Consider the following 72,089-nt stretch of genomic DNA (forward strand, 5'->3'; position numbering starts at 1 on the left):
GTAACACATAAACAAACGACAACCACTGAATTACAGGCTCCTGACTTGGAACAGGCACATACATACATAATGTAGCGGGGTACACATGTAAGCGGGATCCCAACCCTCCCCATAACCTGGGACAATTGTATAACAGTACAACATAAGAACGATCCAGGATTAAAATGTTATATTAACGCCAGACGCGCGTTTCGTCTATACAAAAGACTCATCAGTGACGCCCGAATCAAAAATGTTTAAAGAGCCAAATAAAGTACGAAGTTGAAGAGCATTGAAGACCAAAAATTCCTACGTTAAATCTATCCAGGTTTTGTTTGTCTGTATGTAATTATTACTTCTTGACCATTTTCTCTAATGGCTCAACCATGCTTCTCTTTTTATATAGATTAAACTGTTGGTTTTCCCATTTGAATGGTTTTTCTTTTATAAATTGTTACTTGGATGTAGAGTTGTAACATTAGCACTCATACCACATCTTCCTGTATCTATGACACATCTGTGTCATCTCTGCTATCGTACACTAAAAAATCATCATTTGAGCTTTATGGACCAGCAATAGATAGTAATTTAGGTTGGATTGGTCGGTTCGACATCTCTGCTTGACCAGGATTCGTTACTTTCAGAGCTCCCTCTGCCTCTACATCAACCCCTACTACCACGCCCACGTGTTCTAGTAGATTTTGGTGGCATGACTGTTTTGTTTCCGAGAAATCTACGTATTAATCAGAAATAGAAGGAATGGAACTGTATTGATATGGAACACGATGTTGACGTTATTGCTGAGAACGTAGTAAGATCGCGGTATGAACGTAGTATAATCGTGGTAAGAACGTGTTATAATCGCAGTAAACAAACATAAACAATAAAACAAAAAGATAATGTCTCGTACCAGTCAAAGTTTAACACCTGTAAAATACATTTTTTTACTAAAAAAATAAAAATCAAATTACAATGTACATCCTGAACATACGAACATGATGGAGATGCTTACATTCCATATGCAGCGTTTGAGATTGACAGGTACTGGGCAAGATAGACTCTTAACAATTTGTTACTGAGAGCCGTGGTGTAGTGGTTAGATCATCGGACTACTAACACAAAGGTCCTGGTTCGTTCCCTGCTCCGGGGATAAAATTTCAGGGCCTAAATTTTCGACTCTCCCTTGAAACCATTTGCGGATATGGTCTTGAGGAAGTGATGATAGTCCGTCGGAAGGGGACGATAAATGGCTGACCCGTGTAAGGAGAGAGCCATATCTCTTGCACGTAAAAGACACTCTTGTTCATTTAAAAAAGAGCAGGCGTATGCCGCTACAAAGCAGCACTTGCACTCGCAAAGCGGTCAGGGATTATTATAAGTTGCAATAACTTGTTTCCCAATCCGCTAATAAATAGATATGTTTAAACTAACAATTTGTAAGAAAGGCCTGTCAGGCATTCCTCTCTTTAATTATCTTTTTTGAATGACAAATGAAATGTCATTCCAGCAATTTCATTACATTTTTGCAACTGAAGGTTCAGCAGAAAATAAACAAAACCATAAAGTTCTGTCTGCCAGCATTTGAACATACGAAAATCATTTATTTTTTAGCCAAAACAAATATTCCAACATTAATTATTTTGACTTCACACACTACAAGGCGTTTACAGACGCAATTTGTTAATTATCAAGACAAAAAAATAATTGCTTTGAAATAAAAAGCTTCGTCACTCATTCTTAATGTAAAAAAAAACAACCAAATTTTGTTCATGATTGATGTGGTTCTCGATGTAACAATTTCAGATAAAACACATCGATTAATTCAATCATGTGGTCAGACAAGTTGGAGTGCTTTATCAAAATATTTCATGTGAGTATTTATAAATTGATGACCCTTAATGTAAGGCGAGATATATCGAAAGCTAGTTATACAAAATGTGAATGGGCAGAAATTTTGCTCAGTACGCTTCTCAAATAAGAGGACACAGTAGGTTACCATTATTAACCATTCGTTTGAGGTGGTAGGGCTTTTGTTTTTGACAAGGCAAAACATATCGAAGCTAGTTATACCAAAAGTGTATGGGAAGAAATTTTGCCCAATCCGCTCTCCAAAATAAGAGGACACAGTAGTTTACCATTATAATCCATTCGTTTGATGTGTTTGAGCTATTGATTTTGCCATTTGATTAGGGATTGTCCATTTTCAATTTTCCTTGGAGTTCGGCATTTTTTTATTCTACTTTTTACCGATGTTTTCTCATATATCCACTAAGAAGATACAAACCATACTTATAAAGGAATTGCAAGTGTACCAAAAGAGGGAGTTGGTGCATCGATAGGATAAGAATCTACTGGCATGCATGCATCAACCTCCATAAAAATCCATAATGAATGCGTCAAATTTTAAGTTTGGAATAAGAAGCAAGTTTTTAAGTTACAGGCCAGACGCATATTCTTGTATCCAAATAAATAAGCATGAAAACATGTCGCTATTGAGTTGAAACATACACATATCGTAACGATCAATCCATTCTTGATGGAGAGTGTAAAACGTTAAAAGAGCCGATCAGTTAGTTTACTCTTTCTCTGTTGGAGTATTGTTTGTGTCAGAAGCACATATCAGTTAATGAAGTTTGTATAACGTGAATGAATATTACATTTAAGGAGGTAGACCTAGGTTAAGGGAGATAACTCATGAAATCATCAGTATGTTTGTGTCAACCACTTTCATAAATATATTCTAAGCTTCTAGGTAACATAGATTATTTCCACTCTGTTTCAGGTAAATGCTTAAAAAACATTGATGAAACTTGACTTTTACAAACGCATTACTGATTTTTTGAGTTATCTCCCTGAACCAAGGTCTACCCCCTTAATTAATAAATTTGGTGAGTAGGAAGTGCTTTACCAAATTTTACTCCGAAACACTCACATAAAGTAAACAACCAGTGTTCAATAAATAGCTGAACGTCATGTGATATGTGACAAAAAGAGACCGCAACCAGTATATGGTCAACTTTGCATAAGGGAGATGGAACCAATTAGTTTTTAGATTATTTATAAATTTTTCATTTGGAGAATTCAATAAAGTCTGCTGTCAATCATGTCCAAGACGAAGCACTGATTAGCATGCACGAGTGTAGCGTATAAAGAAAGATATATGTTACTACTTAGCAATGAGGAGTTTGCAATTGGAAACCAAATATTATCGTGTGTGTAATTGATTGTTGTTTTGACTCTAACATATATGCCAATGTCAATAACATAAATATGCGATAGAGACCTTTTAGTTACAATTGTCTCCCTACTCTAAAGTTCACTGGGTTATAGTTACTGAAAAGGGGTGTTGAGTTATATATTTTGCCAGATTTTCTTTTGTTTTTGAGAAGGTACTGTAAAAATTCTGCGTTATATGAATACTCAAACAAGTCTGTGTTAACAAGTCGACCAACAGAGGTGCACAATTACTTTGAATGTCCGATTTTTGTTTAAATATCTATTCTACAAACATATTGTCGATAGACAAAAGATCAGTATTTTTTGCTTTCTTTGCGTTTTAGACTTATAATAGTTGTAAAAAAGTCCAGCATTTTGAAATATGTTAATATGTTCCTATTATTCATATGACTCTTGACGTGGCTTGGTAATTATGCATCCAGTGTTTGGGGTTTTAGCTTACGGAGTATCAGATGCAGTTGGCCTAGCGATACGAATCGGACACTAATTGTTTTTATACAGAGACATATCTGGTATTATTAGGTATTTATAGTGTTCTAACTACTTAGTAAATTTAACTTAATTTGTACTTTATCGGTAAAGTGTGTATGATTTTAAAAACCTATCCAAAAAATGAAGACGTCTTTGTCAGATCATTTAACAAATCATATTTGTTTGGGTGTTCACCCGATCTTGTCAATGTAACGGAACTATAAAATGCAGACATACAAGTTGGAAGTTTAGAAGTATAACCCAGCTTTTCCAATGCCTGTACCAAACCAGGAATTCGATAGTTGTTTCCTTTCTCTCCGTTGATAAAACTATTCTACCGATTATAATTTGTTAAGTTTTGTGGATATTTTAAAATTAATTTAAAAAAAAGTTCGGTATTTCTGTTATTTTTTTTCTCTTAAACCTGTGCATTTATTAAAGGACGGATATCCAATTGGAAGTAGAAGTGTCCATATTAAGTTCTTTAATAGAAAAAGTTTTGTTATGCTACGAGTATGCTATGCTGTACGATTTTCATTTACTACTGTTACCTTTCAATATCCAGATGCTCCGCAGGTCGCAGCATTATACGACCGCATAGATCGAACCATAAACAGTTGGGGAAAGTATGGACATACCATTCAAGGTTGATACAGCTCAGAATTTGCATTGTGATTAGATAGTTGACACAGCATAGGTTTCTGTCACAGAATGAATGTAATCTAATGAGCTTAAATTTTGTTTTGCTTTTGAGCAATATACTTTGCTGTGGAACATTAATCCCCTAAAAAAAATATTTGAAGAAATTTTCTTTTTAATTTCTGTAATCTGAAATGGGAAAAATTGTACCCCCCCCCTAAATTCTTAACCCCCAATTTTTTTTCACCTCCCCTTTCCCTTATTTCAAAAATAATCTCAAACTCAATTCAAATTTCTATTGGAGTTTGCAACAATAACTTCTCATTTAAATATATTATAAAATATTAAAATATAAATGAGATACAATCGTGGTTAAAAATTAATGTTTATTAGTAATAACTTCTAAAAATAAATTTACAGCAATCATCTGAATTCAATCATAATTTCTTAAAATATAATTTTCCAAGCAGTGTTCGGGAGATAATCAAACATATGATATAAAACAGTATTCTTTAAATGAATTGGATTACCTCCCTTACACTGGTTTTAAATTGTCTCAATTGTCCTTTAACCAGAAAAAAACCCTTTTTTGCACCTAATTGCTATAAGATTTAAGCCATAACCCTCCATGATCACCCCTTTGTAGTCTAAAAACTTGTAGTATAACTTCAGAGAGATTTATTTACTTAAACACAAGTTATTGACTCGAAACTACACAAATGTCTATATGGGCCCCTTTTTGGCCTCTATTTCCTAAACTTTTTGGAACATACCCCCCAAAATCAATCCAAACCTTTCTTTTGTGGTATTGAACCTTCTTGTTAAATTTCATAGAGATCCATTCACTTAAACTAAAGTTATTGTCCGGCCACCAAATGTGCTTTCGGACGACGCAGTCGATGACGATTTGACAAAATCGTGCATATAGTGGCTTAGTCTTTAAACATAGACAGACACGCATACCTTTTTAGTTGCATTGTGTTTACCAGTGATTGTTATCAATAATTATCTTCAATTCGGATAAACCATCGCATTTTAATTTTACTAACGCAATTTGGAGTCTTTTTTTTTATTCAACTTTCGTCACACTTAGATATATGACGCCGGTTAGTTTTCTTTTAGTAGAAATAGTCTGAAAAAGTGTCATACATACATACATGTAGGTGATAAGTTACAAAGAAAGAATTAAATGGCAATTGATAACAATGAAAAAAGATATGCATAGACACATCAATTAGTTCACTGTGTCATGAATATCGTTTGAGAAATAACACCAAATGTGAATAATTTTACACTGAAACTTAAACGTTTCGTTAGGACAGCATGCATATTTCGTTCTTATTTATTTTTTATATATATACATGAAGGCTAATGTACAATGAGACGTCTTGTTCTGATTACATTTCTTTGTTTTTATTTCGGTAGCCAAATGTCTTAATTTCTACATTTAGTTTTGTTAAGCTACATAACACGACACAATTTTCCTTTTTTTGTCAGTTGTTTTTCCATCTCCTTCGACTTTTTTCTCATTTGTTCTAGATACATGCGATGATCAGAAAAGACTTTATCCATTTGAGAATGTAGCTCGTTTTCTTCTCTCTGTAATTCTTGTTGGATGGTCATATTTTGACTATTTCCTTCCTCGTTCATTTTCTTCGCAATTTCTTGAAGTTTTTCATCGATTGATTTCATTTCCGCAACTGCTGAATTCATTTGATCGTAAAAGTCAGTGGTTTTCAATGCTAACATTCGCTGATTCTGTTTCGTTTTAGTTTCTTTTACTATCTCTATAAAACCTTCCTTAACTTTTTCATAATCATCTTCTGCCTCTTCCTTCTCTCTTTCTATCTCATTTAACAGGATATTTGCTTTGTAAATTTCGTTATAAAGGTCTTCAATTTCTTCCGAATCCGGTGTAAGAGTATTTCTTTCATCTCCATCTTTTTTAAAAGACAATATGGAATTTTTCATTCTTTTCTTTTGTTCCTCAAGCTTGTGTTTACGTTCTGCTTGCATGTTAAATTCTTCTTCTTTTTGTTTCTTTATTTCTCTATTTATGTCAATTTGTTTTCCGTACACTTGTTCAATTTGCTCAATTTCTTTTAAATTTTCGATTTCTATCTGTTTTCGTGATTCATGCACACTTATTTTAGCGTCTTTAAACATATTGTTTGAAAAGCACATGCTCTGATTTTGGTTGACGACATCGTCGATCAAATTTAGTAATTTATTAACCATTTCCTCTTTTTTCCCCGCTGTAGCTGAATTGTTTAGAGCGAAATAACGCCCGTGACATTTCTCTATGTACCCTGTCAATGGCGAGCCCGATTCTTTTATATAATCTTCAATAGTATCATTTTGATTTTCTAATTCATCCACTCTAGTAAAGAGAATAATCGAAAAAGCTGCCATTTCTTTTCCAAATATATCAAATAACTGGTCAAGGGATTCGATTTCTTCTGCAGTAAATCTACCAATCTGGAGCACAAGTAAAAATACATGTGGTCCTGGAAAAGTCATATGAACACAATTAAGGATATTTTCTTCAATTTCTGTCGGTGATAATTTGGTATCGAATAATCCGGGAGTATCAACTACAATGATTTTGCGATCATCAATTTCGATTTCACCACGTTGGCACTCTTTAGTAACAGACAAGCCTGCCACTTTCGATTTGAAAAAATTCTTTCCAAGTATAGCATTACCAGTTGCACTCTTACCCGATCCTGTTTTTCCAACCATTACAATTCTTAGCTGATTGAAGATGTCTAAAATTTACAAATATATGTTAATAAAAAGGAACTTAATGTCTTGATAATACGACCATAGAGTACAAAACGACCTCATCAAGAAACCATTTATTTACGAAGCATTAAAAAGAGAATCCTGAAATTAATGTTATAGCAAAACTTAGTCAAATGGAAACCACATATCATTTTCTTATACAAAAGACGTGCAAGCAGTTATATGCTGCTTGCGACAGTGGATATGACTAACGTACATATCATAATAGCACACAACTGCATGTTAGTGATCAATGATTATATTATTCAAATACGAAAACTGCAGGTGATAATTTCAAAAATTTAACATTTAACTTTTCTTCATTATAACTTTATTTACTGTTTAAAACTGTAAAGAAACTGAAAATATTCTTTTTCTAATTGTCGATCTAGTAAGTACCTTTAGAGTTACTACGAACATTCTATGAAATGTATAAATCACACATGTACTGCTCTAGTCCGAGATTACTCTGACGTCCAACGGCTGTTTTGCCAGACAAGCTGTGGCCCTGTGACGTCAGAGCTAGTCCCATATCAAAAAGTTGATATTTGTCCGTCCTAAAAAGATGCGCCGCTTCGTCGCTTCTTGTGCCGAATAACGGCCGCGGAATAATATAAATCGGGTGTCAACTTGTTCATTTTTCATTTTTCTCTTCATTGATGTAAGTTTCATCTTCCTGCCACCCTTTAATTTTTCATATTTAGACAGTTTTTACAGTGACCTATCGATTTAGACATATTTACTTTTATTTTCAAATGGACGTCAACTTACGAGAGAATTCGCGACCTGGAGATGCAAATATGCAAATATTTATGTTTTTTTTTCACCTCCTATATAGGAGATCGATATTAACCATTAAGTAGCCAACCACGATTTTTCACCTCCTTTATAGGAGATTGGTATTAAACATGTTGTAGCCAACCATGATAAAAATCGGAAGCTCTCAGACATTTACATTACTTGCATCGTAAATGAACGAGGTGTTAGATTATATATTCATATTTACCAAGGGTCATTTGCATAAATCAGCTCCCATAATCCATTGTGCCTTACTTTTTTTTCTCGTTGATCGAATGACAATCTTTCAAAAATAAAAGTTAAAATGCCAGAATCGATGGGTTACTGTGAAAACTCTCTAAATATGAGAGAATAAAGGGTGACAGGTAAATAAAACTTATATAAATGAAGAAATAAAATGAAAAATGAACAAATTGATATCCTATTTATATAATTCCAAGGCCGTTAATCGGCACCAGAAGCGACGAAGCGGCGCATCTATTTTGGACGGGCAAATATCCACTTTGTGATATGGGATGAGCTCTGACGTCCCATGGTCCCAGCGTGCCTGGCAAAACAGCCGTTGGACGTCAGACTAATCTCGGCTTGTACTACTCTTCACATATTGTAAGTATTGAAAAGACGAAAAAAAAAACTTTCTTAAAGAGTCCTTTCTGGACTTACAAAAAAGCGTATTTAAAAGGTTATCAAAATTTAGCATAGAAAATAACGCAAAACTTCTTTATCATACAAACTAATAGTAAACAAAACATAGGTACCAGGATTATAATTTAATACGCCAGACGAGCGTTTCGTCTTCATAAGACATATCAGTGACACTCAGATAAACACAGTTGTTCAGTCAAACAAGTACAAAATTGAAGAGCATTTAGGACCAAAAATTCCAAAAAGTTGTGCCAAATACGACTAAAGTAATATACTCGTGGGATATGAAAATCTTTAGTTTTTCGAAACAAATCAAAAGTTTTGTACCAGGAAATTTATAAAAATACCATATAATTGATATTCATGTCAACACTGAAGTGCTAACGACTGGGCTGGTGATACCCTTTGGGACGAAACGTCCACCATAAAATGCATGTACATTAGTTAAATGTTAGTTTCATGCAGCATCTCCATGGATGAATTTAATTTTATTTTTCAAAACATGCATCTTTGAAAATGTGACTCAGTCTATCTTATTTTAGCCAATATTATCTTTTTGATTTATTTGTTTGTACATAAAACTGAACTCTTCATATATCAACATGATGATATTCCAGTGTAATAGCTTCAGTAATGACATCCATGTCCCAAGTCTTTTTGGGATACACGATCTTGTCAATGATATATCTTATGTGGATAGTAATGATTTCTATATATTTATCAAAAAATGCATTTTCAGATATAGATCTAGAGTTAGAAATTTGTGAGTTCCAAACTAGTCTTCTAGGTGATTTTAATAGTAGAACATCGAGTTTACAAGATTTTAATGTTATAGTAGACATAGATGATTTTAGCACATAATTTAATTGATATTAATTGTGTTGTCAAATCGTACACTTTTGCCTAACCGGTTACTCGTATAATCGTTCGACCGATTAACCGGTTAACCGGTAGTCTACGTTAATGTGTGAAGGCCAATAGTACCCTACACATCGATAAAAGAAGATGTGGTATGAGTGTCAATGTGACACCATTCCATCCTAGTCATATATTTACGTTTTTATAATACGATGAATTGAAGTTTGGCCTTTGGTTTTATAAGGCTTGTCTGTGAAGATTCCTGAGGAAGTTTGACTTTTAATAATCAAATACACAGTATCAACCATGGCGTTTGTACTAACTTCAAATTAAAAAATAAAAAAAACCGTCTTGATCTCGTAGGATTAAATATGTCTGAAACCGATGATTTTTCTTTTTTGTCTTGTTGTCTCCTAAAATAATGTGAGGTGTTTCAATTAAAATCGATTAATCCTGATATTCGTACCATCAAGTATTATACATTGATTACATTCATGTTGGTTTGCTTTTTACAGTTTTTGAGTTAGCATTTAGTTTAAAAGTATGACAAATACATGCACGACGGAGATTGCACATTCAGATGTAAGTCTACACAATATAAGATAAAAAATGAAATAATGAAGTAAATCGTAAAATGTACATCGGAGGACATTTGAGCGCATTGATAGGACATTTTAACGAAAAAAATAGGTAGCTTGAGCGCCAAAGAAGAAACCCATTTAAGCGCTATTTAGCAAAAATTAAAATAGTCAAAGCCCATTTAAGCGAAATATTTTTAACCCTTTTTAGTAAATAAATAATATACATGTATAATAAATTAAAAAATGTTTAATAGACTCAATACAGCACAATATAAAACAATATAAAACATGTCCATTAAAATACAGCACTAATAGACTCAAGACAGCACAACATAAAACGATATAAAACTTTTCAATTAAAATACAGCACTAAAAGTCCAAAAGGTCAAATCAAATGTTAAAAGTCTGTTCTAGCCTGGAATTTAATACCTAGAGAACGTACGTAAAGGGGCTCTAGATATACCCCCTGTATAATAATGTTCATAGAATTGCATTATGAACTGCTCTTTACAATACAAACCATTAAAAGTCTGAAATGGCCTATATCTGTACTCGACTGTACTGATTTTTACTCGACCAGTCTGAATTCGTCTGAGATTTACTTGATAGTACTCGACTGTAGTCTGAACCATACTTAACAGTCTGAATGTGTACTTAACCATTTTATACGAATCTGAATCGTACTCGACCTAATCTGAACCGTACTCGACCTAGTCTGAACCGAACTCGACCTAGTCTGAACCATACTCGACCTAGTCTGAACCATACTCGACCAAGTCTTAACCAACCTAGACCTATTCTTTGTATCTATCAACTGAATTTTATCAATTTAGGAATTCTTTTAATAAAAATGAAATTTGAACAGCAACTTGAAATTAAAAATGTATTCAATACAGTATTGAAATTAAAATTTCACAATAATCAATCATAATATAACTTCAACTCAATATTAATCAACACTTACATAATGATGTATATGTATATGTATATTTTCAATATTATTCAAAATTTTATAAATATTTCGGAAGTATTTTATGGTAACTGGACTATTTTCACCATTAACTTAAGCCTAGTATAGATATATGGTGTCAGTTGAGTTCAGGTAATAATGCAGTTAATGTTTTTATTAAGATATATATAAAATAGTATATAAAACAACTTAATAAATTTAAAAAAAACTGAGAGCTTAATTGTTTTGTTTTATTAAACCAAGAATTTAATATAATCATGATAATAGAATTTCCATAGCAATCCTTGATAACCTTTTTAAAAAAGGAAATGTATTCCAAAGTAACAGTAAAAAAATATTTCAATTAATTTAAGTATTTTATTTTGTTAAATTAACAAGGCATACATAAAGCACTTTAATATGTTCTTATTACCTCAGTACTTGTGTGTTTTACAGGTAAAAAGAAAACCCTATTTTCTTAAATTCGTGTATTACTTATCTAGTACATACATGTCTATTCGAAAGGCCTTGTTATTTAATTTAAACAGGATGTTGCAATTTTGAATCAATGTTATTTAGAATTTAATACCTCTGACCAGGTGTGATCGTATTTATGAGTTTGCCCCCAAGCAGAGGTTATACTTTATATTTCATCACTAATCAGAAAAACACTTTTATTTATTTATTTAATTTTATCCCTTTTTTTTTATATAAGCTATATATAATATTTTTTTTTTATCCTAAATATAATCAGAGATATATTTCTTTTATAAGATTATTTTTTTTATAAATGTTGATGGCTGTTGTTATATATATATAAGTTAAAAAGAAATTTATTTTGACAGTTTTTTGGTCTAGTATGGTTCAGACTGGTCGAGTATTGTTCAGACCTTTGGTTAAGTATGGTTTAGACTGGAAAAATAGGTCAAGTACATGTCGAGAATGGGTTAAGACTGTTTCAGACTGGTCGAGTAATAGTTCAGACTATTTTCAACGGCAAAGATAAGGGTCAAGTACGATTCAGTACAGTCAAGTATGGTTCAGACTGGGGTCGAGTAATGTCAAGCAAAAGTCAGACCAATTCAGACTGGTCGAGTAAAAATCAGTACAGTCGAGTAAAGATATAGGCCATTTCAGACTTTAATGGTTTGTAGTGTTATCTTGTCTCGATTGTGGTGCACATTCCTCTATACTTCGTATATTTATATATGTTGTTGTTTGTTTTTTTCTTTGTTCGTTTCAACAACTTCCATGATGAAATTATCAACAACTTAAACATTAAGTATTAGATAAATACAAAGGTAACAAAGAAACAGGCCGGTAACAAGCGTTGCCGGATAGTTTTTCTGCACGAGTAGTCAGGTCAAGTGCAGAAAAACTATTCGGCTGGTTTTAACCGGCCTGTTTTTTTTGTTACTTTTGTTTTTTTATCTGACTTGTACGACGTTTCAAGAAAGTAATAATACTTTTAGCAAGACTAAACATTTGAGACACTTAGATAGCCATAAAGCAGTAAATGTTAGTTATAGTATAAAAACATTTTTTTTTCATTTCCCTTCCACCGAGATTTTTTTCAAGAAATAAATTTCAAGAAAAAAAATCTAATAATTTGATAAAAAAAAAAGGAACCATTTCAAGTAAAAGATAAATGTTGTACGCATTTAAGACTTTTTAAAATGCAACTTCGTAAAAAAGTAATACATTTGTACATTTAAGAAATATTTTAGTGGTAATTTAAGATAACGTTTGATTTTTTGATGAACGTAACGGAAAGCGGTGAGGGGGAAAAGGGGGGGGGGTGGCGGTGGCTAATTCATTTTAAGATAAACAGGCTGTGATCTTTATTTTTGATGAAAAAATGCAGGATGTGCCATCCCCCCCCCCCCCCCCCCCCCCCCCCCCCGCATTCCCCCTAAAAAATATCGTAAAAATCGCGCGTTTGTTGCCAAATACATGAATTTAATATTTAGTGGTGGGGGTCGCGGGGGTTGGAACAACCCTTTTTTGGACGATCAATGCATTTAAATTGGGACATAAAGTTGGACCCCCCCCCTGTTTTGTCCGAGATTTGGACCTGGATCCGCCACTGATATAAATTCGATATAAACAATAAAAATGTTTCAAAAGAATGAATTTCCTACTTCATTAGTGAATGAAATGTTTATGAAAAAATGGATTTTGTCTTAATATTATATATATTCAGGCATATACTTTGATTTTTTTTTAAATTTATGCTCGTCTCTAGATCTGCAACTTTTGATCGGGATTAAACACGTGTTAATATATCATCAATGATCCAATCGCAGCTTACCGCCCAAAATTGATGACATAAGTTGAATGCTTTTCTTCTAGATTTGCTGCTTATTTGGACGTGTATTACATGAACACTTTTTGTTTATAGGATAAATCGTGCATTGGTGAGTTGATAGGGATTTTATCTTTTGATATTAGATTTGCTTTTTATTTACTTATGTCCTGTCTTATTTTTATTGAATTATACACGTCAGTATCATCATTTCTTGACTATCAGCGTTGTCCAAAATACTATTCATGTCCATATATTGAAGAAAACATGTATTGACCGAATATTTTGCTTCATAAAGGGGGCGATATGTTCTTTTTTTGAGTATATTAACTATTTACTTTTCAACGCCATCACCAAAATGTTTTTGTTTAAATTACTGAGCACAATTAACGGTATTCGGAAAATCAGGAATCATGCAAAACATTAATTTGTCATCTGCTTGACCATAATAATTATTTTCTCATAAAATTTGGGATCAAAATATCTATTTTTATTAGGAGAAAACCATACCCCCTTTTGAAGTTAAATGTCTAATCCCTTAGTGTACTAATATGAATAGTATTAAACTGGAAATATTTGAAAAAAGATATTGATGCGAACGTAAATATTTTGTTCAATAAAAAGACAGGAAATAAGTCGGTGAACCAAAAAGTTCAAATCTAATTGAAAGTTAAAGTGCGTATGAACTCACTGATCATGCACGAGTGATTCTATTCATAAAAAGTGTCCGTGTAACAACTAAAAAGAGTCCGTGTAACACCCGTTTATGTTCTGTTTTTCTATAGCTCTGCGGGGGCAAAGTCGTACAAACCAATATAAATTACTGTTCATGGAATATATAGTAAGGTGAGCATTATTCAACCAGGTAAATTTTCGCTAAAATGGACTAACGAAAATTCAGGTGAGCATATTAATCCGGCGTTTAAATGGGATCTAATGTCGGCGCTCAAATGTCTCCTAGTAGTTTTCTTTTTCGCTCAAATGGTCTGCGCCCAAAATTTAATCGTATTACCGATTAAAAACTACTGTTAAAACAAACATGAAACTAATTATGTTTCCTTAAGATCTTGCCGCGAGCTGAGAGACAAGTTCTAATTAATTTTATATTTTTTGATTAACAATATCAATCAATGTACTGGACAATTGATCTGTCAAATTAATTACCACGACGACAATTTACAAAGAAAACACAACAATTAATGATTTCAGTACAAGTTTACATCAAATCTATTAAGATTAAAAAAAAGTCCGGTTAACCGGTTAGCGTTTTTGGTATTCGGTATTCTGTCGTTCGGACGATTAATCGTTGACAAAACTAGATATTAATGAATTTAGTAAATAAATGTAAATATCTTAGACAAATTGGGTATCCAAAGGAAACGACACAGTACTGATTTAAGTGTTAACGTTTCTCGTTTTTTTTTATATAGATTAGACCGTTGGTTTTCCCGTTGGAATGGTTTTACACAAGGAATTTATGGGGCCCTTTATAGCTTGTTGTTCGGTGTGAGCCAAGGCTCCGTGTTAAAGGCCGTACATTGACCTATAATGGTTTATTCTTTTTAAATTGTTGTTTGGATGGAGAGTTGTCTCATTGGCACACACACCACATCTTCCTATATCTATGGTGGATTTTTTTTATAATTTTGTAAGAATAACAACATGTATATTAAGAATTGTCGGATGGAAAATGATGAAGAAGGTTAAACTACGAGCAAGAATACAAGTGTCGTTAATTATGCAATAAGTATTGCAGATGTATTGTATTTAGTAGAAACTATTGATGTGGTACCTTTTAGCAATTTATATTCTTATATTCATTGTCCACTTGAATAAGTACTCAATATTAGTAATTCTAATCAATCAAATAAAATTGAGAATGAAAATGGGGAATGTGTCAAATAAACTCATCATAGATACCAGAACTAAATTTAGTTTATACGCCAGACGCGCATTTCGTCTTCAAAAGACTCATCAGTGACGCTCGAATCCAAAAAAGTTAAAAAGGCCAAATAAAGTACCTATTTGAAGAGCATTGAGGACCAACATTCCTAAAAGTTTTGCCAAATACAGCTAAGGTAAGAGACAACAACCCGGCCATAGAAAAAACAACCAACAGGTCTTCAATGTAGCGAGAATTCCCGCACACGGAGGCGTCCTTCAGCTGGCCCCTAAATAAATATATACTAGTTCAGTGATAAAGAACGCCGTACTAAGTTCCAAATTGTACACAAGAAACTAGAATTAAAATAATACAAGACTAACAAAGGCCAGAGGCTCCTGACTTGGGACAGGCCACAAATGCGGCGGGGTTAAACATGTTTATGAGATCTCAACCTTCCCCTATCCCTCTAGCCAATGTAGAAAAGTAAACGCATAACAATACGCACATTAAAATTCAGTTCAAGAGAAGTCCGAGTCTGATGTCAGAAGATGTAACCAAAAAATATAAACAAAATGACAATAATACATAAATATTAACAGACTACTAGCAGTTAACTGACATGCCAGATCCAGACTTCAATTAAACTGATTGAAAGATTATGATTTAATCATATGAATATCAGGCACAATCCTTCCCGTTAGGGGTTTAGTATCAAACTATCATAACATATATGAGAAGAACACAACCCGTGTCAAATGTATATATAAATGTAGAATCTGGTGAAAATAGTACATATATTTGAAAATGGAATGAATATAAAGACATTATTGACAAAGAAAGTCTATCGAAATTGTTATCTTGTATTATGACAAAAACTAAAAATGTTTAAAATGTTGACAAAAATACTTTTAAAATGAAATCGTAAATGAAATGAGATATGTTTTACTCAATTTGATAAAAATAATTTGAGGAGCTTGTACAGAAAACTTATGGGTATTATTTAACGAATAACGGGAAATGTCATCATCGTGATTTGTTTAACACAGAATGTTGCCGGGTAAGGAGGGCGTTTAGAAACTCAAAAAGGTTATATAAACGACATGGTTCACGCATATTTAAGGAACTTATGAGACGTATTGAGAAAATCCATATGAAAAACCCATTGATAAAAGTATTAGATCTTTAATGTTGATTAAGTTATTAAGATTACAGCACAATGTTGACTGCTGTACCCCTTTTTTGACATTTTTACCTATTATGTGTGTATGTTTTTTACGCATTTTTGTCATTCAAATGGGATCAGATGCGCCTGTCATACAAGTGAGAAGTTTAGTTAGCTATAAAACCAGGTTCAATCCACCATTTTCGACATACGAAAATGCCTGTACCAAGTTAGGAATATGACAGTAGTGATCTATTCGTTTGATATGTTTGAGCTTTTGATTTTGGGACTTTGCGTTTCGAATTTTAGTCGGAGTTAAGTACTATTGTGATTTTACTTTTTACGTTCAAAAATGAAAAAGATGCGATAAAAAAACAAAAATATTTTGAAAAACTATCAATCGAGGTAGACGAAGAAAAATACAATTCATTTATACATTATGCAGATATAGATACGGTAGTCACCACTTGCCGATTGAGTCTGGACGGTAGCAAGGTTTACCGAAAGAAGAAAGAATCTGCCGTCTCCGTGACTCAAACGACATTGGTGACGAGTACTATTACATTATGCATTGTGGAACATTTAAGTCGAAAATAAAGAATGTTTTACCGATATACTGTTGGTCAAACCCTAATATCTATAAATTTGATCAACTTTTTAACTCATCAAATATTGTTATATTAGAAAAACTATGTTAATTTATCAAAGTTAAACATGTGAAAGTCAGTCCTTCACGTTGATTTCATTGTATTAATTGTTCACACATGCATGCAATAATTGTACCTTATCGTTATATATATGTATGTTCGCTATAACTATGTTATTGTAGTTTTATGAGAGATAAAATATTCGTCTTCGTATTTGTATTAAAATCCTATGCTTAAGAATACGATATGTCAGTCAAAAGTTATAAAGGTCACTGCAATAAATAAATACAAGTGTTTTCAGATAACCCCTTCTTCTCGGGCTGTAGTAATACATATACATTTTTCTTGAAACAGTATTTTGACCACGGTTCAAGCAATACACTTTCTTTACAAATTTGGCTATACATTTGTCAGTACATGTCAAATTTTTAAGAATTTAAAAAGAGATTCCAGAAAATAGTCAAGGAACTTATGTTGTATTAATTGATATTTGTATTTGTCATTGTACTTTATTGTATTTAATTTAATTCATACTCTCACCTATGTCTTCATAAATAGGTTCTTCAGAAATATCTTTTGATACATTGGCATAGTCTGAAATAATAAAATACTTTAAACAAATGTGTAGAAATGAACTTAGTACACCAAGGGATGACGTTGATGATTTCATGCAAAATCAGATTAAAAGTCGCAATGGAAGGGTATGTTTTGTAAAAGATATTGTTTTGATTGTAGATATTAATATTTTTTTCTCTGTAAAAAATATAATAACATAAATATCGAGCTCCCGAGAAAAATTAAATCGGAAAGTTCCCTTTCAAGGTGCAAAATTAAAAACTCATTCACATCAAACGAATGGAAAACAATTATCATATTCCTAATTTGGTACATTTCCTCATTCCTTATGTAGTGAATGCTTCATTTAACATGGTTTTATAGCTAACTAAACCTATCACTTGTAAACCAGGTTCAACCCACCATTTGTTCTTACAAATATCCTGTACCAAGTCGGAAATATGGCAGTTGTTATCTAATAGTTCGTTTCTATGTATGTTTCATTGTCGTTTGTTTTTGTTGAGCTTCAGTGTTCTGTTGTTTAGTTGTTTTCCTTTAATAATTTATATCTTTACTACCATTGCCTTTATGTAGATACCCTTATGATGATTTTGGACAAGTTGGTTAAATTTGTCTCGGTACTTTCAGAAGAAAATATTTGTGTAAAAGATTACAAATATTTACAAAAATGTACTCCTTTCTGTGTACAGTTTATCTCTATCTATTAAAATAGATCATAACCAAAAACTGAAAAAAACCCTTTAAAATTACCAATACAGGGGCAGCAACTCAATAGTCAGCACTTCGGTGTTGGCATGAATATCAATGATATATAGTCATTTTATTTTCCTGTTACAAAACTTTGAATTTTTCGAAAAAAAATAGGACTTTCTTATCACATGAACATGAAGAATAGATAACCTAAACCGTATTTGGCAGAACTTTTTTAATTTTGGTCCTTAATGCTCGTCAATTTTGTACTTGTTTGGCTTCATAATTATTTTGATGTGAGCGTCTCTGATGAGTCTTATGTAGACAAAACGCGCGTCTGGCGTATTTAATTATAATGCTGGTACCTTTGATATCTATTGTCTGAAAATTTCAGTGCAGATAGATCTTAACCTGATGACCAGTTTTACTTGGTAAAGCTTTGCTCTAAATACTTTAGTTTTTAGAGATACAAGACAAAAAATATGTCATCGGACTCATGTTTTAGGGGCCAGCTGAGGGACGCCTCCGGGTGCGGGAATTTCTCGCTACATTGAAGACCTGTTGGTGACCCTCTGCTGTTGTTTTTTATTTGGTCGGGTTGTTGTCTCTTTGACACATTCCCCATTTCCATTCTCAATTTTATTTACTCTACATACCCTATGATGATTGTTTTTACGTTTGGTTAAATTTGATACGACGGACGACGGCGCAAAGTGATAAGAATAGCTCAGTTGGGTTTAATTCATTTTTATGTTTTGAAGTTAAGTGTGACGTTCATTTTCATTCAACTAAAGGGGCCAGTTGTAGCCCGCTTTCGGGTGCGTTTTTCTCTCTCGCTGTGTTGAACATGTTGAAGACCCATTAGTGGCCTTCTGTTGTTTTTTGCACTTTGATTGGTTAGTTTTGACACATCCTCGATTTCCATTCTCAATTTTAAAACTTGTACCTTCATAAGTCTTGGTATTTAAATTCGTGTAAGCGTAATCGTAATCCGTTTGTTTACCAGACTGCTTATCATAAAATGCCGGTGCTGAAAAAAATATATAGAAAATAGGAGATTTCAAAGGTTAAAGGTTGATAGGACGCTAGGTAATAAAAGTATAACAACACAATTCGATACAAGAAGTGTAGAAACGTATATAGTCATGCAATGCTGCTACTTGATACAAACATAGTTGCTCGACAAGTTAAATGATATTATTAAAACATGTAAAACGACATTACAAAGAGAGATATTTTCAAAAGAGAGTGTTAATTTGTCTAGCTACAGGCCACATTCAATCTGTTTAAAACGCATAGTGCAGAAGCTTGGCACAATCTCTCATCAGTGTTGACTGACTAATGACCTCTATAGAAAATACGTAGACTACTCAGTCGCTAAGGCCTTTCGGCCATAAGCTGATGTATCATTAATGTAAAAACACATAATCAATTATATATCACTGGTCACCAGTGATTTTGACACATGTACAATTTTAAGAGCCATCTTTTTAATTTTACTATTTTCAAACGCTGGTCCCTAGTCTATTTATAAACAGTACATATACAAATGATTTGTAAAACAGTACACCTTTTCATGAGTGAGATGTTTAACTGAAGATTTGAGGAATCCTCTTCTAGCAATGAAAAAACTTGAAAAATAGTTATCAATTATAAGTGAATGCAACATTTAAAGAAACAAAAACTGTCTCTATACTAAGGATCACCCCTACCAGATCACCCCAGTTTGAGTTTCTTTGTTGTGCATGCTTTCCTTTGTTCTGTAACATTTTGGCGGGAATGCCAAATCCACGATAAAACTTATGATTAATTATACGGAAAAGACTATCTATCAAAATTCACGTAGAAAAAATTCAGTGTATATGCTGGGATTCGAACTCAAGACCTTTAGCATATCAAGCCACGACACATTCCACTACACCAGGACGACTGGATACGAACTATCAGTAATTTAACATACTTAAAGGAAGCAAGATATTTTATAAGTGGGGCGAGTTGGCAGACCTGTATTCAGTGGGGTTTAAATCCTTTTCGTTAATAAGTGAGTTGTCATACTGATTGTTCAATTTGATTTTACACTTTTTCAAATTGGAACGAGTAGGTAAACAAGAGTGGGGCATTTTTTTTTATAAAGTGGCGATATAGTGTGGGCCGGTTGGACAGTGGGGCGAGTTGACATTATTTGATATCTACTAATCGTATAAGGGGGTCATTAAGGGTATACATCATGTAGTAATATATAAAGTATATTATAATGCTTGTGTGGCATTCTAAACTAGATTTTATGAATTGTAAATGGTTTTTCGTCTAATCTAAAACAGCTGGGATGTAAAATAGTTATCCCATTCGGACTTGGTGTGTCAGTGTAAGATCACCCTCTGGCCTCCGGCCATCGGGGTGATCTTACACTGACACACCGCGTTCTCGTGGTATAACTATTAATTATTTGCTCGTCCCTGCACTGTTCAAGCTATACACATATCCTTAAACTGGCATAATGGTGTGATTAAACGAATGACTTTTTTTTGCGTATTGTATAAAATAAAGTATAATTAATACCTAAGTAAGTGTCATCGTAATCGTAGTCCGATGATGTATCTAACTGTTTATCAGGTGAACCAGTTTTGTCTGAAAATAATTTAGAAAGGTTAGGTAGATAATAGACGATAAGTGGTTTAAAAGGTTGAAACATAAAAATTTATAAAACACAACGACTCGATGCAGTACCGTCTATAAAGCTGCAATATCTCGACATACCACACACACAATTATTGTCGGGATGACTGATTGAATGCTTAAATTGCCATTAAAAAAAGAGTTGTGTATGTAAAACGGACAGTAGTTTTGCCTTGCAACAGACAACCTTCAAAATCCATAACGATATTTTAAAAGGAAACTTTTAAGGAAGAAAAGGAAAAAAATAATTAAGTATACGGAAAAGACTATCTATCAAAATTCACGTAGAAAAAATCCAGTGTATATGCTGGGATTCGAACTCAAGACCTTTAGCATATCAAGCCACGACACATTCCACTACACCAGGACGACTGGATACGAACAATCAGTAATTTCACATACTTAAAGGAAGCAAGATATTTTTATAAGTGGGGCGAGTTGGCAGACCTGTATTCAGTGTATTCGTATTGTATAACATAAAGTATAACTAATACCTAAGTAAGTGTCATCGTAATCGTAGTCCGATGATGTATCTAACTGTTTATCATGTGAACCAGTTATGACTGAAAATAATTTAGAAAAGTAAGGTAGATAATAGACGATAAGTGGTTTAAAAGGTTGAAACATAAAAATTTATAAAACACAACGACTCGATGCAGTATCATCTATAAAGCTGCAATATCTCGACATACCACACACACAATTATTGTCGGGATGACTGATGGAATGCTTAAATTGCCATTAAAAAAAGAGTTATGGATGTAAAACGGACAGTAGTTTTGCGTTGCAACAGACAACCTTCAAAATCCATAACGATATGTTAAAAGGAAACTTGACCATACTCTTTCAAGTGGAACACCTCGGGTTTCACAAGTGGAAAAACTGAATGCATTGAGTTTGATAAATGCCGTCAAGATTTCGTTTCCCAACATGGAATATCTGTACCTGAAATGAATATGAACGTCTCGCACATTCTTTCGTATCTTAGATTTTGACATCACCGACTTTGACCCCTCTCAGAATAGTACGTGACATTACAATCAGGATAGGTATTTATTATCGTCATTAGTAAACCAAATGATCAGTCTGTATTTGGACAATTGTCTGAAACTCCACTGAACATTTTGATTGTAATACAATTTTCGGAACAACTTTAATTTAGTGGTTGTCGTTTGTTGATGTGATTCATATTTGTTTTCCGTTCACTTTTTGAATATAAATTCGGCCGTTAGTCTTCTCGTTTGAATGTTTTACAATTGTTATTTCGGGGACTTTTATAGCCTTTTGTAGCTGACTATGAGGTATGGGCTTTGCTCATTGTTGAAGGCCGTATAGTGACCTATAGTTGTTAATTTCTGTGTTATTTGGTATCTTGTGGAGAGTTGTCTAATTGGCAATAATACCACATCATCTTTTTAATATTGACGACAGGAAAACTTACAATCTACTAATAAGTCTATTAAGATTGGAGTCGAACGCACATTGCCAAAGCGTGAATAGCGTTAGTAATCACTGAAACTACAACTTTGACCATTCAACCACTGATGTCATTCGAGATGACTGCGATGCTGAAAAATCGCATAGACGCACGTCTATCAAATTGAAAACACTGATAAATAAAGTTAAATTCGCATCAAGGAAAGATATATTAACGACGTGGGACATGCTGTTACATGGATAAGGTAGAAAATATTAGTAATAGAAAACGCAAAAATGAATTGTAAAACCCAGAACTTGATTTACTGGAGCTACTTTTGCAATCAATTATGACATGTACATTACAATCGAGTGCAAACACATCTAGGGAATTTCTAATGGTTAATATTAATATAAATTTCAATACTGAGATTCATTAGGTGTAAACAGACACAATTCATCACACACAACAGTGCAAATATGGGTTACCTAAAGGGGGACTAATTGAAATCAAAACCATCTGGACTTAAGTGCGTTAAATCCAAAACACTAACAATCGTAGGGCCTAAATCCCTTATTACATAATTAAACTTAACGTACACGTGCTTAGATAACATACATGTTACTGTTCTTATTCAGTGGATTTTGGAGTATCAAAATAGCATCGTTTATAAAATTGCAGTTTGAATTGTTCTCTCACAAACTGATCAACTGGTATAATATTTAAACAAATTGTTTAAGTGAAAGATTATCGAATGAAGTGTGTGCTGTGAAATAAAAAGAGTATTAGTAGTACATACACCCAGCGTAAGTGAGTTGATGTCTTTTTCGTGAATTTAAAACAATATATTATGAGTATCTTAAATACAGGGTCTAACACAAGTTAGACATCTCCTCATTTGTCATTTACCGACCGAACATGGAGCCTCATGACCAATTTACTCAATATAAATCTACTGGACAAAAAAGCACAGACACAAATTCATTTAATATCTAAAATGTATACTGTATAATTTTTACATACTTTTAGAAGTACTATTATTTCGTTGGGGAAGTGGTGGCGGTGCATCACCTGAAACAACGTTGAATTTTAATTTGCCATGTGAGAAAAATATAAATATAAATTGATATACATAAATTAAAATTAATCTTGCATGGTTGGGTCTATTTTCGTAGACGCGTTTGGGAATTTCAGGAATAGAATGTTTGTTAAAGCGTATATTTAAAAAAAACTTGTTTTAATTTTTACGAGGATTTTGAAAAGCCAAAGTAGCGTATTGAAAAGCCCAATATTTACATATACTATATTGGCTTTTGATTGATTTGTGTGAAATATAATAACCTAATTTCAATAACATACACTACACACTATCTATCTATTGCATTTCAGGAACTGTTTTTAGCAACCGCTATATCCCCTGGCTAGAAATTTATAAAACAATTTGAAATTAAAAATGTATTCAATATAGCATTGGAACCACAATTTCACAATAAACATAACACAAATTCAACACAATATTCATCAACACTAATATATATATATATATATATCCCCTGAAAAATAAAAATAAAACAAGCTTGTCAAATAATCTCAAAACTAAATTGTGACTAATATTTCCAATGTTATTCACATTTTTTGGAACGGTTTTGATGTAATTTATGGTAACTGGACAATTTACAACATTAACATTCGTTTGATTTTGCCATTTGATAATGGACTCTCTGTTTTCAGTATTGTTGTGATATTTTTTAAGCCTAGTATATATTTATGGTGTTAGATGAGTTTAGTTGAGAATGCAGCTAATATAATATTTGTTTATATACAAATTGTATATAAATCAACTTTATAAATTTTGAAAATTACTCTTTTGTTTTTTTAAACCAAGAATTTAATATAAAGATGATAATGATGATAATAGAACTTCCATAGCAATCCTTGATAACCCTTTCAAAACGGAAATGAGTTCCAAAGTTACAATCAAGATTTACTCAATTTAATTTTAATAATGTTTGACAAAATTTAAGTCACGGCAAACAAGACGCACTTTAATAAGGTTTATTTTCCTCGGTACATGTGTGTTTTACAGGTAAATGGAACGCCCTATTTTTCTTAAACTCGTATATTACTTCAAAAGGCCTTGCGATTTCAGTTAAACAGGAAGTTGAAATTTTGAATGAATGTTATTTTGAATTTAATACTCTCTGATCAGGTGTAATCTTTTTAATGAGTTTACCCAAAGCAAGAGGTACTTCTTTATACTTCACCCTCAGCAAAAGAACAATTTTATTGATTTCTTTGATTTTTATACATATTGAATGCCAATTGCATGCAAATTATAGAAATAGATACATTTCTAAATTAAGGTTGAATAATTTCAGTGATTTTGTTGGCGGTTGTTACCTCATAAACAAGATATTTATATAACTATTGTATGTTATCATGAAACCTACGTAATTTTATTTAATAGAATTAAGGGAAGGTAAGTTAAAAAAAAAAAAAAAACCAAACCACACATGCCAAAGAAGAAGCATCTTAATAAGGTTGAATTACCCGCGGTATAGGTGTAATTTGTAGGTAAAAGAAAATATTTTTCTTCACAACACTCTAAAAAGTTATCAAAGGTACCAGGATTATAATTTAGTACGCCAGACACGCGTTTCGTCGTCATAAGACTCATCAGTGACGCTCATATCAAATTAGTTATAAAGCCAAACAAGTACAAAGTTGAAGTGCATTGAGGATCCAAAATTCCAAAAAGGTGTGTCAAATACTGCTAAGGTAATCTTTGCCTGGGATATGAAAATCCTTAGTTTTTCGAAAAAAATAAAGTTTTGTTAACAGGAAATTTATAAAAATGACCACATAATTAATATTCCTGTCAACACCGAAGTGCTGACTATTGTGCTGGTGATATCCTCTGGTAGGAAACGTCCACCAGCAATGGCATCTACCCAGTGGTGAAAAAAGTTATCAAAGGTACCAGGATTATGATTTAGTACGCCAGACGCGCGGTTCGTCTAGATGTAACTCATTAGTGACGCTCATATCAAACTAGTTATAAAGCCAAACAAGTACAAAATTGAAGAGAATGGAGGATCCGAAATTCCAAAAAGATGTGCCAAATACGGCTAAGGTAATCTATGCCTGGGATAAAAAAAATCCTTAGTTTTTCGAAAAAAATAATGATTTGTTAACACATTTGTAACAGGAAATTTATAAAAATGACCACATAATTGATATTCATGTCAACACCGAAGTGCTGAAAACTGTGCTGAAGATACTCTAGGACACAAAACGAAAACGAAAAAAAAAAATTAATATCATTAAGTTATTACATAAGATAGTTTGATTTAAGTATCTCTATTTGACGAATCTGAGAATCATGTAAAGATCTAAAAATCTGTTTCTATATATATCTTTATTTTATTGTGGCTTTTGTCATGTCAGTTAAAAAGAAATCTAATTTAACAGTTAAATTTAAAAAAAAAAAGTAGGGGTTATTTGGTCAAGTATTGTTCAATCCTTTGGTCGAGTATTGTTTCGACTGAAAAAAATAGGTCATGTACAGGTCGGGAATGGGTTGACTGTTTCAACCTTGTGAAGGAATAGTTTTCAATGGCAACGATAAGGGTCAAGTACACATCATCACAGTCGAGTATGGTTACGACTTGGGTCAATTAGAATTCAGACCAATTCAGACTGATCGAGTAAAAAGTTAGTAAAGCCAAATACATTTATAGGTTATTTAAGACTTTTACTGTTTTGTAGTGATATTCAATTGAATATGGTATGAAAGTTTCCACTTATTTCATTGTTATGTTTTTTATTTCAATAACTATTATGTAAGTTATAATACTTGCTGATCCTTTGCACCTGTGATTTTTCGATTTTACAAGAGACACCAAAGTTAAGCGGGTCACAATTTTATATTAGTGTTGACTTGTCGTTATAAACTACTTAGACCACTCGGCAACCCAGGCACTTCGGAATTATTGAGATGTTGATGTCTTTCGGTTAGTCATAAGTTATTGTATCATTGATGTAAAACATTATCTTTTATACATATCACTTGAAACTAGTGATTATGACACTTTTACAATTTTAAGAGCAATCTCTATGTGGGTACGAATAGTCAAATTGCCGTTCTAAGCTGCACGTACCCACATCCGGGTTTCTATAAAAATGACATCGTATCGGGAATGAAACGTGAAATATATACGGAAATTATCGATAATATGGGGATTTCGTGTAGAAAGAGTGAAAAGTATGAAAAATAATATTTTCAAATTGTATTTATTAAATAATGATACATAATTAGCATTGCAAAATTAAATGCACAATGATGTAAAATGAAACTGTACAGTCCCTGTAAAAGAAAAACATGATAGAAATTAATACTATTATAAAATTTAAATGAAAATTGAAAGAATAACATTTTAATAATTTAAAAATATACCGATATGATATTTTAAAATAATCTTTTAGTAAAATGTAAAACAGAAACTGAAATTTTAAAATATATAAAACTACTAAAATTAAAGCTTGAGTTTATAAAAATTAAAGAAGCAAGTAATAAATCAATTTAAACCAATTATAACAGATTCATGTAACTGACTAGTTAAGATTTCGAACAAATTTTACATATCCAATATGATTGTTTTGGCACAGATTTCAACCCTGCACATTTCAAATGTTGCCAGTCTAGACAGCAATCACATGCCAACGAGTCCTGATCGTGTAGGTTTTTTTTTTTTTTTTTACAGTTTATACATATCCAGTCGCATGTTTCCCTTCTTTCCGTGATCTTAACTTTTAGTTGTTTCCAAGCTTCACTGGTAAAATATTTTTTAATGTTGCTAATGTGCCTACATTTGATTGATGCGTCTTAGGCTTGTGTATATTATGCAGGTCTTTTAGCGTCACTACTTTTCAGTTGACGAAAGATCATATTGGAGGAGTTTTTTTTATTTGCCTTCATTTTAAGCATGTTTTTGACACCTTCTAGTGTATGGTCATCTAGTTTCCTTTGTCTAGGCAGATGCTCAAATAGACATTTATTGATCTAATGATTGTGAGAACAGTGTGATTCCCTCACAATCAGGTTTTGCCCATCTTAAGTTACACCAAGTTTAATGTGGAAAAGACATTCCATTTGGAAAGTACTGAAATTAGACATATCCTTAATATCAAGAACGATTTACAATACAAAAACTAGAAATAATCGACATAAAAAAAAACTGAAAAGAAACGCGGCAAATTCGATTAAAAACTACAATTTAAAACAAATACCTTGTATTCGGCCTATTTCCTGTCGAATTTGTTTGGAATTTTTTCCCACCATGAATGCAGGAAAAATTTATTCTGTTATACTTTAAATCTTCTTTAATTTTTGTGCTCCCGGTTCTTCTTTTCTCTGCGGCTGCTATAGGCTGCAAATTTCTTTTATACAATTGTATGAAATTTAACGCCTGATAGTTCTGTACAAATCTTTCTAATTCATTATAAGTCTGAAATGTCTGCCCCACAGTTATAATAACACTCTCTTCCATTTTAAGAATATTTACTAACTGAGAAAAAACTGTTCATTTGCCTATATATATATGTGTATATTTATAAAAATTCTGAGTAGTTTTAACCAATTTATTCACTAATTGCAACAAATTCCGTATATATTTCACGTTTCATTCCCGATCCGACGGCATTTTATTATAAAACCGGATGTGGGTACGTGCAGCCTAGAAAGGCAATTTGACTATTCGTACCCACATGCGGGTACGCACAAACACTGCCTTTATAAAACAATACACCTTTTTTCCTGAGTAAGACGTTTAACAGAAAATTTGAAGAATCCTCTTCTAACGATGAAATCATTTGAATAATTGATAGCAATTATAAGTTATAAATAAAATTGTATGATAAAGGAACAAAAATCGTACTATACTTTTATTTGTTCGCTCTATGCTGTAAAAGCTATATAAATACTTAAAACAGGCATATTGGTGTTATTTACCGAGCGTGCAAGGGCTGTGTAGCCAGTCAATGTCGTTTACAACTCTATTTGTTTGTTGTTGGTGTGATTTTACTAATGCCTTATTTTTTGTTTTAAATAAACTACTTATATATATTTTATTTCGTTTGAAATTGGGGTTTTCCCGTTTGCTATTTGTAGTAAATATTTATAGATGGGAACTAGTATAACTAGTTCTGCAACAGCATGTACTATTTTATAGAGTTTGATGTTAGGTGCATAACGCACGAGGAAAGTTTTTGCGGTTTCTATGGGCGAGGGTTAATGGTACTGTATAAAGTTTGAAATTTCAATGTGGTAGTATCGCAGGTGCTCGCAGTTGCGTCGACTTGAAGTTGGTCATATTGGTATAGTGACAGTTGCTGCTATGTTTATTGTACGTACAGGCGTTGGAGGTATTAACCGAGGAAAAAGAAAAGTTACGAAAGAGAAACAATCTTATATGTCATGTATTTATATGTGGTTTGAATCGAAAAAAATATGTACAATAAAGTTAAATAAAATCGCAAGAGAAAATAATATTTACTCTATTGCTCGTACTCTATTTAGCCTTTTAAACATTTTTTGATTGGAGCGTCACTGGTGAGTATTTTGTAGACAAAACGCGCATCTGGCGTAAATATAAATTTGTAATCCTGGTATCTTTGATGAGTTTATTTGCAACCACTGGGTCGATGCCACTGCTGTTGGAGATTTATTTCCCCGAGGGTATCACCAGCCCAGTAGTCAGCACTTCTGTGTTGACTGGAGTTATCATTGATATGTTCATAATTATAAATTAACTGTTAACAAAACTTTAAATGTTTGAAAAACTAAGGCTTTTCTACTTCAGGAATAGATTACCTTAGCTGTAGACGAAACGCGCGTCTGGCGTAAATATAAATTTTTTAATCCTGGTACTTATGATGAGTTTATATGTTACTGCGAGCAACTAATCCTATATCAGTGTTTGTTTTGTTTATAGCCTATTGAATTTAGAAATTAAATACTTAAATAGGACGAGCAGAGCGAGGGAGAATTTAAACCATGTTATACCTTTGTAAATCTCCTGGGTCTCGTAATCCGATGATTTATCTAACTGTTTAACATGTGCATCAATTGTGTCTGAAAAATAATTTTTAATAAGGAAAAGTACGGAAGATGATAAAATACAAGTCGTGCTAAAGGATATAAACATACAAATGAATAAAACACAAAACCGTCTACAGAGCAGCAACATCTCGACAAAACACACACACAATTCTTGAATGGATGACTGAAGGAATGCTTAGATTGCCATTAAACAAAGTTGTGTTCTTAAAACTAACAGCAGTTTTACCACGATTTGTTAAAAGGGAACTGGAGCCCCCTTTTTCAAATAAAATACATCCGAGTTTCACTTTGAAATTTACGCTTGTGATTAAGTTGAATGCATTGATTTTGATAAATTCCATCAATATTTGGTTGCTCAACATGGAATATGTGTATCTCAGATGAACGTCTTGCACATTCGTTCGTTTTTAAGATTTTGACATCACCGACTTTGACTTCTCTCAGAATTTTACGTGACATTACAATCAGAATAGGTATCTGTTATAGTCATTAGTGAACCTAATGTTAACTGAAATGTCGTTTTGATTGTCAAAGCTGACAAAAGACTAAAAACCTAATTACTAACAAGTGTTCTCGAACGTATTTAGTATGGTTCAACCAATTCACTTGTAGTTAATTAAGATATGATCAGCCTGTATTTGAACAATGTTCTGAAAACATACGTAGCTGTTGGAAAACAATACAAATGTCGGAACAACTCTGACTTTCAAGTGAGAAAATATGAAAACCAATCTAAAACTCATGCAAGAAAACTTACAATCTATTTTTGCAATCAATTATATGACAAGTACATGACATCTAGGAAGTTTATAATGGTTAATATTTAATTAAATGTCAATCCTGGAGAAAAACAAAACCTATTACTATGCTTATGTAGTGGGCTTTGGAGTTTCACAATAGCAATGGCTACAACAGTTTACAAAATTGCAGTTTGAATCTTCTCCTACAAACTGATCAACTGGTATTTTAACAAATTGTTTTAGTGAAAAGTTGTAAGTATGGAGTGAGTGTTGAGAATTAAAAAGTAATACTAACCATCCACCGCTAGCTAGTTCACGTCGTCTTGTCATGAATTTTAAACAATATAATGCCTTACTATGATATGAGTCACTGATTTAGAAGGTCTTACAAATTACTAAACAAAGCGTCACTGATCAGTCGTTTTGTAGACGAAACGCACGTCTGGTGCAAATACTAATTTCAATTATGGTATCAATGATGAGTTTATTTACAACCACTGGGTCGATGGCACAGCTGGTGGAATTTTTATTACCGGACGGTATCACCAGCCCAGTAGTCAGCACCTCTGTGTTGACATGAATTATCATTGATATGGTCATAATTATAAATTAACTGTTTACTAAACTTTGACCCCGCCACATTATTTATGTATGTGCCTATCCCATGTCAGGAGCCTGTAATTCAGTGGTTGTCGTTTGTTTATGTGTGACATATTTGTTTTTCGTTCATTTTTTTTTATAAAAGTAAGGCCGTTAGTTTTCTCGTTTTAATTGCTTTACATTGTCTTATTAGGGCCTTTTATAGCTGACTATGTGGTATGGGCTTTGCTCATTGCTGAAGGCCTACGGTGACCTATAGTTGTTTATGTTTGTGTCATTTTGGTCTCTTGTGGACAGTTGTCTCATTGGCAATCATACCACATCTTCTTTTTTATATTTGAATATTTTTTGAAATACTCAGGCTTTTCTACCTCAGGAATAGATTACCTAGGAAGAAGTTTTAGGCAAAACTTTAAGGATTTTTTGGTTCTGAATGCTTCCTACTTTATTTGGCTTTTTATAAAAAATTAATAGAGCGCCACTGATGAGTCTTTTGAAGACGAATTTCGCATCTGGCGCAAATACTAAATTTCAATGCTGGTATTTATGATTAGTTTATTTATAATAGACGCCTCCTCATGTGTCATTTACCGACCATGGCGCCACATGAAAAAGTTACTCCGGCCACACACACCGACATTGAAAACATACACAGGTGATTGTGGACAATAGAAATCGTATACGATTCATACTCAGTGGTTTTTCTAGGACAAAAGAATGATGCTGAACAAACTAAATGACTGCCTTCAACATGTTTAATTGGAACAGGTTTTGAATGAGATTTTTCATAGGATTTTGTTATTTTAGCTGATAAAACACGTTGTTGTCTCATCGTTACATCATATTAGCGTAAAACATAGAACTGGAAAAGGGAACTACAACTACAAAGCGAACACACTTAAAGGGAATTGTAATACCAATATGAATTATCATTGATATGGTAATATCAATTTATCAACTGTTTACAAAATTTAGAAATGTTTAAAATTCTAGGGAGTTTGGTTTACGCCATGCAATATATCTTATCTGTAAAACAACCCTTTAAAAGTTTATGGTTTTCAATGCTCAGTAGCTTTTTAAATTATTTGACATTTTATATATACTTAAATATTTTGATTCAAGCGTCACTGATGAGTCTCTTGTCAGGTCATTAAAGATTATATATTTTGGCTTTAATATTGATTAACTCATAGGGTCTTGCATAGGAATTAAACATATTGATTCCAAAACCAGTTGTTGGCATGATACGGGTTATGTTCTCCTCATATATTTTATGATGGCATAATACTAAACCCCTAACGAGAGGGATTGTGCTTTATATTCATATGATGAAGACATAATCTTTCAATCAGTTTAATTGAGGTCTGGAGCTGGCATATAAATAACTGCTAGTAGTCCTTTGTTAATTTATGTATTATTGTCATTTTGTTTTGTTTATTTTTTTTTTAACCTATTCTGACATCGGACTCAGATTTCTCTTTAACTGAGTTTTACTATGCGTATTGTTGTGCATTTGTTTTTTCTACACTGGATAGAGGTATAGGGAGAGAGTTGAGATCTAAAAAAACATGTTTAACCCCACAGCATTTTTGCGACTGCCCCACGTCAGGAGACTCTGGCCTTTGTTAGTCTTGTATGATTTTTAAAGTTTATTTTTTTTTATAATTCGGAGTTTAGTATGACGTCCACTATCACTGAACCAGTAACATATTTGTTAAGGGCCAGCTGAAGTACTCCTCCGGGTGAGGGAATTCTCGCTGCATTGAAGACCCATTGGTGGCCTTCGGCTGTTGTATGCTCTATGGTTGAGTTGTTGTCTCTTTGACACATTCCCCATGTCCATTTTCAATCTTATCTCTTGTACATGAAACGCAAATACTATTTTGAATTATACCAATGTCAACAGTATTTCAACGACAATCTTTATGAACTATCACTAGCGTGTTAACCAAAGAAAGTAATAGAGGGTCCATATAAATCTACCGGACAAATATAATCACAGACACAAATTCATTTATCTAAAATATTTACTATATAATTTTTACATACTTTTAGCAGTAACATAATTTCGTTCTGGAAGTGGTGGCGGTGTATCACCTAAAACAACATGGATTGTTTTACCACATGAGAAAAAATAAACATAGAGTAATATACGTGAATTGAAACTAATCTTTTGCATGTTGGGTCGTTTTTTCGTAGACGTGTGTAGGAATTTCAGGAATATAATGTGTGTTAAAGTATATAATACACATCTACTTGTTATTTATAAGTACATGTTTGAAAATTTAAGGAGTGTATTGAATAGTCCAATATATACGTCTAATATTTTGGCTATTGATTGAGTTGTGTGAAATGTACGAATTTAATTCATATATATCATATTCAAATGATTATGATATGAAAGTTTTCCACTTATTGCATTGCAGTGGTTTTTTCCCAATAACTGTGTTGCAAGTTAATACACAAGAGAATCATGGTGTAGTGGTAAGCGCATTGGACTACTAACATAAAGGTTCCTGATTCGATCCCTGCTCCAAAAGAGAAAATGTCAGGGACTTAATTTTCGACTTTTCTTTGACACTATTTCCGAGTATGGTCTTGAGAAACGATGATAGTCGGAAGGGGACGATAAATAGCTGACCCTTGCTAAGGTTCCATTAAAATCAAAATATAGGACAATGCATTAACATCAAAACTTTGCCTGTATTTTTCAACATAAAAGTCCTGAATTATGGTAACATATATGTTCATTTAAACATACTTAACATATACACATTGTTCAAATTGTAAATAAACTTGAAATGTCTGTGTTATAGTAAAACCAGTTTTGGGGGTGAACACTAAATTTTCCAACAAATCTGGAGGCCTGTGAGATGACTTAATTTGTTTAAAATTGGTATGAACGAATACTGTTACATGTAATGCAGTACATCGTATTCGTTCAGATTTTTTTGGAAAATTTAGTGTTCACCCCAAAAACACAGACATTTCAAGTTAATTTACAATTTGCACAATGTGTATATGTTAAGTATGTTTAAATGAACATATGTTATCATAGTTTAGGACTTTATTCATTTTATGTTGAGAAATACAGGCAAAGTTTAGATGTTTCTGTAGTGTCCTATATTTTGACTTTAGTGGAACCTAAAGAGAGTGCAATATATCTTGCAATAAAAAGACAACCTTGTACATGTTGTAGATTTGGAAAAAAACCAGGAAAATGCCGCTACAAGGCAGATCTTGCAGCTGCAAAGTGGAAGGGATTAATGCAAGTTGCGATAACTTGATTCCCAATCCACTTTAAATAGATATGTTTATACTAAACTAAGTTAATACTTGTTGATCCTTTGCACCTGAGCTTTTATTATTTTATAAGGAACACTAGTAAGGTTTTCGAGCAATATAATTTTTTATATGAATAAGTAATAATTTTGCTGCATTCACTAGTTTCTTGCTCCTGGGCTTACACTAGACTTATAACAAACGCTTTTAATAAATCGGTCTAATAATTTTGTACTCCGGGCGAACGTTTGGTCTACGCACGACTTATCTGGGGCGCTCAAATCAAAACACTTGAAATCCATATCAATTAAAGGAGGTTGAAGATCATCAGCAAGTAGAGAGAACGTTCGTATCCATGACATTTCATCTCGGATAAGAAGTGCTGACTATAGTCATATGGCATTGATACAACGCAATACGAGTGAACAACGCAGTTTCTATAATCATATGCAGTCTTTTTATCTTGTAAAAGTTCGAAATGTGTATGGCGTTCTTTGTTACCAAAAGAATAAACACATGTTTAAATTAATCTAACATTTCCATTGGATGTGCTTATATAAAATTAAATGTTAAGAGAAAGTTGTTTTGATTGGTCAAGTTTTCAGTACTCAATATATGTACATTAAATATTCGTGAAATATCAAAATCATTCAAAAAAAGTTTTTCTATCGACAAGAGTAGATAGCCTGAGAAATGTAACACCTGAATAACGTTATTGCAACAAATTGGAGATACACATTTGAAACATTAAATACCAGGATTCCCGGGATTATATGAGTTTGACTGTCCCTTTGGTGTCTTTCGACCCTCTTTCATGCAATACAAAGTTAAGTTTTTGTTCTCCCGTCAGGGCTCGTTTCCCAAGTCAGGTAAACTATGACATTGCAGTCGAAATTACATAAATGATGAAATAGCTAGATATAAAGTAATATGTATTTTTTTTTTAAATCTATTGAAAATATATAGAGATAAATTAAAAGAGATGATTTATTTTTATCTGATTTCAAAATTATGGATAGGAAAAATACTCAACTTTTAAAGTATATATTTTTCTTCAGTGGTCGTTGACCATAAAAATATTGATTTGCAGTCTAAGGTATGAAAATGTTGACATTGCTCGTGAACTTGTGTAAACAGTAAATCCCGAAAGGTATATATATAATGAATAGTTTATTAAAAAAATAAAACTCGTCTTCCATATCATTATGAGAAAAAAAATACGTCTTTTTTTCTGTGAACTTTCTATAAACGAGAAAAATATTTTTTTATAAAGTAACAAAAATAAAAAAAGAATAAAGTAATATATTTCATGAGTGGGAAATAACGCGTTTGGTACCTTTGCCCAGTAGTCAGCACTTCGGTGTTGACATGAATATCAACTATATGGTTATTTTTATAAATTTCCTGTTTACAAAATGTTTTCGAAAAACTAAGGATTTTCATATCCCAGGCATATATTATCTTAGCCGTATTTGACACAACCTTTTGGAATTTTGGGTTGATTGGCTTTTTAACTTTATTGATATGAGCGTCAATGATGAGTCTTATGTAGACGATACGTGTGTGGCGTTTTAATTACAATCCTGGTACCTTTGATAACTACTATGGAAACACAAAAAGCGAAAAAAACAAATACAACAGACAGCAACAAACGAGATCCACTAATATCCCAAGTTCCAGGCTGAGCACGTGCACATACAAAATCGGCGGAGGGGGTGGGGGGGGGGGGGGTATCAATTTTAAGAGTGTTCCATTTCCCGTCCGCTAACCTGGTACAGTTAAGTAAAAATATAAAGTTAGAAGTAGAAATACTAAGTAAGGGAAGGACATTATATGCTGAATCTTTATGTTAAGTAGTATTAGTGGTCCAGCTCAAAAAGATCAAAATAAGTATGACTTAATTTGAATTTATTATCTAAAAGAAATTCACTATGCCATAACTGTGATTTCGCTCAGCAAAGTTGACGTAAAACGCTCCACAGATGTTGTCATAATTAAAATTATTTAATCGTAATTTACCTTCCTTCGAAATATGTTCCCTCCTTGCATCAAATCTGTTTTGTGCAATATGTGCTTGAGCTGCAGTTTTTAAAACAAAATAAAGTGACAGTTAATGTAAAGCATAATACATTGTTATTTTTATTTATTAATTTATAACTATAAGGAGAATAGAGAAGTCAGTTCACACTATCAGTATAAATTAACTGTTTCATTATAATATATGATATGAAAAACACTTAGCTGCGTTCAAGGCGCTTTCCGCAACAACGTTCAAATTAAAAATGGTAGGTTTTTTTATATTGATTAGCAACCTGTTGTGTCATCCAATGAAGCAAGAAGTTTTGCCTTTGCCAGGAGTTAGAACTTTAGTATTTAATGTTAACAATTCAATTAGTATGCATTATGTACATAACGTTTCAGTGTCAGTAATTGGAACATTTCCTCTAGGTTTAAATTTCATGCGTTGAAACTTTGAACACAATATTTTCATGTAACATTTTTTAACTGTTTTAAATCAATGGTTAATTACTTAATTGTGGATAATTAAAAAAAAACAAAAAAAAAACCCATTATTTTTTTTTATCTTCAATTAGATTCATTAATCAAAATCATATAATCTTTTTCAACAGTGACATGACATAACAATTGTCTGGCCGATTTGTCATCCTCTTTAAAAGTGACTGCTTTTATATGACAGCAACCCTGTGGCTGTCTACATATTATGTGTTATCGTATTCAAGATCATTCATATTTTTGGAGTACATCATGACATCAACATACATATGATAGTAAGTAGATCATGGACAGCCATGCGAAAATTAGTATGATATCTTACATGTTGATGAAAATCCTTTTTTTTTTTTTATATATAATATATATATTTTCGAACCATATAAGGGAAATAGTTTAAAAAAAAGTGGTTAGATTTAATTACCAAAATGTATAAATCTACTTGATAATTCACAGAGAAACGTGATAAATTCAGTAAGTTGATAGAGGCTCTCTGTAATGATTTAGAATACCAGCTATTGGAAGTGTTCAGCAACTGATCACTACACATGCAAAAAATATATAGGCTAATCGATGAGTACCTCAACGTTCTGAAGATGACCAGAACGATGGCTAGTCTTGGGGACATGGAGACGGGTAACCGTCTATCAGACAATTGATGATCCACAGCGAAAGAAATGGTCACGGAAACACTACCTGAGCATCGCCTCGCCATAACAAAGGCTACATCCAACAAAACGAAGAGCAACAAACAATATATGTCTAGCGTGCTAAAGCAAAAGCTGCTAAATTAAAAAATATTTTTTGCCGAAAAACAGACCTGATCTCTAAAGGAGAGGCAATTTTAGAGGAACGGCTCTGTACAGATTAACCAAATTCAATTCATAAAATGGAAGGAGAAGCCTACACAGAAAGACCATAACGAAACTAAAGACCGAACACCGGGAAAGAACACATGGAATATTAAGAACAAATTTAAGCTAAAAAAACAACATGAAGCCGTACTCATAAAGAAAGCGACTAAATCTTTAAAAAAAAAAACAAGATGGACAAAGCTATTCGGTAGAACTTTGAAGACCGAAAGTATTTCATAAGTACTTTTAGAAGACACCGTATTAGAGTTTTGCTCCACACCAGATGAATGATTAATTTTTCATAATAAGTTGACAAGTTGAAAGATAGAAAAACTGTTTCTAATGTTTATTTCAAGTACTGGTTATTTATCCCTCCTTAAACTAAACGAAACTAAAGACCGAACACCGGGAAAGAACACATGGAATATTAAGAACAAATTTAAGCTAAAAAAACATGAAGCCGTACTCATAAGAAAGCAACTAAATCTAAAAAAACAAAACAAGACGGACAAAGCTATTCGGTAGAACTTTGAAGACCGAAAGTATTTCATAAGTACTTTTCAGAAGACACCGTATTAGAGTTTTGCTCCACACCAGATGAATGATTAATTTTTCATAATAAGTTGACAAGTTGAAACATAGAAAAACTGTTTCTAATGTTTATTTCAAGTACTGGTTATTTATCCCTCCTTAAACCTAACAACTTTGTTTACCTATTTTATTTATATGGTTAGAAAAGTGGTATAATATAAAGATAAAAAAATATGTGGTAGGATGCTAATGAGACTATTTTTTTTCTCTCGTGACAGTGTAGGTTGAGGTACTTGTTACCTTCAAAATTTAAGCTAAATATTTCACATATGCCACTTTAAAACATGGGGATGTAAGTAACTTATGTAACAGTTTCAAAATGCCAAGTTACTGTCTGAAGTACAATAATTTGTTTCTAATACAGACAGACAGGTACAAAGTCATTACATGCACTTCACATGGATTCAACAGTGACGTGTAAACGTTGAATAATGAAATGATTTCTAGGTGAAATACCACCACTGATTTCCCCTATTAGTTTTTGTTAAATTTGCACTTTTCGAAAAAAAATGTGCAGAATTCATTTTTGTTGCAAATAAAGAAATACTTGGCATGATTAAAGATTTATCCTGTCCAGTACCATATAAAAAAATTCACATAACATTTCATTGCAAATAGGAAAATAACCATCACTGGAAGTTAACCAGTCAAATTTCTCCCCTTATTTAACCTGTGTACTTGTTTTACGAACTATGTAACCTCAAGTTTATAATATATTCTATTGAAACCCCAAATAAAAAACATGGTGCTTTGACATACCCAAGGCATATGTTCATGAACCAGAAATGTGTTACTAGAATAAAATTTAGGATTAATTACCTACAACTGTCAAATTCAAGGGACTATTTTTTCTACCTATTTTCATATACAACTGGATGTGACGTACCGTGATTTGGTGGTTTTACACCTAAAGAAGACATTATTGTTTAATAAACAGAAAGTGACTTTTTCCTTTGTAATACTGTTTTTTTCAAGCATTTTTGTCACGTTTTCTCATAATCAGTTCAATAGAAAAATCTAGTATAATGAAGACGAAATCTACAGCGATTCGAGCAAAATTTCTTCGACAAATCCAAACCAAGCTGCATCATGATAGAATATAGTGTGGACCAAATAAATGATCAAATATTTCTCTTATCTGCCTACAAACAGTTGGAAAGGATACACGAGATAATTTAAGAAAGATAGATACCACTAATGGACTTCTTTGTCTTCTTATAAGGTCTCTTTTGGTCATTTTATACCTCTCATTTTCTTATAAATTTCAACTGTTTATGCCAATAAAAAAAATGATGGGGTAACTTGCACTCATTTATCATAGAAATGTTATAAAAAGATTAGTAATTGAAGTATTCAAGCAGAATGAACAATCCATAAAACAGTTTACTGTCTCCAAGGAGGTTTCAATAAGTCCTTACATAAAAATTAAATTTACGCCGTGTTCCAGAGATGGACACAAAAGGCTTCTCTTTTAGTGAATAATTTGTTGTTACAGCATTAAAAATGATTTCTTTTACTTATAACTATATATTTATTAAAGTATTTCCTAGGGAAATGTTCTATCATAGCAGAATACAAGAAATAAGGAGAATAAGATACACAAAACACTAAGCATGACTTGTTCTGTCAACTAAATATTCATTGTAGAGTCCTATTGCAAGGAAATTTTCCCATAAAATGTGTTTTGGAGACTCAATCCACTCAGAATATTTAATTTTTGTAATATTTCACTTAAAAAGCAAGAAATTTTTACTCATGAGAGTACTCACAAGGTGAAATGTGCATGAACAGCTTCCCATATTAGGTGTAATACTAACATTGAATTTCCCCTATTAGTTTTTTTTCTAAAGGAGTAGGTTCAGTAAGACCACTTTTTGGCCCCAAAATATAGCAGTTTTACAAAATTGTTTAAAAATAAACTATAAGTTATTTTTTGGAAAGTATAATGCCTCTGCTACATAAATATGGGCTGTGTTTTGCATTAAGATGCACATATATCGAGTACTTGCATCATTAAGTCATGCTAAATTACTGAAATCTTCACAATTTCAGCATTTTAGTTAAATTTTAGACGGTTTCCGTCTTAAACGGAAGTGGCCGCATTCGTGTTCATTCTTGATATTGAAATGTAAGTTGTGTTTAATGATAATACATAACATATATCAAGGTCGAGGATGAACACGGATGCGGCCACTTTCATTTTTAACAAAAACCATCTGAAAAGTGACAGTTTTTGGCATGTTTGACAGATTTCTCATATCTAAGCTAGAATCGGAGCGTTTTTAATGAGTGAATCAGTTAAAATCTTTCACAAAAAATAATTGAATCAATTAAAATAGACATTTAAGTGTTTAAAAAGTGTTCAAAGTCATTCGTCAGATAAACTTGAAATTTGAGGCTAAAACCGGCCCATACCGGACCTTCTCCTTTGCACTTTTCAAAAAAATGTGCAGAATTTATCTTTGATTCAAATAAAGAAATGCATGGCATCGGTGAAGATTTATCCTGTCCAGTACCATAGAAAAAAATTCACATAACATTTCATTGCATAATATAAAATAATAAACACTGGAAGTTAACCAATCACAATTCTCCTCTTATTTAACCTGTGTACAAGTTTTAGTAACCATGTAATCTCAAGTTTACAAAATATTCTATAGAAACCCCAAATAAAAAGAAATAAATAATGGTGCTTTGAAATACCCAAGACATATGTTTATACTGCACTCGTTCTATTTGAGCAATCAAAATGCGTTGACTGTATATTTCTATGTCAAATACAGTCACTATCCCGATATCACTTTTCCTCATGAATCATGTGAATATTTATATAGAAGTTGCCGAAACTATATTTAATTATTCATACGACCTCTTCAACCTGTTCTGGTTTCCAATGTATACAACGAATCAAACTTATTTCTTTTACAATTTTTGGGATAATATATTTCACTTGTTAATACTTTTAGTTTGAAACCTATAAATCATTATGTTTTATGCGTATTATTGATATTCGTTCACCATCAATTGCGGGCTGCAACGGAAAATGTTCTTTTCATGGTGTTGTATATTTCTCCACCTGAGACCTTTTTAAAGGGGTATTTTCCCCAATATTTAAATCAAATAAATAATATTAACACATTAAACAACAATTGGAAATGTTTTTTTCTAGATTGCAGTCTAAAGATGATAATAGTGCATTGACTTGACATATTAACGATATAAGGATACGGGCCGAAACGGGGGAAAAGCTCGGCAGAGCCTCGCATATCCCCGTTTCTTAGCCTCATCCTTATATCGTTGATATGTCAAGTCAATGTACTATTATTGTTTATTTATGAAACAAAGATGTGTTACTACAATAAAATGTAGGATTAATTACCTACAACTGTCAAATTCAAGGGAATATTTTTTTTCAACCTATTTTCGTATACAACCGGATGTGACGTACCATGAATTGGTGGTATTGCACCTTCTACACAAGGGTTACTGGTAAACAAAGATAACATATTAAAGTAAACAATCCATCCCTTTCTGGAAAATACCTTAAATGTTATATTATTGGGCAAATGTCTTTATATGTGTGTACCTGCAATACTTTCCTGATCATCTGTTCTTTCAACAATGTAGTCGGGAATCCATCCTTCCGAATTACCATGTCCAACCCAGATCCAATTGCCATCACTTGTTACATGTATATGTTCCACAACATCACCTTTTTTGACATTAAGATTATCCGTGTCGTAATCGGATTTGCTTTTGAAGGCTTGTTTCACTTTGTACGTTTTTCCTTTAATAAACGTGTATAGAATATAATTTTTCTATATTATTTTCTGTTAACATGTAAAAAATTTCAATTTAGTAATCTTTTTTCTTTATCTAACAAATCCGATCTTTAATTAGGACGCCTCTTTTTTTTTTTTTAACTCTAAGGTGAACGGATTTAAAAGGAAATCAAATTGTATTTACAAAGTCAAGTTATAATTAGAAAACTACATTTTGACATGCATTGTTTAACACCTTGTTTTTGTGTTTTTCACACTTCCTCTTCTTGTCGTTAGTATGAGGAATCAGTCATCTATAACAATAAGAAAGGCATTAAAATGAAAAAATCAATACATAAGTTAAGCCAGCATTCTCAATTTCAATGTAAAGTGTCAGTCTTTTGCATTTACCAAGAAAAATGGTCCAGTTTTTGTTTTTCTCTGAATTTGTCGTAAAAACCTAAACAGGAATACGATTTGTTTCAAATCTAAATATAATTTCTCAATAAAGGAGCATAAAATTTAAAAAAAAAATATATTTGACTACTGAAAATATAACAACATGCTTTAAAAAAAATAAAAGGATAATTTGTACCATTTCACTCTCAACTTGTTCGATATTCTACAGCTACATTGAACTTTAAGATCGAGTTTTCACTTTTGTTTTCTTATGGTTATATATAATTTTATATTCATTAAGTTTGATTGAGAAACACGTTACCGTTAAAGCCATCAAATTAAAAGCTTTATGGTAGGACGATTCCCTTTCTCGCTTATGTTCATAACATTTGGTGCGAGAAATTCCATAAAACTGGTAACTCTTTTTCGGGCCTCAATCATGAAGAGAGTGACATGGTTTTGCAACTTGATATGTTAAACATAGATATCGTCGAATATTTTTTTCATTGCATCACGTAGCTGTTCATTAGTAAAACAATAGAAAATTATTGTCATATTTTTATTTATAAAAGAAATAAGTGTGGCTGTTTGATAATTTGAAAAACAGGTTTTTTCCTCTATCGCAGGTAACATATGCCTAGATAGATTGATACATGCAGTTCTGTCAAGTAAAACAGTGCAATGATATTAAGAGCGTTATTAAAAAATATTCGACGAAAACATTCAGTACTCTTAAACATGGTGTTTGAGATAACCATTTAACTGTTATGATTCGAGCACCACTGACGCGCTTATGGCGTAACAAATGATAAGCATTATATATTCGGTGAATTGTATTATGCATCATCGAATGTTAAATACTTGTCATAGTCTAGCTTGTATTTACGGATAAAACACACGCTTTTCAACCGTGCATGAATACAGAACACCATACATGTTTAAAAACTGTTTGTTCTTTTCTAACTGAGATTTCATAGCAGAATATTCACAGATATTTAGTTGAAAAAGAAACAAGAAATCGGTCTGTAAATCCTAACCGAACATTTAGGTCTACTGTGCCCCCCCCCCCCCCCCCCACCAAAAAAAACCCAAAATATATAAGTATGGAGAGTTGTCTCATCAGCACTCATACCACACCTTCGTATATCTATCAGGATAAGACATGATAATTGCATATATGTAATATGTCTGCGACTAGGGGTCCTACGGATGTGAACCGAATCGAAAAATCGAACTCAAACTGTCAATGATCACAATACACATAAACAAACTGTCTCTTTAATTTCTACAGGACTTGGGTATTAAAAAAAATCCATACTTATTTTGGGTGTGTATCGGGAACGGTAACAGATAACTTGAAGTTAAATGGCATAAGAAATCATCTGTAATTTATAAAGTCACATAGGTTGTTATAGTCGAAACATTTTAGTCTGACACAATAACTTTGGTCTTAAAGGGGCATTATCTATCATGATGTGAACTGATTTGACTCATATTCTTATATTTGATTTTTAACATATTTTCAAATTATAAAAAGTCAAATTAAACAATTTATTATGCATGTTATTTTATACGAATTTTTTGTCTATATGTTAGTCTAGACGTTATTTAATTAACCATTGAGGTGACATCCGAAGACTGTCGACGATGATATAAAAACATAAATATTTTTTGTAGATCTACAAAAAATCAATTGCACATGTTTACTATCTATTGATGTCTATATTGATATCTAATTTCATTCAAATAGGGTCAAAATATGTTTATCCCCGTTTTTAACTCCACACTACAGGAATTTTTGTGGATCATATTTTTCTCATTACAATAATACATTGTTATTAAAACTGATGACATATTAGAGCAAAATAAAGGTCTCCTTACATGAAAAGTCTTGCATATATGTTTACAGTATGTAACGTTTGGTGTGAAACGGCATAAATCAAGATATAGCTTAGCATATTTTGTCAACAGGGTTTTTCAGACGGCACATATGAAGTAGAAGTTGTAAATTACGTTGTGTTAGACAACAATTTCGAACCAATCAAATTATAGTCGGATCATTACGTTTCGATACTAGGTTTGACTTAGATTAGTACAGATAAAAATGAGCGGTTCAGAATTTTGAACAAGTAATATGCATTTTGATTTCTTTTCTTCCATCATTGTAACATCATTAACATTAATGTATTACTTTTAACTGTGCTCATTTCTGTAGGTTGAACAAGGTTAGCTTGAATCCATCCTTCGGTATCATCATGCTCTACCCAATGCCAACCTTCTCGACTGTCTACTAGTTTGACAATATCTCCTTTTTTAACATTCAGATTGTCTGTGTCGTAATCAGATTCACTGATAAAATCACATAACACCTTTAATAATGTTCCTGTAAGATACAAGATTTTTCATATTTCAATTTTGAAATTATTTACCATCTTCAGATTGATCTTTTCGTATAAATTTATACTAAAGTATCTATAATTATATGGTTGTTTAAAAAATAAATGGCCGCCACGAAATCGCAAAAAAGCAATGCTTAAAAGTGTCGTTAAAAACCATAAATCAAAATCTATATAAAAAACCCCGATGTAAACCTACTTTATTGAACGAATACTAACGATAGCTTATATAACAATTGGTCATGATGATATTCATCAAATCTTCTCAACACTGTCTTCGTGTGTAAACTTACCGGTACGATATATGCGATAGGTAACAGAGATCAAATTATACATATTTGACTGCTACTTGTTAACCTGTTAAATAGATATAGGAAGATGTGGTGTGAGTGCCAATGAGACAACTCTCCATCCAAATTACAATTTGAAAAAGTAATCCAATATAGGTCAATGTACGGCCTTCAACACGGAGCCTTCCTTGGCTCACACCGAACAACAAGCTATAAAGGGCCCCAAAATTACTAGTGTAAAACCATTCAAACGGGAAAACCAACGGTCTAATCCATATACAAAAATACAGTTTTGTGAACCGGTGTTTGCCTTTGCGTCGCCTTTTTATCTTTTTCGAATTATGCGTTTTGATTTCGCACCTTGGTACATTTATTTTTTTATCATTCAATAATTTTAAACGTAGTCGACGTTTACAAACACGGTAGTCATAAATTTTAGTTAATTGTTCAATCAATCGACTTATGATTTTGTACATGTTGTATGTGCCTTTATTATCTTTCCCATTTCGAATAGAAGGTGACAACGCAAAGGCAAAAGAAAAACTACTTCATATAAAAACTAAAGACTACGAAACACAAACCTCATCAAAACTGGGGGTTGCTCGAAAGGGTAAGGATAACTTTTATCTTGTAAAATATGATAAAAATTTATCAAAGCTTGTTCTACAAAGGACAGCACCATTAAGGTGTCAAATTACAATTTTAGTCATGTAACTTATTAGTTGATCATATTTGGCTGAACATTATTGCCGTTTACGTATTATGTCTAACTATATCAATAATCAAGATAATAACCAAGAACTGCAAAATTCTTTAAAACTGTCAATTCAGGGGCAGCAACTCAACAACGGGTTGTCTGAATCGTCTAAACATTTCAGGGCAGATATATCTGTTGAGAGTATCGCGGGAACATAACGTTCCAACTATTGAACATGTCTATTGTCGACGTCGTATGGTCAGTGACGTCGCTTGGGCGGATATACGTACTTGTATATTAAATGTAATGGCTGAACAGTTTTTGTAATATCGTTGCCTGAACTATCATCTATATTTATGGTGCCCTGACCAATGGATCTCGTAAAATTGAAATCAGTTCGATCGGGGAACAGGAGCGCTGTTACCAGATTTTTCCGAAGATTAGATGAATTATATTTTCGACGAAGAACACTCGAAAAAATAGTGCAAAAACAAACATTGTTTGAGGACTTAAACTAACAAATTATAAAGTTAACAAAACCGGAAAATGTGGAAAATGAGATAATAGATTCAGATGAATATTCAGTTAATATGTAAACGAAGATTCGCCACATACGTTAGTTCATTCAAAATGTCCAAACACCGCAGTCCTGTCATATTGAATCAGATACAACAACCCACACATTAAATCCAGAAACTATACCGTTTGTTCAAACGCACAACATAGCCAACCCACACAACGCACAGTCGTTTGAGAACTCGTCTATACAAGCCAGTCACACGTTCAACACACAGCAAAGTACATTTTCGTCAGCAGGTAGTCACCGCCTTATCCAAACTTCCCATATTCTCAGGCAACATCTTAGAATGACAAACTTTCTGGGACTCATATGAGTCGGCCGTACACCTTAACTTGTCACTTACAAATGTACAAAAATTCAATTACTTGAAAGCACAACTAGAACATGAAGCACTAGATTCTCCAGCAGGGTTCGCACTAACAAATGTAAACTACGATGAAGCCGTAAATCTATTTAAAGAGGGGTTCGGTCAACAAGACAAAATTATAAATGCATACATGCAGGCAGTATTAGAAATCCTTTCGCCTAGAAATCAACTAACAAGCTTACGAAATTTTTACGATAAAATGGAAGGTTACGTCAGGGGATTAGAAGCTTTGTGTCAGACAAAAGAAACATATGGTACTCTACTTGTTCCCATTATTATGAAGAAAATTACCCGGGGAAGTCAGACAACATTTCGCGCGAGAACATAGAATACAAACTTGGGTTTAAGGGACCTTCGTAAAGAATTTTAGAGGAGATCAATATAATTGACGCAGGACAAGATATAGAGTCGACAAATCATTTACCCACAACATCGTCTTTCTTTGCCGGATCGAAATCGACAAAGTCCAAATCTTTCAAGAATATTGAGACAAAACCTTGTGTACGTGTTTTGTCATGAAATACACGCACCTACCCAGTACAGTAATATAACCGACACGGAATTCCACATGATCGTAGTAAAACGAGATAATTTATGCTTTAACTGCCTTGGTAACCACAGACGTAACGAATGTAGATCTGAGAATACATGTAGATATTGTAATAGTAAACACCATAAAAGTTTATGGTATGCCCACAAATCAAACGACATAAAGCCAGGAGATGAATTAAGCGATAGAAACAGGGGTAATAGCTCAACACATACGAATTTCCGCGAAAAAGATTACCAGAGCAGCAACCCGTAAAAAAACGCAATCTTCGAATTCGACAAACGTTCACTTCGTAAATGATATTCATGATACGGAACAAGATGTAGCTACCGTTTTGTACTCTCAATCGGCCGAATCAAGATCAAATTTACTTTTGAAAACCGCCGTAGCTCAAGTAATGTCAGATCAGCTCTACATCGACACAAATATTTTCACTTTGATGAAGGAAAGCAAATATCGTTTTTAAAGCAGGACGTAGCGAATAAACTTAACATACAGATAGAGGGAACAGAAATTACACAGTTATCGGCATTTGAAAGTAAAGAGAAAACCGCGAAACACTTAAGAAAGTCAACAGTCTACCTGAAAACCGATGCAGGACACGTATTGTCAATCAAAGTACTGATAGTACCTTTCATCGCTATGCCTACTACAAAATCAAATGAGTAACATTGATACGAAGTATGAATATTCACGTGGTTGAAAGTAAGCGCACACAATGACACAGCAAGATTCATTCGAGATATCGTTGCTAGTAGGCGCAGATCACTACTGGGACATTGAAGAAGACCATATAGTACGTGGAAACGGTCCGACCGCCGTGAAATCAAAGATCGGATATTTGCTTTCAGGACCTACATACGGTAAGGAGATCAACACATCAAAGAATAGCATGCTCAATGTTTTCAATTCACACGTTGCTGTCGAATACAATCTAAAAGAATTCAGAATTTGGAGTCTATTGGATTCAATAGTTAGGAGATCGAAGAAGATAATGCATATATTAAAGCCTATCCAGACAGTTTAATTCAGTTGGTTACACGTGAAAATAAAGATGTCGCTAGGTTACCATGGAAACAAGACACTCATGAATTACCTTTAAATCTAACCGTTACGAAGAAAAATACAGAAAACGTCACGACAAGACTCATTAACACCCCAGATATGTTGAAGCAATACGAACGCGTTATTCAAGAACAGGAACGTTGGCAATTCACAGAAAAGATGAATAAAACAACGGAAACTTTATAAAACAAACTACCTTACAATATTGATCATGCAGTACAGAAGGAACCGAGCATCACCACTAACAGAACTGTTTACGACTCCAGAAAAAGGAAAAGATGGAAATTTGGATATCTTACGCCGTTATGTTAATTCTATGGGACAACCGGTAATAATGAACAATTTAGTAGTAAATACATCACATAAAGAACATTCCGTGAAAAAATAGTCCGTCAGACCATACAGAATTGGATACATCAGTGATGTTAGAGACAAACACTAACAATTACACGTTAAGCGCAAAGTTGGATTAATTTTTATTTCATGAGTGACTTTAATTGAATTAAATCGCTAAATATAATTTCCGTTTTGATATAATTTGCTCAGTATTTCAAAGAAAAACACAACGCGAGAGACAATTTCAAAGTGATATTATTTATTGATGATAAGATTATCGGGGGAACATAACGTTGCAACTATTGTACATGTCTATTGTCGACGTTGTATGGTCAGTGACGTCGACAAATAAAGGTACTAGTAGAATGTCTAATACGTCGTAGACGACGACAAGTAATGAGAAAAGCTCACTTGACCTTTTAATTGGTCGAGGTGAGTTGGAAGTTATGTTAGTACAATTGCTAACCTGTTGACGAGCTATTGGCTCCTTTTTTTGCAGCTTGGGCCTCATTAGCTTTAATGGATACCTCTGAAAAAAAGTCTTCAATAAAAATACTTTATATCTTTATTGTTTATATGTTTAAATTATACTAGTCATCATAGATTCCAGGATAAATGATTTTTTAGCTAAACGCGCGTTTCGTCTACAAGAGACTCATCAGTGACATTCAAATTCAAATGTAAACAAGGCCCGATAAAGTAAGAAGTAAAATACCATTGAATGTTATAACCGCACTTATTGAGATCGTCCCCGATTTTTAGTGGAATTCGTGAATTTGTGCTACTGGGTTTTTAGTTTTCTATGCTGTGTTTGGTGTACTGTTGTCTGTCTTGTCGTCTGTTTTTCGTTTTTAAATTTTTTACCATGACATTGTCATTTTGTATTTGAAATCCCGGTATGAGTTTGAATATACGTTTGCTACCCATAGACTTTCTTTTTCATCGCTGTAATACATAACTGTCACAAATCATTGACACAAGGCTTGTACTTTTGTATTTAAGATATGAAATATCTGTGTAATAGATGATATATGGCTTCATTTTTTTCTGCAACCCTGTATTTGTTTCGTGAATTTTGACAGTACCGAATACGAATGATTAATAAATATTAACATTCGTTAAAAACACGGTGGACGTTCGCTACTCAGTTTTATAATAACAATCTTTTCATAACATTTTTATATATTGATAAGGGATTAATATAGAAACCAATATATAGGTCCGTGACTATGCTTGTTTTCGAGATATAAGCCATTGAAATTTTGGCGGGTAAAAGTTCTCTCTTGATTTTTCATTGCTTTATCAATGACAAGTAATTTTTCAAAAATTATTAAAAAATAACAAAGATTTTATAAGACTTTTACAGACGGCTTATAATCATAATAATTAATCTGTAATAATGTTGGAAATGCTTTATTTCAATAATGGTAAGAGTAATTTTTACATACTTATTCAAAAATACAAGCTTAATTGTGTCAGAATTGATGATGAATGACAATGTATTCTAGGAAAACATGGTTCAGTTTTCAATAGTTTTGTTTTGTAGAAACATTCAGTAACTGCAGCGAGTATCCTTTGATTGATATGTGTTTGTTTCAATTTTCCTTATTTTAGTTGTTTTTGTGCTTAGTAAGGATCCAAATGTTACGTGCATTGTTAAACCACTCACTCTTGTGTCACCATTTGCCTTTAATTGTAGTTGATCTATAAATCTCGTTAATCGATCGTAAGACAAATCAAGGTTATAAACAGACCTGGTACCGCGATATAGCAGGCGTCTCCTAACATGAATGTATATTGGAATTTACAATCACTAGAAAAAAAAACCACCAGGACTTTATAGATAAATTTACAGATTTAGTCAACTATACTTGTATATAATGAGTTGAATGACCGACATATCGAATCCCAATCTATGATGGTTATCGTAAACTAGAGGCTCTCAAGAGCCTTTGTCGCTCACCGAACTCTTCTTGGGTTTTTGAAACAGCACAAAAAAAAAATCATAACTGATACTTAAAAAAATGATCGAGGCCAAATTTGGTTCAATATTGCATTCCATTCTGTGGTTCTCTAAAAGAAAACATTTGTATTATTTCTCATAGGGTCCATGTTAAAGTTAGTCCCCGCTGGCAGCCATCTTGGATGATTAATCGACTACAAAGTTACAACACTTGAATGGGACCTCATAAGGAACATGTATGCTATTTTTGATTTGATTCCATTCAGTTGTTCTCTAGAAGAAGACTTTTGTATGCATTTCCAATATGGTCATATGTTAAACGTAGCCCCATGCTGGTGGCCATCTTGGATGCTGGTTTGGCTACAAAGTTACAATACATGGTCAGTGTCTCATAAGAAACATTCATGCTATGTTTAGTTACATTCCATTAAGTGGTTCTCAAGAAGAAGACTTTTGTATGCATTTCCAATAAGGTCCTATGTTAAACTAAGTCCCCCAGCGGGCGGCCATTTTGGATGATGGATCGGCTTCAAAGTAACAACACTTGGTCAGCACCTCATAAGGAACATTCATGCTATGTTTGGTTTCATTCCATTCAGTGGTTCTCTAAAAGAAGACATTTTTTTTGTATTTCCCATAGGGTCCTATGCTTAACTAAATCCCCGCTTGCGACCATCTTGGACGATGGATAGGCTTCAAATTAACAACACTTGGTCAACACCTCATAAGGAACATTCATGCTATGTTTGGTTTAATTCCATTCAGTGGTTCTCTAATAGAATATATTTGTATATATTTATCATAGGGTCCTATGTCAAATTAAGTTCCCCGCTGGCGGCCATCTTGGATGATGGATCGACTTCAAAGTAACAAAACTTAGTCAAAACCTCATAAGGAACATTCAGGTCATGTTTGGTTCCAATTTATTCAGTGGTTCTCTAGAAGAAGTTCAAAATGTAAAAAGTGAACGCCGACGACGACGACGGACAACGGATGCCAAGTGATGAGAATAACTCACTTGGCCCTTCGGGTCAGGTTAGCTTAACATGTGTCGTGTCAATTTAGGTGGTTTTACTTCATAACTTAGATGGAGCAGTTTATTTTTTTGCAAAGAACACGCTCATGTACGAGCGTAAGTTATTATTAACTGAGATATGTTAATATCATACGACGGATCCTTAGAGTATAGTAAAACTGAAGAATAGAAAGCTGACATTTGGAAAACATACCTTTAGATTTTCTTGTTCTTACGACATGCAATTTCGGAAACCATCCCCATTCTTTATTTCTGAAGCCACACCACCAATCACTGTTATTCTTTTTGGCTACACGTATAATTTCACCATGTTTTAATAAAAGCTGTGTTGTAGGTCCTCCGTCGCAGAAAGCGTCAAAAGCTTTAACAACTTTCCATCCTTAAACAAATTAAGTAAAAGTAAAAACGAACAGTATTTTCCTTTAAAGTTCAATTTAAGACCCAATTGTGTCATATAGTTCTGTAAGTACTTATGGATTATTTGCTATCTATATTCATTTTCTATAATGATTTATCTTTCGTAGTATTTTGGTGATTATTAACATCATATCTTTATACAAGTAATAGTTTTCATTCACACAAATAATATCTGTGACCAGAAAGAATTAAAAATCAAAATTTTATAAAAAGTAAAATCACAAAATACCGAACTTAGAGGAAAATCAATTCGGAAAGTCAATAATCACATGGCAAAATCAAATAACAAAACACATAAAAAAACGAATGGACACAGTAATGCTGAGTGAGTTATAACTTCAAAAATTATCCACAGATCTGCGAGGAAACATGAATTTACCTTCAACCTTTTTGCAATCCCTATCGTTCTGGCATTCTGTACATTCTACATCTCTCTCTTGATTATGGCAATAACAAACGGCGCATACCCACATCGTTATTCTACATAAATATACAATTTCATAATATATAATCATCGATTAACGTTACACGAAAACAGATATGTATATACATGTATGATATGAACACAATTGTTGTTTGAGATATACAGAAGCAGACCACAACAAATTTGACAGTGAGTTTTTGGTTTCACTAGGTGTGACACGAAATAGATTCACCTGCTAGAACTTTATATTATAATTCTAAATATACATATCTTATCAATATTTATCGCTTTGTTATGCCCCTGATATCCAGGAAAACATTTAAAGAGTAGATATTTGGTCACATAACTGTCGAAAACTATTTATACCCTTCTGTCACTGTAGCTGATCAATGTGTGTGCCCCGACTACGATAGCGATGTTGTATTTTGGTCGGTATTTTCCCTGTCCGTCCAAAATTCAAATCGTATGTTTGTCCGTTCCATATAGGTTCAATTTGCAAATACATTTATATTCACATCATATTTAAATGTAGAATACACTTTCAATATGATGTGAAATAATGTGCAAAATAAACGTTTTTGCACCCAAATATACGAATGTATGGATTTTACGAGCTTTTCTCTTGTTACATGGTTTTTAAAACCTTCTTACATGAATTTATAACTGTCTGAATGGTAGTAAGTACGGTTAAACGATAACATACGTATGTCGAAATTTTTAATTTCTTTGTAGAAAAAATATAGTGTCCAAAAATTTAAAATTAAAACAGCACTTCATTCATTTCGTTCGTCGGGGAATCAGGAGAGCTAAAAGCCGAATATATGAAAGCCAATAATGTATAAATGGAATATCAAAATAAGTTGAAGAAAGCCCTGACAAAAATACCATAAATAATAGCCATAAAAATTTAAGGTCAATTGTGCCGAGTTTCACAATCATTTCTTATTTATCAACGAACAGTTTCGGAAAAGGTTAGTTATACATCATGTTAGAACGGAAGTACTGTATACCGAGCTGATGATACCAACGAGCTTAGAGTCCACCAGCTGCGGTATCAACCCATTGCTGTAAAAAAAAATAATATCGAACACTTTATAGGTTTCATGCATGCGTCTGAAGCAGCGAATTTTGGATTAACCTTCATCAGAAACGCTCAAAGACGAACATAGTGTTTATACGAGGCTAAGGGTTTCAGGGGCTATTTATTCCCTCGAATTTCGGAAAAGAATCAAATAAGTACCATAAATCGAACACCATCCCAATCCCTTAAAGCTGTTGTAAAACTCATGTTTTACGAAGGGATCAGCAGTTTGTGGGAAACGTTACATTTAAAAGTACCAGTTAAACTTCATTTCTATGTTATTTCGTGATAAATTGTTTTCGAAAAAAATATTCAAAACAACTTATAGGCATGTAAAACTTGCTAAACTTATTGTATATCTTGGTGAAAATTAAATAAATAGACAACCACCGACCTACGGTAGGAAAACTGAAAAACCTAGTTAATTAATCCTGAAGTCGATTGAATTTTGAGGGATTCGAACTCACAACATCAGTGTTGACTGGTTAGTGGTACAGTAGTTTGACTACTTGAATCTCTCGACCACTGAAGCCCTAACACTACTGTTAATGTCATGCATAGTATATTGTAATGAATGACATAATACATGGAGTTTATAATATATCAACACTAAAAAAAAACAATGAAAAAGAATATATCAAATGCTTTTTTACGCTTCATAACAATCTAATGCCTAACAATTTGAGATAAAAGTGACTGAAAAATATATGGACATTTTTTCTATAGACTTACCTGTAGGGAACTCGATGGTAACTGTTTTACCCGGATTACTTTTAATGATTTTGTTTTTATCAAAATGGCGTCTTTTGTCAACAAGAAAAACGAAAAACCTTGCAAGTCACCTCTATATTATTAAATAACAAAATTGTCGTTTCATTGAAGTGCACACGTCCGTAAAATATGTGTGATATGCATTCCTACTTGTATTAATTAAAAATATAGACAGTTTAAACTACCTGTACTCCAGTACATAAACAGATTATGCAGAAATATATATATCAATTTCGTTCAATTGTTGGTCGGTATTTAAATCCTAATTTTGGAGTATAGTAAGTATTGGCGTACATTTTTTTCTAACATAATATGTTAAAAATTCAGTAGGATCAGATCGTAATTTTTGTAAAAAAAAACCCAACATAAGTCCTCCTTTTTATAGTTATATCTACGAGAACATGATAAATTGATTGGCTATAAATGCACTAACACTGGATTTATCGCGTCGGGAAAATGATATAAATTGGAACTGTAGAATTATAGAAGGGAACGCAAACATCTTCTCTATCGATACTATATGATTAGATGTAATGTGCTAATGAGCTAATACGATATATTTTAGCTTCGCTCTCACCCCAAATGGAATTTACTGACCCCATAAATATGATAAATATTGTATCAGGTCTACAGCACATTGTGTAACAAATTGACTTACCAACTATCATGCTATATTTTTACTAGAGGAATATAAACAGGGATCAAGTGTTCAATATTAGGAACTTATGTACATTGGACCATACAAAAACAAATGCTAACAATAACAACTTGTAAGCTTTCAATGTGTATTATGAATTGTTTTCCCTCAACACTGTTGTGTCTACAAAGAAAAGTACCATCACTACTTTCTGTGCATTGAAATAAACCATGACAGCTAACACCATATGAGATAAACACGGTCTCCATACGGTTGACAAACCATATTGATAGAAATGTATAGCAGGTACGTATACGAAATCATCAATATTTGAACTGTAAATCATACCATCACGGACATGAAGATAAATATTCCGTTTAAACATTTTTAGCGAAAGTAACAATAGTATAGCTAATTAATCATAACCCAAGGAACTACACAAATTCGAAAATAAAACATCTTTTTATTTTACATAAATCTTTTCGACTCATTGGACTTCCGCAGAAAAGCACATAATTTGAAAAAAAATAATGTACCAAAGCTAGATTCACAATAAATGGAGAAAGTGGGCAAATTGAAAGATTCGGAGATCACACAGTGAGACGTGTGAACATTATTTTTTGAATAACTAAGATAAAAATATCGATCTACAAGGAATATGTATCAGTCAAAGTCCATAAAAACTGAAAACCTAAATGCCTGACTGTATCCACCAACTCAACAACTGGAAAACATGTCATATTTCAGACTTGGTCAAGCTATTTTCCAAGGAAAACGATGTGTCAAACCAGATATTAGAGCTAGCTGAACCTCCCTATTGTACGATGGTTATAAATACAAATATAGTTCCGTTTTAGTGACAAATTTTTGGAGCAACCCAAAACAGACAGAAATCAGCTGGTTTTTGTCGGACAACTCCGTGTATAAATATCTTCTAACAATGTCCTGTGGTGCATGTCAGTCGCATTTGTATTTAAATCTAGTTCGATTCTAATACAAAAATTTGCATTTGCTGCACCCCTTCGAGGCCCTTAGCGTTTAAGAGAAGAGTTAAATGTTTTACAGCAGATTGTTTCCTTATTGAAGTAGCTTGCTAAAATATGGTAAAACATGTCAGTCTAGTACAAAGCAGATTTCATACATTTTATATCCTAAATATGCATGTATAAATTCCTTTCCACATCCACTAATGTTTTTGCTAGATGTATTTATTTTTGTATCCTTCTGATGAGTTAAGCCTTTTTCAACTGATTGAGTTTGTTCTTATGTTGTACTGTTACACCACTGTCCGAGTTTAGGGGAGTGTTTGGTGCCAATAAACTAGATAAGTGTGTAAATCAGTGGTTGTCGTTTGTTGCTGTGTAACATATTTGTTTTTCGTTCATTGTTTTGTAAATGAATATGTCCGTTAATTTTCTCGATTGAATAGTTTTACATTTTTCATTTAGTTTTTTCTCCTAGCTGACTATATGCCGTATGGGGGTAAACTCATTGTATCAGGTCGTACAGTGACCTATAATTGTTAAGTTCTGTGTCATTTGGTCTATTGTTGAGAGTTGTCTCATTGGCAATCATACCTAATCTTTTATTATGTCTGCTATTTGATGTACCCCAAAATCAATTATTGAATCTGAAAGTTGAACTGATCTGAACTAAGACTTGCTTGTACATGTATTTGGAATACAAATTTTGTATGATATGGCCACTACATAATGTTTTTAATTTTAGTTTTTTGGAGTCCTATTTTATTTTATAAGTTAGTCACTATGGTTGAAACAACCATTGAGGAAAAATGTGCATAGCAAATTGTTTAAAAAGGAATCAAGAAGAAAACCATATGATTTGCAATATTTGAACCAATCGTTATAAACAATCAATGTTAATACGGCTTATAAGACGGCGCCTTATGTCACATTCTTATATTTATATTATATGTCATGATACAACTATGTTGCTTAAATTAACTGTAAACTTTTAAAAACTAAGGCTTTTCTACCTCAGGAATAGATTACCTTAGCTGTATTTGGCCAAACTTTTAGGAATTTTTGGTCCTCAATGCTCTTCAACTTCGTACTTTATTTGGCCTTTTATAACATTTTTGATTCGAGCGTCACTGATGAGTCTTTTGTAGACGAAACGTAAATATTAAATTTTATTCCTGGTATCTATGATGAGTTTATTTGCAACATACTTGGTACGTAAAAAGGACGTGTTTTCCACAACAAAATTGGGTTCCCAGTTGATACGATATTCCATGACATGACGCGTGCCTTAGTTGTTAATGTTGTTCATTGAGTATTTCAATTTTTCAATGTTTGTGTTGTTTATTCCGGTGACATTCTCGTCTAAATAATGTCATGAAAACCTTGTTTGAATTTTAATATTTCCCATTCGATCAATTTCAGTGTTAGAAAAAATTTCTTTGTTGATGACTTAGGTTAGGATGAGGATCAATTAACAATCTGCACCTCATAGATCGCAGTGAACTTGAAATAAAAAATTACTAGTGGTACAAGAAAGACTGTTTCATACCTTGATCTGTTTCTCGCTTTTGACACTTAAATATATGAAAACGGAATGAGTTCAACTTCCCAATTATGAGTTTCCCTTTGCTTAGCAGTAACATACACTCTGCCTCGTCGTATGGTGTTTACGTATTTCAATTGATACATTATGAAATTGTGCATGTTCACACTATACGGACTTCATAATTATACAAGTGTGTGCTATTTACACAGAAACAGCTCCAACAGCAAAATGAGGAGGAAAGATTAAATATGACTGTAAATTCAATGACCGCCGTAGCGAATTGGCTGATCTAAACGATATATCTGTGTCAAAACTAATTATCGACATTTTAACCACGTCTTATATTGATGTTTACCATCTACTTTGTCTGCATGCTTCGTACCGAATATGACTATATACAGAAAGTGAATTCGCTTTGATATACGACGCTTCTCAGTATGAATACATCCAACATTCATATATTTAGTTCTGATGTTTCTTTTGAAAGTTCAGTTTGATGTTGCATTATGTCTTATCCTACGATTGTAACGGTACATTTCACACATGTCTTATTTGTCAGTATAGTCATGTGTATTTCTATTTTGCATGGATATAGTATTGTACAGGTCAAAATTATTATGATGTCGTCACAGATTTTCAAGACAGTAAAATCATGATAATAATAAGAATAAGTTTAACGAAAATAAATGTAAATTTTTGGTTGTCGATCAATATAATTCTATGAATATTAAGATTATATATTGAATTTTCCTTGGAGTTACTTTTTTGTAATGTACTTTTATATTATTCACTAGAAAATACCCGCGAAATATACTTTGGTTTATCATTTGAAGATATATAGTTTTGGTGTAAGGCGATATTAAGATCTTAAATCTTTTTAATGTTTTATAGACGAAATACCATCACTCAATATGACACCTAAAAGAATAGACTTCCCGACAGACACTTATAACTTTTGTGATCTAATCATAGGATACGTTATTGTTATACCAAGGATGCATTACACTTATCAAACTAATTTATTTATATATGAAATGCACATTTATACCCCTAGGGGTTGAAGACATACACAAACAATAAAATACAATTATATACACAGTGGAAAAATTAACATATTATTAATATGTGTTTATAAATACTAGTACCTTTAATTGGTGACATATAGTGTGACTAACTTTTTACAACAAATATCCTGACCCTGATTTGGTAAAAATTAAATAATCTGTCTAGTTCTTCTAGCAGTTTTGCCAATCCCCCATAAATTTTTTTAAATACATCGTTAACTGTACGCATAGGAAAAACATTGAATGATCAAAAATCCAGGTGCGCATGACAATCCCAGTCATATCCAGCAAAACAAGCGGATAATGACGGCACGCAAAAAATGATTTCGCATCCCACTCCCTTACATTACATCCTATATCCGCTCCTGATTCTGGTGTTTCCGTGCTCAGAACCACCCCCATATATGAGTGGGCTGAAATTTTACGCATTAATATATGAAGGGGTGGGTCACATTTCAGCTGCACTTCGGTACACATTTTAAACCGAAAACTAAAGTAGTCGACTCACCCTTTTCATTTTGAATTGATGCGGTTCCCTGGAAGGAAAACCTCAGTTATTAGATTGCTAAGAGCGTCAAGGGAATATGTATAACAACATGTTTCAGTGTAAAGTCAAGATTTACCGTATCGTCTACGAAACCAAACCCCCCTCCCCGAAATAAAAAATCTTGAAATGAACTCATAATAAACTAACCTGGTCATTACCCCTTTATGGTATAAAATAATATTCGTGGATTTTATGTGAAGAAAACGCGACACCCAATTTGAGTTCTATTCATTTAGTAATATTGATTAATGCTTTTCTTGCGTTTGTTTAAAATGTATTCCTATCACATAGTGCCGTCTTTTTAAAATTTTAAATATTGCCATATAAGCGGGGATTTGTCTAGCCATAAAAGTAGGTTCAACCCAATATTTTGTTTTTAAAATGTCCTTTACCAATTCTGGAGTATAGTAATTGTATTCAAATAGTCTGTTACTATGAATTTGGCTTTTGTTTTGTTGCAGTTCAGTGCATCTGTTGTTCATTTGTTTTTCTATTATATTTGATCCTTGTCCCCAGTTTTATTTTACAGCCGGATGTGTTCTCTTAATTGATCTATGACTTTATAGCATCGATATACTACTGTTGCCTTTTTCTATTGTGTGATGTCTAATCGCTTAATATAACTTATTAGCGTATTTTGTAGGAGTAATGCGACGGGTGTCATTTTTTTATTTTGTGAGTAACTTTTCATATGATCATTTGCCTTAAAAACTCTAAATTCTATCTTAATCTTCTATTAGATCATCTAAAGATATGTATGTATGTTTTGATGTATGTAAATGTTATCAAATTTCCTTTAAACTTTATCAATATATACAAGACATAATTAAATGTATTTATATTTGTTTTTGAGAGTGTAATCAAATGTTATCAATTAAGCTATCCTTCCCTCAGTATTGTTCTATTGTATTTGTTTAATATGTGTAGCGTTATTGTCTCATGTTGGTCCTTAATTTTGAATAAAGTATATCCTATCATATGGAGCTGAATCAGCTTGCCCTTCCGGAGCACCTGATTTAACCACCAGTTTTTGGTAGGGTTCGTGTAAATGAGTATTGTGTTGTGTGTGCTGTTTTTTGTCGTTTGGTCTCTATTTTAGCAACTACCGAATGTCTTTGGGTGCGTTTTCGTATGACTTTACAGAGAATTTAACGAATAAAAGAGGGACGAAAGATACCAGAGGGACAGTCAAACTCATAAATCGACAATATACTGACAACACCATGGCTAAAAAAGAAATGGACAAACAGACAAACAACAGCACACATAACACAACATAGAAAACTAAAGAATAAACAACACGAACCCCACCAAAAACTAGGGGTGATCTCAGGTGCTCCGGAAGGGTAGGCAGATCCTGCTCCACATGTGGCACCCGTCGTGTTGCCTATGAGATAACAAATCCGGTAAAAAGTCTAATTTGGTAGGTCATATTTATGAAAGTGAAGGGGATTGTAGTTACGACGTAAGGAACATATCCAATATCATTTGTGAAACAATTATTCCATAACGGTCAACCAACTCGTGATGGCGTCCGTAAAATTTTCGAAGAGATGATTTCAACTTCACCATTTGGAACTCTTGATATAATAGCTTCCTTGTGAGCAACAATCCTCTATCAAGAAAATCATGATAGAAAATGCAAGCACGGGAATATCGTATCAATTGGGAGATATATACACCGTATCGTATAAATTTTCTGACGTCAGACACGCGAAGCGAATGTGTTTTTAATTTGATAGATTCTAGTGTGCTTTTTTGTAAATTGGTTTGTTTTAAGAAATGACAATCAAAACCAAGAAGTAAACTAAGACTCATAAAACCAAAAGACATTTACATTAACAGTTACAAATAATAAATAAGAAACAACACGAACTCCATTAAAAACCGGGAGATTGTAACACAGTGATGACTGCTGTACCCATATTTTGACTACTTTATTTATTATGTCTGTTTTATTCACACATCTTTAATTTATAAATATGACGGAATTTAATAGGACTGTCGTAAAAGTGAGATGTTTAGCGCTATACAAACAGGTTCAATCCACATTTGAAAATGCCTGTACCAAGTCAGGAATATGACAGTTGTTGTCCATTCGTTTGATGTGTTTTGTCATTTGATTTTGCCTTGTGATTAGGGACTTTCCGATTGAATTTTCCTCGGAGTTCAGTATTTTTGTGATTTTACTTTTAGCTGAAAATAGATATCATTGTTGTTGCAAGATTGTACAATAGAGCATACATATGCAAAATAAAAGGAAATATAGATAATAATGAGTTGTTTATAGACATCAACTTTCTTTTAGTTGACACATTACATTTTCTCCATAGTTGTCTCTGTTCGTTAGATGTGTAATTTCTATTTCCACATATAGAATGTATGGTTCTGTTAATACCTTTTTGTTTACCCAAGCTTCACCAAATTCCGTACAAACAACGGTATATTGGCGGTTGTTTTGTATGTCTCACTCATGAATTGTCCATTAGATTGACAAATTATGTCTGCAGTGAAAGAGGGTCTTTAGAAATACTGTGAAACTGTTTTATTGCATAGTGATATTAATTATATCTGTGTTCTTAAAAATTCTAAAGATCTGGCTAAATTTAAATTTCGCTCTTTTTCTGAAATCAGTTCTATCAAAACTTTTAATTTTTCAATTCTGAATACCACCATCCCCAATGTGAAATTGAAAAATCGCCTAAACGAAATAATCCACAATGCCTTTCAACATAAAAAAATACGGTATAATTTTATTACTTTGGAATACCATATAGAAGGGTGCCCAATCAAGAAATATTATCGACTTGCCTTAACGGAATAATACAAGGCTATATGTTATATCATTGGAAAGAGGAGAACAAGCGTCATCGAAATTTCAATTTCAAAATTTCAAATGTTTGTACTCTATTCGAAACAAGTAGGATCTAAAGATGTTTTTTGGATCTTAACTTTAATAATTTGTCGAAAACCAAATGTGTTTTTTTTACGTATTTTAATAGTAAGGTGTTCGTCAATTTCTAGTTTGCATTTCTGTATATATTGACAATGCATTTTCCCATAGGAACTCCCTTTACGCCAAAAACTGTACCACTTTAACTATGAAGTTATGAAAGATATGATATCCAAGAATGGAAAGTTCATATGTACTACTATTTTTTTCAAGGGTCAAGATATAGGGCTGTGTGGCATATTTTGAACGTTTATATGCACCTAATTTCTAGGTGTTTAAACTATCACTAAATTTCTTAACTACCCCTGCCTCGACTGTAGGGTTACCACAGATTTCAAAATAAACAATAATTATATTCACATGTATATCTACTAGTAACATTTATAAGTTATGTCTCTATTAGATGCAACCTACAGATAAGAACTGGGAACCAGTGTGTAAACAAATTATATATGAATATTCTTAATCTCCCCGAAAGAGGCGTGGTTTGAGAAACAGATGTATTTACAAAGTGCAACCTCTAGGTAAATATCCAATTTCTGTTATGGAGTATGCATATATGACAGAGTATATAGTATAATTTGTTTCGAAATTTGTGTAACATTAACGTTAAACTTGGTTGAATATAAAGCTGTGTATATAGCTTTGCTTTACAGAAGTAAAATTAACTGCAAACGGAGAAAAAGGGGGGTTAAAGTTATAAAATAAAACGTCTATTAGAAACAGGTAAAACACCGCATCCTACATATACAGATGACTAAATGAGCAACAATTGGCTATAATGTTTACAAGTTTTCAAAACATATATTAAGGGAGAGGGTTATGTACAGCATCGATGTATTTTACAAACAATTGCAAACACAAAAGGCGTAAAATACCATGGGGACATTAAAATCTTGAAGACATGGTGACATCAGTATGACAGAAAACAAAAAATGACGAGAAAGAACAAGAACATAAAGAAAATTATGATCGAAGCTTATATTGGTTCCTATGATATATGGTCTCTTGTTATTTGAAAGCCCAACAACCTTCAAGATTTTTAAAACAGTGCGTTTACCGATCCCAAACAGGGTTGTCGTTGTATCGCATCCTGTTACAGCATGTGCAGCTGGTAGAATGTTACACATGATAGACCCAAGACTTTTACATTTCATGGACAGGTAAATAGCGGCGCAAATCTTGTGTGCAGGTTATAGTGCCTGTTTGAAACCATAGCTATGCTGCATGGAGGGGCAGTAATGAACGCTTTAAATCAGTACATCTGTATCGGGTGACTTTATTATAATCCTGTAATCGATTCCTTCACTCACACCAAACACTTTGACTGCATGAATAGCATGTAAAAGCTTGCGAGTATCCGCTTGCTCGTGTGTACAAAACAATTCAACAAATCTGAATACTCCTTCTAAGCACATTTTGATGCTGAATGGGTTCCATTAATATTATCCGCAGAACTACAAATCAAAGACACAATATACACGGCTTCCTCCACCTCATTTTTATACTTATACCTCGAATTTGACATACACAGTCAACTCACTAGAAGAATCTATTACAAACGAGACAATTTAAATCTAAAAGTTTTAATTTCTCCCACCTCAGTAGCAATATGCCATCTTCACCTGCTTATGGGATATACATTTCCCATCTTATAAGCCAGCTTTTACTCAGACTTAGTCGTTACCAGCGTCTGAGCAGAAAGTTGATGAACCAGGAGTATGTCAAAGATTGTCTCGGAAGGTTACAAGACCTTGTTGAAAAATATTTCGTATCAACATCACAATTAATACACGATGGTCTTGAAGTATAGATTCTGCGTACTAAGGTTGCTTATCATTTCAAACGAGTAATACGGTTCTTTAATTTGTCTATTAATATTACTGTTATGTCTGTTTTTGGGGATATCTTTTAACGTGGCTCTGTATTTATGCATCCAGACATTGTGTTGTTTGTTTGATCTTTCATTTTTGCTTTGTCCGTGCGACTTTTATTGTGCTTCTTTGATACATGTGACGTAATTATATTTAACACCCCGCTATTATGTTATTCTATTATAATTTTATATTCCGGGCTTTCATATTAGCAAATGCCTTTGTCTATATGCATTATTGTGTTCTTTAAAACATAATGACGTGGCTCTTTTTGAGAAGAAATACACAATAATATAGACAAGCGGCAAGAAAGAAATGTTCACTTCTAATTTATATTCTGCAGAAGGTATGCCTAAAAGAAATATAATAGACTATATTGTTTCTTACTTTGAACGATTAAAATATTTTATATATCTACCTGTGTGACGTTTACATTCTGACGTCAAACGCGCAATTCTACGTCAGAGTCAATGTTTAAGTATAATAATCTGTACGACAAGGATAAGGCCTGTTTTTGGCCCCCCTATTTTTCATTTTTCAAATTTTGTTTCGGAAAGCCACTTATTATGTTCAAACATTCCCTGAGGTTTGAAGTTTGTTTGGATGAACTTCAAAACCACTAATGTTCGCAACTAGGTGAGGTGAGTGGGGTAAACTTTCTATTATTATTCAAATATTGAAAACGGGCCTTCTCGTACCTTGTCCTTTGTGTATTCTTGTCTTGAATTTAGCTGATATACTTGGTCTATTTGCCATTTTGTGCTTCTTTGTTCTTTTTAGTGATTAAGATTATAACACAATGGTGACTGCTGTATCCCTATTTTTTACATTTTTACCTAATATGTCTGTTTGCATTGTTCACGCATTGTTTTCAATGTAATTCTAGTAATAGTTATACACCGAGGGAAAGGTGTGTCTGGATAAGAAACCCCGTCGGCCGGAGAGGTTTCTTATCCAGACACGGCGTATCTCGAGGTGTATAACAAACTTACATTCCAGTCTAAACTCTATTTTGTTAACATTGATTATCAAATTAAAAAAAAAAAATAAAACGATAGCATATATTTTATTAACAATATCAAACCATGATTTATAAGATTTTTTTATTATTGCACGAAACCCCACTAGAAACCTTTTTTTTGGGTTATATTCGTTCAAACTTTGACAAGTGAGTATATTTTACCAATGTCAAGGTTGTTTTGCATATTCCTATTAAATATATGGGTTAATATGGATCAGCAGGTCAAGGTTGACCGTATCGTGTATTCATATTAAAAACAAAACATACGTCATGCTTCTTGTATGCAGTTGTCAATATGAAAGGGTATGAGACGGGCGACATTTTTTGGCAAGCGTTGGACTTGGTAGAAGAGACCAAAGATAGAGGCAATTTATAACCCAAAGTACTTACCTGCATCAGTTTAATAAAGATAATCTTAACTATATTTTTTATCTTACGGTTTGATAGAAAAAAGCCCCCCTTTTCTCGAGAATAAATAAACATTCATATTCGGACCTACAAAGGGATAAGTTTGTCAGCAATAGAAACCAGACAACCAGACACGCTCAGCACACAAAGATACATGTTTAATATTTCGTAACTCTCCTTTTGGGGACAGGGGCTGATCCAGCTTGGGTTCCAACTCAGCGGAAATGGATGAGGTTCCAATAAGTCAAATACATTGATATTTAAATCGGGTCCAACCCGCGGAACCCCTACCCCGGATAAGTCACTGAATAACGAGTGATAGGATGGTCCGAGAGTTAGGATACCCTTTTTAAAAAAAGTAAAGATCAATGCTTTAGAATAGAAACATATATGACTGGGATAAAACAAAATATTACTTTCAGCAAAGGAGTAATTAAAGGATTATTTTTGTATTCAAAATAGATGCTTAATTTGTTTTTCGCTATTGGAATTTTCTAAAGTATTTTTTAATATGTTGAAACAGTTTGTACTGAACACTATTGGTAATTTCTTATGTTCATGCTATTTAAAGAATAATCAATTTCTATTGTTACGAATAACAATGAACCTTGTTTGCGGGATGTAGAAGCAGGGTTTTCCAGAAACCCCGCTCGTCACAGCCTGTGGTCAAAATCCATTGTTATTCGTAACAATAGATCTATTCAATTTATACGTGTTTCAAGAATAGAAACTATGAAGTATAACAATATAACTGGGGTGTAATTTCATTGTAACCTACTGGGTACTTCAGACCCATCACCGATGTTAGAGCGTACTCGTGTCAAGTGAATGTAAGTATAGTTTCCGGTTGTGGTAGATGTCATGTTCGTGCTGCATAGTCTTTAGTTTTCTATAATGTGTCATGTGAACTATTATTTGTCTGTGTGGTTTTTTTTTTCATTTATAGCCATGGCGTTATCAGTTTATTTTCGATTTACGAGTTTGACTGTCCCTCTGGTATCTTACGCCCCACTTTTATTTTGTTTTTATTGAGCTGAATGTTGACGGTTGTAAATTTGTCTTATAAATTAACATCGACCGTCTATTAATTATTGGCGACACGCGGTCTATAAGTTCTAACTCTTTGGCTCTTCGAAAAACGGTAGCGCTTTATCATCTCTGCATTAGTAAACAAATCCTCGAAGAGCTATTGAAAATCTGCCGATATAATTGGATGTATAAATTTTACTTCATTTTTTTTAAATGAATAACCGTAACTCCATTTGAGATAGTCACTTTGGTTTGAAAATGATATTACAAATTTTATAAAGTGTTTTTTGCCATAACTGATTTAACACATTTGAACATGATATTTATGATGACAGTTAACCATATTTGAAGGTCAAATATTTTTACATCCAGTAAATAAAGCTGAACTCTTAAACACTCATTTTTCAAATATTTATAAAATTGACGTTGAGCCTGTACTTCCAAATATTGTACCAGACCCACCATTTAAAATGGAGGAAATAATTATTACAGAAGAAGTTCTTATTCAATTAAAAAACCTATTCTGGTCCTGATGGTGTTTCACCTAGAATTTTGAAAGAAATTAAATATGGTATTGTAAAGCCACTTACTTTGTTATTCAATTTTTCACTGAAACTTAAAAGGGTTCCATGTGCATTGAAACGTTCCCATGTCACTCCTATTTTTAAGGGAAAGGGAAGTTGTCATTATGCAGTTAATTACCGACCTATTTCCCTTACAAGTATCATATCCAAAATTATGGAGAAAATTTTATTCAAGCATTTTGTTTAATTACATGAAAGATCAATTTTTTATGTAAATTTCAATCTGGTTTCCAACCAGGTGATAGCACAGTAAATCAACTAGCAGAAATATATAATACTATTAGTTACACAGTGTGTTAGTGACCTAATACGATATATACGGGGTTAGTAAACCCCATATGGAATTTACTTACCCCGTATATATCGTATTAGGTTACTAGCACACTATGTAACGAATTTATCTTACCGACTATCTTTATTTGTTGAATTTTGACTAGAGTTGTTTCATTTACAATCATACCAGGTCTTTATATCAAAGTGTTCAAATCTACAACTTTAAGAATCTACTTTCATTGGTCTTATTGAAAGAGAAAAACAAATGTCAACATTAACAATTTAATATCAATAACCTTGATATAACAATATTAATTAAAACAAAATGTTAAATACATTCAGGCGACAAATAGTGTCGAAGTCAACATGCAACACATTTTTTGTGTACAAATTGAAAAATAAATGTTGATGTCAACATGACAAGTGTGATAATTTCCTCACAACTACTTGTTGATGGTAAGGTTGTGTATAACAGTTACATTGCCATAGAAGATCCGACTCTGAGGTTTTGTCGACTGCATGCATGTGGTTGTTTGTCTGTATTGGATGGGTTTCGGCCCGTTGTCATCAAAGTCTCCTAAAATATCTCCAATGTCAATATCTTGTATTTGTTTCATAAATTACCCACTATCATCACTTTTGGATCTATTGCATGTATGGTTGGAAGCAATAACTGCTCTTTGCACAAGATTGTCAGATATAGTTTTACCCATTTTAATTTTCTCGTTAGTATCAACACGCTGGTACGTTGTGAGTGACTGTACGGACTTGTGCCCAGTGACTGCCATTATTTGCGCAGATCCATACATGTTTTGTGATAAAACTGTGGCTCCAGTTGCTCGTATTGAGTGATTGGTATATACAATAGACAACTTACACTTCTTACTGAGTTCTGACATAAATGTACTTAGTTTTTTTTCCTCCTAGTGACATATTACAATACCAGACATCAGCTTCTGTGGAAAAACTATCCAATGGTTTCTGCCATAAACGATCATTTGATGGATGTAATCTACGAATATGGTTCTCGTATGAGGCAACAGGACAATACACAGATCCTGAAATATAGAGTAATCATTTAGATATTTTCAGGTTAAACATCAACAACAAAGACGTAGATACTATATATAAAAAAGAAGATGTGGTATGATTGCCAATGACACAACTGTCCACAAGAGACCAAAATGACACAGACATTAACAACGTTTAACTATAAGTGACAGGTCACCGTACAGCCTTCAACAATGGGTATATGTATTTCTTGTATTCACATTGATATATCAGACATGTCGAAGGTTCTGAAATGACACATGTAAATTTATTCAAATGAGAAATACATGTATGATATGCATTTTACTTACAGCAATAAACAACACAACAATAAAATACAGGTTTCTGTCTTAGTCTATAATTAGATAATGATATTGCTACCTTTCATAACTATTTATAGTTACTAAATGTACTTGTTGTTTTAAGTTTTTATATTTTCAGGAATATCATTGATTGTCATTCATGTGTGGCAATCGCCAATGTTGTATATTTGATATAAAGTTAGTAATGCTGTTGTTTTTTATTTGGTCGGTTGTTATCTCTTTGACACATTCCCTAGATTTCAAGTGAAGCTGGCATACTTGTACGCTGTGAAATTGAAGCGACATTAGAACTGAGTTTATTCGCGAGATGAATACAACTCAAATAATTGAACGAACTGACATTATGAACAATTTTGGAAAAACGTAGAATACAACAAATTAAAAAAATCTGACGTTAATAAAAGAGGGACGAAAGATACCAAAGGGACAGTCAAACGCATAAATCTAAAACAAACTGACAACTCCATGGCTAAAAATGAAAAAGACAAACAGAAAAACAATAGTACACACGACACAACATAGAAAACTAAAGAATAAACAACACGAACCCCACCAAAAACTAGGGGTGATCTCAGGTGCTCCGGAAGGGTAAGCAGATCCTGCTCCACATGTGGCACCCGTCGTGTTGCTTATGTGATTACAAATCCGGTAAATAGTCTAATTCGGTAGGTCATATTCATGAAAGGGAAGGGGATTGTAGTTACGACGTAAGGAACATATCCGATATCATTTGTGAAACGGTTATTCCATAACGGTCAACCAACTCGTGATGGCGTCCGTAAAATTTTCGAAGGGATTATTTCAACTTCACCATTTGGAACTCTTGGTTTAATAGCTTCCTTGTGAGCAGCAAACCTCTATCAAGAAAATCATGATAGGAAATGCAAGCACGGGAATATCGTATCAATTGGGAGATATATACTAAATAAGACCCAGCAATCACGCGATACAACTTCAATAGATTTAATTCATTTAAGGTGTATGACTCCTTCTGTGACCTGTGAATTATGATGTTTTCAAACTGCAATAGTATTAAAACAGCAAAGATAATGAATAATACAGATTGGCAATTTTGTACATTTAGCAAGGTGCAACTTCGTGCAAAGCATACTTATTTATAGTTTCATGGCATTTAATAAAAAAAGAAGAGAAATTGGTGAAAATGAAATCATGAATTTTGTAGAAAATCCACAGACTTTAATACAGAGATTTTTGTTATAAAATTTGAAACATAGTTTACTCGTTTGTTTTTTTATATGATCAGCTAGCTTTCATTGGTTACAAAAAGTCTTAAACAACAGTAAATTCCAAAACACCAGGTGCAGAGTCGCTAAAGTCGAGCGCACCCTAGAACTGAATTGGCATAATTCTCTATCTATCAAGCACCGAATTGCCGAATATGAGAGTACAAGGGAAAGGCTGTGGATTTTCTATATGTGTAGCATCGTAGAAACACAAGGGTACATAATCCTTAAAAAAATCCTCGCAATTGTTCACAAACAAGATTATCGCAGCTTAAATTATAATACTTCACAGTTTAGCGTTCTTCAACAATTAATTGTATAGATTTCAAGATTTACTCCTTGTGAACATTCATGTACAATCGGATTTATGAGATTGACTGTCTCTCTGGTATCTTTCGACCCTCTTATTTTCATCCTGGTTGAAATATGCAGTCTTAAAAAACATCCCTTGAACTGGCTCTTAAACACAACCACATTTTTATGACAGGACACTCACAACAGCACCTCAAAACTTGTAAAATCGTTTTAGTGTGCCTTCAACATTAAGATATTACCCGTCTGCCATTAATGTTTTTGTTTTCTTGGCTTCAAATTTTGGCCTATTGTACCAGAAGACGACGAAAACCCGAAGTAATAAATACTGTGGTGCCGCTAGTGTACACTTGGAAGAACCAGTCCACATTTCATATATATCGTACCTTATATAACTTATGAACGAAAGACGTCACGAGGATTCTCTTCCACTTCCGTTAACCATTATTCTACACGATTATTGTAAGATGTCTGCTAGACTGATATATTTATCAGAAATCAACAGATTATCTCAGGTATTCTGTTTAATACACAGATTTATATTAAAGCCTGGAGATTAAGATATAATCATTGTATTTTGATATAGAATTACACAGGTTTATTTCAGAAAGTTAATCTGCAGGAACGATTTGTATCAATAAGACTGACAATTTGTCTGTACTGATGGATGATAAAATCTACTGTATCATTGTTCTCTGTTGATAATGAGATAGATCGGTCTCTATTGTTTTGTAGTAAGGTTACAGGTGGTTTAAAAGATCCCGTCAGTATGATATTGTTCTATTATATGTCATTATGATATATTTCTATTATGAATTACAATATACGTTGAACCACAAACGTCAAAATCATTCAATCGCGTAGTGGTATTAACTATTTTTGGATTCTTATAAATTCAATATATAACTTTTGGACTAGTTTAAATCTCGGTCTATTTCTTAAATTTATTCTTACATACTTTTGATTTTTTAACCCTGTATGCTAACATTCCCATGAAAATTTTAAAATTGTTTGTACGCACATTGAACGACAAATTTATGTGACGTATAAATTTTCTGACGTCAGACACTCAATAAATGTGTTCGTAGATAGTAGATGTTTTTGTGTTCTGTTAAATTGTTCCTTTTAAAATTGTTAAACGATGATGACTGATGTACCCATATTTTGACTATTATATTTATTGTGTCTGTTTATTTAACGCATCAATGTAAAAATATCGGAAATTGATGAGACTGTCATTACAAAAGTGAGAGGGTTAGCGCTATAGAACCAGGTTTAATCCACCATTTTCTACATTTGAAAATGCCTGTACCAAGTCAGGAATATGACAGTTCTTGTCCATTCGTTTTTGATGCGTTTTGTTATTTGATTTTGCCATGTGATTATGGACTTTCCCAATTGATCTTCCTCTAAGTTCAGTATTTTTGTGATTTTACTTTTTTCCAGCACATATTAGTGAATGTCACCATAGGTGTGACCGTCTATTTCGGATTTTAGATTTTTCTGCTGCCAGTTTTTGTCATTCTTGGGTGAATGCACAAGGTTTAAACCGAAATACTATAGTTGTATGTATAAGGTTATCAGGGAGCTGCTCTTGTCTGGCTCCTTTACTATCAGCTAGTAATACTGAAGTTTTCTTTTTTATACCATTAACCAAAAGTTGTTGTCCTGAAATATATTTTCTCAATTTATTTGATGTGATAGATAATAAAGTTTATTCAAAGACAATGGTGCCAAAATATCTGCATAGACTTTTAAGTGATCCGCCATATTGGATTTCCAAAACGATAAATGTGTGTAAAAAGTTGAATGAGTCACTTGAAAATCAAAAAAACACACAACCGCAATGTTAATAAAAGCATCTAGGTTTTATTATAAACAGGAGGGCAGACAACTGTAGCCAATTCTCACTCCACGATGTGTGGACAAGCAAATTTACAAGGACATAATATTCGATAAAAACAAAGGAGTAGGGGCAATAAGGCCCTTATTTGGCCCAAAAATTACTGCGAATTTAAAAGTTATCATACATATTTTAAAATTACTGAAAAGTATCTCAGGTAGATGGTATTCAGAAAAACAAAATAATTTTGGACATTAAACAAGTTAAC

General features: G+C 32.9%; 1 protein-coding gene across 3 annotated transcripts; it reads right to left on the reverse strand.

Moving 5' to 3' along the window:
- Positions 1-4,698: 4,698 nt before the first annotated feature.
- On the reverse strand, positions 4,699-54,240 carry LOC139527763 (uncharacterized). 3 transcript variants are annotated; one of them, XM_071323421.1, is made up of 15 exons: positions 54,092-54,240; positions 52,234-52,334; positions 51,631-51,816; positions 48,905-48,967; positions 44,349-44,540; positions 41,584-41,784; positions 36,061-36,120; positions 32,809-32,856; positions 29,363-29,431; positions 23,323-23,370; positions 21,377-21,445; positions 20,766-20,834; positions 19,153-19,236; positions 17,481-17,534; positions 4,699-7,094 (listed from the first exon to the last, which is right to left on the reverse strand). In XM_071323421.1, exons 2-15 carry the CDS (start codon positions 52,325-52,327, stop codon positions 5,788-5,790), a joined length of 2,544 nt encoding a protein of 847 aa, XP_071179522.1. In that variant the 5' UTR covers positions 52,328-52,334; positions 54,092-54,240; the 3' UTR covers positions 4,699-5,787. The 3 variants fall into 3 exon arrangements, with proteins under 3 accessions (XP_071179522.1, XP_071179523.1, XP_071179524.1); XM_071323422.1 differs by lacking the exon at positions 23,323-23,370; XM_071323423.1 differs by lacking the exon at positions 21,377-21,445.
- Positions 54,241-72,089: the final 17,849 nt, after the last annotated feature.

The sequence above is a fragment of the Mytilus edulis genome, chromosome 6, assembly GCF_963676685.1.
Source record: "Mytilus edulis chromosome 6, xbMytEdul2.2, whole genome shotgun sequence".
NCBI lineage: Eukaryota > Metazoa > Mollusca > Bivalvia > Mytilida > Mytilidae > Mytilus > Mytilus edulis.

Bases quoted from the DNA above. Each gene is read 5' to 3' on its own strand.
- LOC139527763 (XM_071323421.1), bottom strand. From the start codon at position 52,327: ATGTGGGTATGCGCCGTTTGTTATTGCCATAATCAAGAGAGAGATGTA. The intron at 41,785-44,348 runs GTAATACATTAA...CGTTTATTAAAG, and splicing joins AGAAATGAGCACAGTTAAAA to GAAAAACGTACAAAGTGAAA. The intron at 7,095-17,480 runs GTGAGAGTATGA...TGTAAATTTTAG, and splicing joins ACCTATTTATGAAGACATAG to ACATCTTCAATCAGCTAAGA.